General features: G+C 49.4%; 1 protein-coding gene across 2 annotated transcripts; it reads right to left on the bottom strand.

Moving 5' to 3' along the window:
• Positions 1-2,438: 2,438 nt before the first annotated feature.
• CA12 (carbonic anhydrase 12) lies at positions 2,439-53,554 on the bottom strand. Of its 2 annotated transcripts, XM_069459149.1 has the most exons (11): positions 53,470-53,554; positions 48,347-48,367; positions 20,405-20,584; positions 19,397-19,539; positions 16,673-16,768; positions 15,758-15,821; positions 15,372-15,529; positions 13,885-14,011; positions 4,604-4,636; positions 3,660-3,747; positions 2,439-2,508 (listed from the first exon to the last, which is right to left on the bottom strand). In XM_069459149.1, the coding sequence occupies exons 1-11, from the start codon at positions 53,552-53,554 to the stop codon at positions 2,439-2,441; spliced, it is 1,065 nt and encodes a 354-aa protein (XP_069315250.1). The 2 variants fall into 2 exon arrangements, with proteins under 2 accessions (XP_069315250.1, XP_069315259.1); XM_069459158.1 differs by lacking the exon at positions 4,604-4,636.
• Positions 53,555-55,142: the final 1,588 nt, after the last annotated feature.

The following is a 55,142-nucleotide window of genomic DNA, read 5'->3' as shown; positions in this document are numbered from 1 at the left end:
TGCTGTGAGCTAGGCTGATGCCACAGCACTCTAGCCCAGGCAACAGAGTGAGACTCTGTCTCAAAAAAAAATAAATAAAAAAACAGAAAAAAACAGAGTCAACACAGCACATCTAAAGAAACACATCCAGGTTTTTATAGTTTTGACCAGATGACACTAAAGAAGCAGACAAGCAGACTCTCAAGAGGCCAAGGCAAGACTAGAGGAGCTGGGCCTTCCCCGCGGCCTCGTGCCTTGGCTGTGTCCTCTCCGCCTGCCCTCTGCAGCAGAGTTAGGGTGCATGCGAGGCGGCCCAGCCGCACACGCCACAGAACTGGCTTCCCTGAGAGGCGCTGGTGTCAGTGGAATGAGTGAGGCTCTGAAGGAAGGTTCCCGATTCCAAGGCTGGCTCCTCTAGAGTCCCACAGGGATTAGCACAGAGGTTGACAGTGTGGGTTTTGGCGCATCCTTTCTGCCTCCCTGGGTTGGTCTCGTCTCAGCCTCGGCGGGCTGAGAGCCTGGGCTGTGCTGAGCGGGAGGAGGGAAGGGGAAATGCCACTGTTTGCACCTTCCAGGAAGTCTCTCTTTTCGTGAACACCTCTTGTGCCAGGTACAATGATCTCTCTGTGCTCTCACAAAACTCGTCCATAAAAGGTACGCAGAGGTTTTTGAAAGACAGTCCTACTGCTTTGGAGTGGTTTGTGTTGGTCTCTGATAATTTTGGACCAAGGCCAAGAAACCACATAAGTCATGAGGGTTGCGTTTGCTGTTATTTGATGACACATCAGTCATGCCAATGGCAAGGCCGGACTGCCACCCCAGGCTGCAAGGCCACCAAAGGTCTCGTGCACGTGCACACACACATCTACACACACACACACACCCCCAAGCCCCCATTAGGTCACTTATAACCTTGCCTGGCAAAACTGGCCACCAAGACGTAGGGCTTGCCACCATTATGAAAACTTGTGATGGTGGAGAAGAGAAAATTCTTTCAGTGGGAGGGAGGAGTAGAAGGAAAAAATATAAAAAGAAACATAGGCTTCAGGAGGACATGCCATGCTGTCACAATGAGATCGTGAACCAGAAAGTTCTCTGTGAACTGCAAGGTGCTCGCAATTAGAGGTTGGTGGTGGAGCTCCTCGCTCACGGAACTAACTGACCTCCGTGGGGCTTTCACATCTGCAGGAGAAAAATGAAAACGTGAAGCCTTCTCAGAAACTATGTGTGTGACCTGCCAGGGAGAACATGGAGTGTGTTAGTGACGTCGTGTTAGTATTTGTCCCTGGATGCCACGATGATACCAGCCCCTGCACAGACGACCTCCTGTTTTATAGCTTGAAAATATATTTTAACTATTCCATGATTTGACATGCTTAAAGAGAGAGGAGTAGATACGTCTTGACTCCAGGTCGGCAAGAGGGACACTTGGAGAAGTGGCAGAAATGAAATTTGGCCAAAAGAGATGAAACTCTGCAATCATTTTGCTTCTGCCTGTTTCTTCCAGACTCAAAAGCACATTGGGCCATCTCGGAACTCACATCTACTGTAGGAGAAGGGCAGAGAGAGAACACCACCACATTTTATAGGAACAATCTAATTATAAAATCTGTAGAGCCCCACAGACAGGAGGTTGGGTTTGGACTTAATACTCTGTCATTCTGTCTAGTTAAATTATGACTAGTTAAATATCACATGATTGGATCACATGATTCCAATTCTGACCCCAGATTGAGACTTTCCTCGATCACATGTGTCTTCTCATTCTTTCTCTCTCCCTCCCACTCCCTCCCTCTCACCCCCACCAGGACAAGGAACTTGAAACTGCCTTTCTCTAAGGCCTGTTCAGTGTCCCCGACCGGGGGACAGGACTGTGGAAGTGCCCCTAACATTACAAAGTATATTTCTTGTTTTCTTTCTCTCCCTACAACCTGACCCCTCCTGTCTCAATTCTTTCCCCTGAGTTGTGAGGTCTGACTAAAGGTTTTGTCAGAGCAGAAGGAAATCAGGGGGAGACAGCCCCTCCCCTGAGGAAAGAAATTGAGTTTCAAAAGCAAAACCTAACAGCGAGTTCACGTTCTGGTCTGAAACCTTGGAGAATAAGCTGAATTTCCAGGATACTCAAAAACACGCTTGAGTGAAGTCCTAGACGAAAGTGTTTTCCAACCAGCAACAGCAGGTGGCTTGGTTTGTGGCCCCAGAATCCAGACCACTGAACAATCTCACATAAATCCAGCACTTGCTCTGAGAGCTCATCTCATCTCATCCGTGGATTGCACCAGGGGTGGCCAAGGTCCTGGGGTGAGGGGGCACCCAACTGGAGATTCCCTGAGGGTCTGGGGCGTTTGCAGGTTGAGCTCTAGAGAACGCCTTGAGGTGTTTCAAGTGTCCAGAGAGCCAAAGTATGTAGTATCCAAAGCAAGGTCCTTCCCTGGACATGCCTGGGAGTTCCAGGGACCTCAGGCGTGGTCTTCAGTCTCCTTCCTGATGGCTGGTTTGTAAATGACTCCCTTGTTGTCACCTTTTTTGCTACTAGAACAAGAACACACAAATCTTGTTAGTCAAAGACGGGGGGAAGAGAGAGAGAGAGCGAGCCCAGAGAGCTGCCTGGCTCAGCTGTGGAATGAGGCAACTTTTAGAAGTCAGATTCCTCTCTTTGGGACCTTTCCCCAATTCTGTTGGTCTTGGGAGGGAATGCCTCCAAATAAAGCATTAGCCAAAATGGCACATGTTCATTTTCCACCTGTTCTTTCTAACACCTGATGATGCTAGACCTGCATTTTGAAGGAGGCCTTATTATCACACCCCTCCCCCACTTCAAACCTGTGATTCTGTAACAGGGTTCCTAGCAACCTTTTTATTTTTCATACCAGGAAAAATACATTAGGTTTTAGGGAAAGCCAAACATGACAATAAAAACATGCACAGAGGGCATTAATAGCTAATGTGAGTGAGAGATCAGGTTTTCCTTCATCTTTCTTTTTGGATTCATAGAAGAAAACCCAGATGTAAAGATCTTAGTAAAGGCCGGGTGCGGTGGCTCACGCCTGTAATCCTAGCACTCTGGGAGGCCGAGGTGGGCGGATCGTTTGAGCTCAGGAGTTCGAGACCAGCCTGAGCAAGAGCGAGACCCCGTCTCTACCAAAAATAGAAAGAAATGATTTGGACAGCTAAAAATATATATAGGAAAAAATTAGCCGGGCATGGTAGCACATGCCTGAAGTCCCAGCTACTCGGGAGGCTGAGGCAGAAGGATTGCGTAAGCCCAGGTATTTGAGGTTGCTGTGAGCTAGGCTGCCACCACGGCACTCTAGCCAGGGCAAAAGAGCGAGACTCTGTCTCAAAAAAACAAAAAACAAACAAACAAAAAAAGATCTTAGTAAGAAGATAGCCTTCCTGCTTGTATTTAGGCACCAGCTCCAAATCGAGAGACTCATCTGAGGTCATATAGTAGCAGCGGCTGTCCCACACCCCTCCAAGTCTGAGCACAGTGACCCTTGCACAACCAGCGCCTCATGCAAAGGAGGCTGGGGCCGGGGTGTCTTGGGAACTGCACTCCTAGGGTCAGTGTTGGTGCAGGTGACAGGGCCTCTTCATTCTGCGAGACTGCCTTCCCAGACAGACCAATCGTCATGGACACAGAAGCTGCCCATTCCCACTTGGAACCCAAACCAGCTCACCTCTTCTTCCTTCTGAAAAGCCAGATGGACACTGCCAGGATAATACAGATGCCAAGAACGCCAGCCAGGGCCACCGAGAGGATGATGCCTGGTGAAGAGGCAGTGGGCACACGTTACATTCCTTCCTTGCCCTCATCACATCCCACACATAGAGGTAAAATCACATCCCAGCTACATAATCATCTACAGAAAGGTATAATTTCCCCATCTCTGCTCTTAGATTCTGATCTCTGGCTTAGTGGAACTGGCTGGAGCAGTTAGAGGGGGCCATTTGCAAATTGCAGTGGTTTTCCAGCAGGGGCTCTCAAACTTGCACAAGGATGATCTGAAGAGTTTGTTCAAAATGTAGATTTTTTTTTTTGAGCTCAACTCTCAGCAACTCAGATTCAATCTCTTTGGTGTGGGGCCCAGGAATCTGCATTTCACCACACACATCCAGCTGATGCTGATGCACGTGGTCCATGAACCACACTTTGATAAAGCCTGAGCTACAGAATGAAAACTTACTCCATCTTTGCCTGCTGGATTTAAGGCCCATTGGGATGTCTCCATCAGTTCCATCACACAGTCCTAAGCAGTCCCAAACAACCAGTAGCCCATTGCCAAGGTCACATGGCTAGTCACCTGACCTCCACACTGGGCTCTGGCATGTTTTCAGGCAGTGGCCTCCCACCATAATCAACAAGGTCTTAGATAGGCTCTTGGAATATGTACATGCTGTAGAGTGATTAGGTCTTTTCTTAGAGGAACGTTTGATTGGCAGTTCATCTTTGACTCAGAGAGCGACTTGAAGGTAAACCCACAGCCAGGAGGGGACCAGGAGCCAGAGCGACAGCACAGAGAAGCAGAAAGGATGGGCTGGCAGGATCACAGGCCCAGATCACACCCAGAATCACAATGATCCCCCAGCTGCAGCATGCACAGCCGGCCAGCTGGCCACATACCCAGACTCAGTCCAGTGTCGGTAAGTATTTCCACTTAAAAGGGAGGAGGAAAAGATTGAAAATTAATCTAGAGTCAAACCATGCTGGATTTGACCAGTGTGTTGAGAGACGCTCTACCTTTTGTTTGGTGGGTGATACAGGGCTTATGCAGACCTTCCGGGGGTGTTCAGAAGGTCTGGTTCAGGTGACTGCCTGATGGAGTGTAGGAACTTGCCACCTAGGGAATTCATACCGTGGTCCCCACTTCCAGTGCTCCTTCATCATGGCAGTCTCTTTGCCAGGGCAAGACTGCAGGGTTTAATACAACATGGCCAATGAGGGAAGGTGAGGAAGGGTAAGCATCAGAGACTACTTGGGCAGGCCATTGTGCACTTCGCTGAGACCTGCTCCTCTTCCTCAGCCAGAGCTTGCCACCAGACTTGGCCCCACCCTGTCCAATCTGTCATCATGGTTTGGTTCTACTTTTGGTTTGGTCCTACTAGACAAACTCCTCCACCATCCCAGCCTCCCTTCTCGGCTACATGGAACCAGAAGATTATGGCTCCTCCCAGCAAGTTACTGTTGGGGATAAATGGGGTGAATTAGGAGTCCTTAGTAGGGCCGACTAGTGCCCAGCTATCTAGGGTGAAATCCCGCCGTCGGCCTACAAGGCATCTCCCCGGGGGGAAGCTCATGTGTGAATCCATCTTCTTGACTGACCAGAGGAGCCCAATCATGAAGTCTCTCCTGGGTCCCCCTGAGCCTGCTCCTTCCAGGTTCTTACAACTATTCCCCATTCTGTCAGTCAATTTCTCTGTCTAAAGAAAGTCTCTGTTTACACATACCCTTTTGTCTGCTGGTTTTCTGATCTCAGTTGAAACTTCTAGCATGTGCATGTCTGTGTGTGTGTGTGTGTGTGTGTGAGTGTGTTGGGGGGTAACTGTTCTAACTCATGTTGGAAGTCAGAGCTGTACAGAGGGTGGCCACCCAGCTTGACATACAGACGAGCCTGTGCCCACAGAGCCCACTGTGGTAACTGAGACCCTGGGAGGGCCGTGGCCAAGTGTCAGACACCAGAAGGGGCCAGGGATTCACCTTGTGGCACTCAGCACCCTGGAAACCAGAGCTGAGGCTGCAGGGTGAGGTTTTGCTCACCCCCCTTCTCCTGCCCTGTGGTCTGAGTCTGGCTGATTCCCCAGGAGCCATCAGCTGCGTCCGTTCCCTACCGTCCTCTTCTGCACTCTCACACTGAGCCTGCAAAGCCTCCCTGGTCCAAGGCTGGCCCCTGGGGATTCCTGGTCTGGCTTCCCCAGATGGCCCCAGGCTGCTGTGACGGGGAGCAGAGCGGGCATGGAGAAGAGCTGTCCCCAAGGACAGGGTGGCCTGTTCTCCCTGCTCTGCCAGCCACTACCAGTAGCTCATGGCCTCCCAAGTGGCAGAGAGGATGGCTCCTCTGGCCAGATTCCCTGTCCCAGGCCTCTTCTCGTAACCTGAACACAAGGACCCATCTATAGCTGGGGAGGCGCTCGGGACAGGAGCCTCCACCTGGGGACAGCTTCAGGTGTCTGCACAGCACATGCTGTGTTCCCTGCGCGGCCTGTGGCCTCCGCACTGTGTAACTTGGTATTAGGGTTTATTGATTGTTTTTTAAAGGTACCTAGAGACTTGGTCCCTGGGATCTTAAACAAACAAACAAATTAAAACCTAGTCATGGTTTCTCTTCCAAGCCTTTTGATGAAATACACTTTTGTTCTTTGTTCCTAAAGCTGCAGATGCTTGTGGCACCCAAACCAGGTCTTGCCACATGAAGACTATTCCTAGTGAGCTTGGCAAAGCCGTGCAAACCAGACAGTCTCTAAAATTGTCTCTTTCACAGTTGCCTCAAGCATCCTAGAGCCACACAGGCCCCCAGACGGCTGAGCAGCCCCAGTCCAGGGCTGGAGGAGGGACCCTTCATGCCGTGGCCGCAAGGGGCTGAGCAGAGTCTGTGGAGATCAAGGCCCCCAGGATGGGACCTTTCTCAAGAGCACAGGACCCACTCGGTGGCTTCCCTGGAGGGAGAGTCTGGATTCGCCCACGTACCGTGCAGTGCTCCTGAGCTACAGGCCCTGCAAACAAAGCATCATGTAATCCATTTCTGTCCCCTGGACTCTTCGCTCCCAGATAACCCCTTTTCAGGGCCTAAATTGCCTCTCTTTGGAAACCATGAAATGAGACCAAATAGCCAAGAAGACAAGGAAAGCCCCAGAGGCAGGGACAGATGATTTTCAGCCAAGACTTTGACGCATTAAAATGAAGCAACTTGACTGAGCAAGCCAGGATCACAAGCCACTAAGGAAGAGCCTTGGCGGGAAGGGAGCCACTTAGTAGTTCTACCACCTCACGAAGCCCAGGACAGGAAGATGTCGGCATGCTGTCCCGGCCAGTCGCGACAGCACCAGCCACCACAGAAGCAGGGCTTCTCCACAGAGATGGGCTGGGGTCCCGTTGGAGGCAGATGCCTACGCATCTGCTAACTAAAGGGAGAGGGAAAACCGGCGAGACTTCCAGGGCACAGGGAGAAAGAACTGTCAGGGCGCGCGGGGAACGAGAGCCCCAGAGAGAAGCCAAAGCCTGTTTCCCAGCAGAGCCTCGGCTGGGTGAGCGAACAGGCATCAAAGATGGTGCAGACCAGAGAGATTTATTTCCAGATTAAACAAAGAAATGGCTTGTTTCTGAACGGAGAACAAGACAGGCAGTTCCCACGGAAGAACAACAGGACAGACGGGAGAAACGGAGACAGGTTGGTTGACTGCGGTGGTCCACGAGAGCCACTGCATGAGAACTCGACAGAGGGGGCTCGCCGCACAGACACGGGGAGCCGTCTGCTCTCCATGCCACACGCAGGTGTGAGTCAGGGCGAACAGAGACAAGGCAGTGTCACACACACAAGGAAATCGCACAGACACGGAAGAACTTGACTGTCGCACGCCTCGCCCAGGAAGGTACAGACACCTGGAGAAGGTGGGCAAGCCGCCTGCCACGAGGGCCTTGCTACCTGTTCTGGCTGGCCCACGAGCTGCGTCTTCCGCTGGCATCTTGCTGGACCGAGGGAGGCTGGTTAGCGGCTTTTGAGGTCTTCTTCTGAAGCCTCAAGTGTAAACACAGAAAAGTCCAGCAGGAGGAACAAGCACCTCATTTACACATCTCGGGATTCCTGGAACAACAGTCTAGTATTTTCTAACTCTATTTGCCATTCTGATTGTGGAACACAATCCTTTTCCTTTCAAAGTACCATTTTAAAGTACGGACTGTTTTTGTAGATGGCATGTTACATAGTGATAACGTATATACGCATGTACGTTTGGAGCAGTCTCTAGTCTTGTAAAAGAGGCCAGGAGAGTTTAGGTTTATCAGTGGTTTGATAGTTTAAATATATAAAATTATCTGGGGATGGTGGCTCAAGCCTGTAATCCCAGCACTTTGGGAGGCCAAGGCAGAAGGATGGCTTGAAGCCAGGAGTTCGAGACCAGCCTGGGCAATAGCAAGACCCCATCTCTACAAAAAATTAAAAAATCAGCTGTGCATGGTGGCACACGCCTGTAGTCCTAGCTACTTGGGAGGCTGAGGTGGAAGGATCACTTGAGCCCAGGAGTTCAAGGTTACAGTGAGCTATGATCTTGCCACTGTGCTCCACTCCGGGCAACAGAGCAAGACTATGTCTCAAAATAACTAACTAACTAACTAACTAAATAAGTGAAATCCAGTTTAGCATGGTAAAAACTCCCATTATTATACTTAATAAAAGTCATAGGGTCAAGTAACTGCAATGCTAGTATTCTCTTTGGATGAGGCTTGGGTAAGAAAAGCAAGGAAGATGCCCTCAGTAGCTACAGGGCATAACTATCTTTAGAGGACATTTAACTGGGGAGTTTTCCTCATTAACACTATGCAACCTAATAAAGAAGTAATTTCTACAAAGAAATACGCCAAAAAGATACCACCAGATTAGACGAGGGAACTAGTTTTATACAACCATGATAGGGACTGAGGGCTTTGCCACCAGAGTGGAGGAGTGCAGGCCCCGAGTGGAAAACCACATGACCCTGAGGGCCCTAAACCCTGGAGCAGCAGGGGTGGGCTACAATGCCAGCATTGAGCTCTTAGTCCTCCAAGCAGCCCAGGCTGTCTGTGCTGAAGGAATGGGTGGCAGGACGGGGGCCTTTTATCCCCATCAAGCCAGAGCAACAGAAAGCACAATAGCATCTCCAGGTGCCTTCCAAACTTGACAGCTAAGTTCTGGTCTTTAAATTTTCTTAAACAAATGGGTTGATTTTAACACTGTCAGCAAATTGAGAACAGAGAAAAATAAGACTTAACAAGACTAAAATTTGACAACTGTCCAGGCTTACGTGTAAATCTCCTGCAGAGAAGATGCAGGTTGGGGGGAGATGGGAGACCAGTCAGGGATGTTCTTGCCACAGGCTCGTAATGAGCACGGAAATGAGTAGGATGTCAATCACCCCTGTCCGTAAGGAGCTGGTAGCGTGTGTGTAATATGGGTGTATTTTTCTTTTTCTTTCTTTGTTTTTGCTGGAGGGAGTAATTGCTCTGTGGCGTGCTGAGTGCCATCACAGAGGTGAAGGGTGGTTCTGCAGACAGTAAGTCGCCTCCAGGGGATGGGGAGGACTTCCAGGAGGATATGGTTAGAGTTGGGTCTTGAAAGAATTTTCCAGGTGGAGGAGAGTGAGGAGCATCCCAGACCTAGGGACTAGTGTGTACACTTGAAAGGACCTGCCGTGTTAGGGAGGCCCTGTGGTCTGGGGGGGCTGTGGTTGGGGGGGGGTTAGGGCTGTGGGAAAATGATGTGAGTCCTTCACCCAGGGTGGGTCCAGCCCTCTGCCGGGCCCCATTTCCTGCTGTCTTTCCTGAACACGGTCTGTCCTGTGCCAGGGGCTGTGGTTAGGAGCAGGATAACACCCGTGGTGGGGTTTTCTGTCCCCCAGAGCACATAACTCAGGCCGTGCTCAGGAAACGTGTGGCGTGTTGAAGGGACTAGAACTTCACTTCTAAGCACCTTTGACATTGCCCCTGACGGTTTGGTCCCCTGATCCGGGTCTAGGGACTCCTCTGGTTACTCACTTGGATACTTTAGAAGAACTGATGATACTCTTCCATCTAATAGCTTTTATTTATAAATAGAAACTTCAAGAAACACAAGGTCAATAACTATAACACACATATTCTAGTCCCCAAAGGTTAGATAATTAGCCATCTCAGCTGTGTAAGATTTCCCTCTCTCGAGCGCGCCCTCCCTCTCCCCTTCTAAGGTTTTCTACAACTGCCCAGGCCACTAGGGTCAAGCAGGTTCCAATCGTGCTGTCCACAGACCTGCCGTCCCCCTGGCCACCCCGTGCTCTCGTCTGAGTGCACCTCAGCTGGCTCTGGGCTCTGCAGCAGGCGACAAGCAGTTGCTCAGAGCAAGCCCACTAAAGACATGATTATAGAAACTTCTTGGCTTCCTTTTGAACCTCAAGTTTCCCTTGCCCTGATATGCTGAAAATCGGACTAGATAATGGTAGCATTTGGGTTTGATGGGCTCTTGCTTTATCACCCATCACCAACACTGGACCCCGTGTTGGTGTCACTGGTAGGAGCAGGTCGACACCAGGGAACCAAGAATTGGGCCAGAGCCCTAAGCCTTGGCCCCTGCGACGTACACCTGCCTCTGCCCTGTCTCCCCGCCCCCGCTCAGAGCACCTGACTTCCTGTGAAACCTCCACTGGTCCAGGATCCCACCTTGAGGACAATGAGTCTTGTTTCCTCCTTCAGCTCAAATCCTCCTTCTGCGCCACTGGGACGAGGCACTTTTTAAGAGCTGAACAAAGTGCCTGGCATGACTTTCACCTCCCCATAAAGAGTGGACATTTTAACCAAGGGCGACAAGGAGCAGAACATACAAGAGAGGAAAAACTCGTAGGAAAGGGAGGGAGAAGAAGAAGGATGAGGGATTTTGAGGAAAATAGCAACTTCAGAGGCATCCCCCGGATAAAGGAATTTGTATACTTCTCCTAAGGGCGTGTAGTTTTCTCTCATGCCACTTCTCTTAGCCTCACCAATAATATAAACAAGAACATATACTCCGATCCTGGGGGAAGATAGGGAACAAGGTTTCTCTTGGGTTTGTTCGTGTCTACCTCAGTAACTTCAACTTTATTGTTTCAGGTAACCATCACCAGATTGAAAGTTTCATGCCATAAAACAATAAAAACCAGGGCACCTATGTGATAGAAAAACTCTGAAAGCCTATGATATGAGTGAAAAAAAAATCAGTTCTGGGCCTAGGAACGTCATTGTATCACCCCTGGGGCAACTTTGCCTCTCCTCCTCTGGAGACATTTTTGGCTGTCACCACTGGGGAGACGCAGCTGGCAGCTGGAGGGTAGAGACCGAGGACACTGCCAATGCCACGGTGCACAGGACAGCCCCCCACAGTAAGAATTATCCCGCTCAACATGTCAATAGTGCCGAGGCTGAGAAACTCTGCCCCAGGGCTAGGTTACATCACCGACTACAAACCCCTTAAGGGTAGAAACCAGGTCCTGCACTCCTTTTCTAAGCAGAGGCTAGGAAAATAGCAGGGTCAAGTTAAACGATTCAGCCCCAACTGTCCCAATTTGGCTCAACCTCAGGTCTTCCCCCAAAGTCTACGCACGTTCTCTCCTAAAGGATTTCCTTAATATTACTTTTCCACTGGCAGAATTTTCCGACTCCATAGTTCTTATTAACTTGCAGAGAAAACCCGGAATAAGCCAAACCATAATTACAAACATGCCTCAGTGGAAGAGTCTACAAATAAGTGAGCCCGGATTGCTCAAGGCTGACACTGACAAACAGTCTCACACCGTAAACCCGAAACAGCATCTGACAGTCTGGGGCCTGCTCCCAGCTGGTGTGGGAGGCCCTCGTGAATGCAGGCCCTGGGTAGGGAAGGTTCGGGGCTTCACCCCTCTAGGGCTCCCTCCTCATTGTTCGTGGGGAAGCAGCCTTGTTTGCTGCCTGTGTCTTTGGGAAGTAAGAAGGAGGGGAGAATTCTGGCCAAGTTTCTATAATCAGCCTCCAAATGAACAGGTTTGCCTTGAACTGCCACAGAGCCTCACTCCCAGGAGCAAGCTGGGCCCGGCCTGGGTGAGGCAGCAGCCCTGGGCACGCCATGCAGGAGGGGCAGTTGGCAAAGCTGCATTTGGGCTTTGATCTTGGTTTCCTAGCTGGGAGTCGGTCTCCAGGCTTCTGCCTAGAGGCCCCTCCAGCTCCCCCAGCCAGACTGGAGGAAGCTACGTTAGCTCTCCGCTGCACCCGCCTGCACTGCCCGCTCCACTAGCAGCTACTTAGACCCGAGCCGGTCTAAGAAGATGGCTAATTATTCCCAACGCCACAGTGCATCGTTACAAGTGGGGGTTACTTTTGATGTCGGACTCAAGATCCTGCACGGTTTCTTCTGATCGTCTGTAATTGCCCTCAAACACTGTCCCTGCAATGTAAAGTCAGGATTGGCAGTCATTAGTGAACTCCTAGAATCATAACACATGAGCGCTGAGAGGAGGTTAGGTCACCTAGTCCAACAGGGCATTTCATGGCTGAGGAAACCCAGGCCAAAGAAGGGGCATGATTTGTCCACATGATACAGCCAGGATAAAACAAAGCGAGGCCTTGAACTTGGAGGTCTCCTGACTACGGGGAGAGTATTTGTTCACCTGTTCCCGGGGATGTGCACAGACTAGCTCAGAGAACGGAGCTGGTAATGAAGTCCTTGAAGCACACACAAAATTCTACCTGATCTACATGGACAAATTCCCTTATCTCCTGGCAGAGTTTTTATTTTATTTAAGAGTTGAAGTAGTTCTGTTTAACCCTTGAATACTATATTCTCCATTTAGAAGAAAGAGAAGAGAGAACGTTGTATCCAGAATAGATACAAAGGGATAACTGTGTGCACCCGGTCATTTCCTAGGAAAGAAGTTGACAGTCACCATCATATAGGCTCTCAATTTTTAGAAAGGCTAACGGTCACCGTTTCGGATTTCAGATGGAGAAACTGAGGAAAAGAGGGAAATTACCTTAACTAGTGGTATCTGGAGAGGAGAACACCAAAGACAAATTCCTGAGCAGTTCTTAATTAAGTGACAGAGAAGGACATAATTCTGAGTGTACGTACGGGTCAATTCAGAAAGGCACGTTTCTAAAATTTCTGGAAAGGGCCTTGAGACGTAATCTTCACATGCTCAACTAAGCTTAGTAGGTGATAGTTATAATCTCATAAGAAAGGAATAAAAACAGTGCACCAGGTGAGACGAGGAGAGTGGATTCTCCGACGAGTGGGTTGACAGGTCATCTTTCTATGTGAACCCCTGGCCGGTTTGGTACACAAGTGATATTAGGGCATGAAATGGACCTTCCACAGATCTGCTGTGCTTCTGAACACGCAAGATTCCCACACTGGGAACCGATCAAGAACCTACCGTGAGAAGATGAAGTTAGAGGTTGGAAGAAGGGCGTGGGCCCCAGGAATGCTCCCTCACCTTTTCCCTGACTCCTGGTGTCCAGCAGTGCTGATTCAGGCACCGATGCAAGCGAGGACAACTGCCAGTGTCCTGGGGCTTATGGTTACAGGTTTCAAAGGAAGAACTAAGAACTCATAGCATCAGGAATAAACCAAACTATGAAGCTTTGCTCAATTTGGAACGAACGTGCCTGTGCTTATGCAAGCTCCAAGGAGATTCAACAAAAAGGCAGGGAACAAGGGGGCTTTCTTCCCTCATGGGCCCTGCTACCTTAGGCCGTGAGCCACCGTGGCCACAGACACGGCCTATGCCTGCTGTTCTACAACTAACAAAGGAACGTCCCTGGCTGGGCCTAAGGTGGGGTGGCTACAGCCTAGAAAGCCTTGGATGAGAAGTTAGAAGTCTGTTCTCATGAAAAAGTCCCTATTGTGTGTCTCAGGAGAGGGGATCATTGTCCAGAGCAGAGAAGTCCCCAAGAACATCCTCTTTTCCCCACCTGTGGGAGACTCCAGGCATAATGAGGGCTCTGGTCCCTGTGCGTGGAAGCCCCGGCTTGTGCTTCTCCGCAAAGGCTCAGGGAAGTGGAGAGCAGCGAGGGGAGCCCTGAGTAACCCCCACACCTCACTCCACGAGGCTCCCCGGGTCCCATGGCAGCCAGGTTCTTAACCCACCTCCCTAGGGCAGCCGTGCCAGAGCTGGACTTCATCCAGGAGGGCCCAACGTCTTGGCACCACACTCCGCACGAACACTGCGTCTCCTTACCTTGTTGGAAGGAGATGTACACCAACCTCTCGTCGAACTTCTGCACCTGCCGGAAGTTCTTGACCATTTCTCTGGGGGCAGGGTCGTCCATGCGTGTGCAGTACAGAGCTGTCTCCAGAGCCAGCAGCTGAGGGAAGAGCAGAAACACCCCCCGAGGGCAGAGTGATGCTCCTTGCCTGGCCTCCCTTGGGGAAGAGAGGCCAGCTCTCACCTCTGGCACCTGGGAGAAGCCTCTGGAACCAGCCCCTGTGGTGCTGGGTGGGAGACATTAGAAAGCAGCGGGAAAGCCAGAGAACTCCCCTCCCCAGGTGTGGGTCACTGGCTGCTGGGCAGCGCTGGGTCTGTCTTCCCAGGTTCCGAGGGTGGTGCTGCCACATCCTGATTATTCCTGGACTCCGCCCTGCATGGAGGGAAGCCTGGGCTGGTGAAGGTCTCCTTAGCTTCTCATGGCGACTGCCTTCCTCCATGAACCTGAATTGGAACCCAACTCTAAACCAGAGGGGCCCAGGACTTGTTCTGATGGTCACATCAGAAGGAATAAAAGCAGGGAGGTAGGAGTTTCACAGGTCATCTGACTGTGGGCTCCATGACACTTTCATGCAACCACATAGATGATATAAACCGTTTCCAGGGCAGTTTCTGGGTTAGGATGTCGCTGCCTCCCCACACACTGCATGCATCTCTCGATTCACCACGTCCTCATTCTTGTCTGCCCACCTGCTGCCATCTATCTATGGGACTCAGACCAGAAGCTCATAGTAAGGAGAAGGAGCGACAGCGAGGGCTGTCCGGGGCTCATGACGCTGGGTGGGGTGTGGGAGCCAGTGCGCAGCGCTGGCCCCGGCCCCATCTCGTGGGGAGCCATTTTTCTTCTCATGTATTTAGGCTGTGGAGTAGAGGGCTGAGTGGTGACTTGGAACTCAGATGACCTGACTTTGGGTCTCAGCTTCGCCATTAACCAGAGGGTGATCCCACAAGCTTCTACCCCTCACTTCCCTCCCCTATGAAATGAGAAGCTTAGAGATGGTTGCTAAGGATTTCGTTCCCTAGTTTGCACTAGACGGTGAGCTTCTTGAGGGCAGGGACTCTCACACACTCGTCGCTGCAATCCCAGCTCCCCAATTTGTTAAGTGATTTAACCTGATGCTACCTTTGTTCAGGCCCCTCCAAGGAACCAGGCTTTTTCCTGCCTGTGGAGGGAATACCATCTAGCCACTGAGGGATATATTAGCAAATGCAGCTTTACAGCTCTTTTTTAAAGACCTGTATTTAAAGAGACACATATTCATTTTCCTAGCTTGACTTGATAGCTCCTCTTTTAAAGCTCAGCTTGGAATTTCTGCAATGCTTTCAGGAATATTTGGAGAGGTTTCGAATAGCTGCCAGTGAAACTCTAGGTGAGGAAGTCAAGTCATTGATTATGACATGGGTTACGGTGGGGACTGAAGTGCCACCTGGAGTCTGGCTGAGTCGGGTACGACAGTTACCTGGTCCTGGGAAATGTGCACAGGGTTTCGGAAAACCGTCCAGATCACAGTGGGGTTGCAAGGAGGGGTGGTCAGGGACCCCCTGTAGCGGTAGTACTCGGCAGGCCTCTCAGGAAGCAGTTCCTCGACGTTGAAGCCTGGGATGAGGACTTCTTGGCCTGGGGAGACATGTTGGGGGTGGGTGATGGTATCAGCCTCACTCCCTAGGGCAGAAGTGCCCTTGAACGTAGTGACTGAGCCTAGAAACTTGAACTAACCCCTCTCAGGGCCATTCTACCCAACCTGCTGCCCTTAACCTGGTGAACACAAACCACACCCACCCCTTGCATTTGTTTTTCTGCATCCTTCTCCAGCAGACGGTGAATAAGCATCCAAGGACCCCTCACCTTTGTACTTTACATGTTGAAGGTGACTGAAGATCTTGTCATAGGAGGGATTGAAGGAGCCCATCTGCAACAGAGACCGGGCAGGTTGAAGTGGGACAGAAGCATGTAGGCCGAGCTGAGACTGACACTTGCCATCAGAGGGCAAGGCTGGGGGTATGCAGCCACCACGGCTGAAGTCCTGCCTGAAGGAGTCGCCTTACTAGGACAGTGATGGTGGATCACTAGGCCGTTGGGAGTTAGTGTAATGGTCCTGGCCTTGCATGTCAGGATGTCCCGTTTTCAGCTTAAGGCATCGGGCTTGAACGTCCTGGTGCGGGGTACGGTGTGCACTCCTGATGATCTAGATGACAGCCTGAAGGCCACAACTGGCAGTTCGTCTCAGCCAGAACTTAAGGGAGCTCTGAGTTCACAGAAGCCAAGTCAGCCAAGTTAGCATGTTGGGAAATGAGGTACATGCTGCCTCTTTAGGGGAAAAAAAAATGCAAACCAATCAAAAGACATTCCCTTTTCCTGGGATTAAAGAAAGAATTCATCCCAGGGTCAATATATAGGCTGGAGCTTGGATACGAGGAGTCGTGTCAGGCGTTCAGGCATCTGAGGGGGCAGCATGACCCCCTTCCCCCACAGGTCTTCTCCACCTGGGCCATTCCCTGGCTTATGCAACAAGGCTGGGGACTGGGGCTCATTTTTCCAACGTCACAAAGGACATGAGCCATTTCTGCTGCCCAGCCCTAGAAAGTGCTGCCTGTAGGCCAAGAGAGAAGGAGCACTGTGGAGAGAAGCCCCTGCTCCGGAGACAAGACTTTGTCCATACGGGAGCAGCTTGTTATTGACAGATGTGCATGGAACAAATGTCAAATCTCGACCTCACCCCTGCTTCACATTTCCTGTAACAACCTTTGGAACATCTCTTACCTCAATGAGAACCGCGAGCACAGCGAGGCCTTCTGACTTGTTGCTGGCGGCGCTGGCGTTGGGATACAGGTCGGAGTTGTAATGGACGATGTGCAGCTGCAGGGGGAGAGGAGATGCCTGTCAGAGGATGAGCGCCTCGTGGGACGCTTCCGCCTCTGCAGGAGACTTGAATCCAACTGGGAGGACAGACCCCCATCCCCTCCTGCCCCTGAGCTAGAACAGGTCTCTCAGATCCTCCCCTCCTGGCATCTCCAGTTCTCCCTTTTCCCTTAGTCTTCTCTAGACTGCAAACTCCGCCAAGGCACACAGTGTCTATCCGATTCACTCACTGCGTCCCAGTGTCTCGTGGGGTGCCGGGAAGGTACCAGGTGCATAAGAGATATGAGTGAGTGAATGAATTTTTACACTAGCCATGAAAAGGCTTGGGCACCTTGGGGCACTTCTCCATCCTGATTTTTCCTACTTATTCTGGAGCCTGGTGCCAAATGGTTTCAGGTGGCTTCCCCAGCCTCAGCCCCGCCCCTCTGCACTTGATCTGGAAGCAGTGGGGGTGGGGCATGAAACCTCCAGCTGTAACTTGATCATAACTGTATTCGGCACAGGACAGGCGTTTATCTCTCAGTTGCAGAAAAATCACAGCATGGCTTTCATAAGGTTTTACCAGTCATATTTTAAGAGACCATAAAAAAAGAATATTATTCCGTGAATATAGACTTTCATCTTTACAAAATAAAATTCTAAACTCATTTTTGCCAAAGAAGAAATTCCTTGTCATTATTAAGGTGAGGAAAAGAAGTTTTTGAGAAATCTTGGGTTTAAAAAACCTATCTATGCATTAAGACCATTGTTATGACAAATTCTGACAATGTTTAACCTAATTTTTAATCCCAAAGGTGGTGTCACCTGGCCTTCAAGACACCTTATTCATAGACCTACCTATACAACACATGCATTTTTGTTGATTTTTTTGCCCTTGAGACTATGACATATTGAAATTTTATATCTGTTTCTTTTCTTTCTTTTCATTCATCTTTTCCCCATCTCATGTGTTTATAAATAGAATTCAAGCATATTTCATTGAGTATAGCTTAATATCCCTATTTTGAACTTTTCTAATTTTTAAAAATTATATCAAATTATTCCTTCTTTTAGGTGGTCCTCTATTAAGGATTGCTCAGGGCCTCTGCGTCACTGTGTTCCCCCTAAAGGACACAGCCTGCCTTGTTGCCCACACCTTCTTGGCCTGGCATTGCCCGGAGAAACAGAGCTGAACTCCGTGCAGCTAAAACCCCCTAGGTCCTAGGTCCTTATTTCTTTTTACTGCTGACGTTTGAGCTTGTGGTCTGTGTGAGCACTTTCTTATTGTGTTCAGATTTAATCAAGAGGAAATGAAGCCTAAACCAGAGAATTCCTGGATCAGGGATTCCTTGGCTGAGGGGATTAAGATAGAGGGTTCTTATACAGACTCCATCCAGAAGAACTGCTACACTTTCAAGTACCCTCCATAGAGAATCTGCCACTTTATGGTCACCCTGGGGTCTTTGCTCTAGTATTGGCATTTATGGTCCACCTTAACCAGACCCTTGATCTGATGATGTGACTTAATAGCAAACACTGTAACTAGAAATATTTTTAAATGCATAAACCCTCCCAACCTATACCCTACTTTATTCTCCATGGGGGAAGAAGCCTCAACATTGCAATTAGCCTGGAAGAAATTGCAGTTCTTGAGCTTCAGGGAAGGGCCTGCTCTGAAATACGTGAACCTCCAGTAGTGCCATCCTGTTTGGCCAAATCCCATCCCCTGCATGCTTGCAGCTAGACCTGTAATTAGTCGGAGACATCAAGCAGTTCGGCGGTTATGCACAGAGGAGATTGGTCATGTCATTATTTACGTGGGCTCCCCTGACTGATCAGTCAGCAGCGCTCATCTCCTTGTACAGTTTCCCTGTGAACTTTCAGAGCCACAGTTGCGTGCTGTGGGAGCTCAGAAATGGAACATCCCAATACCCTCCCCCCACCACCCCATGCCCAACTTGTACAGGAACAACGCTATGCCCCCCTCTCATTTTCCTTTGGCATTTTGGGTTGGCACCTCAGGGTGATATAATCCAATGCTGGGCGGACATCCCGAGCTGTCCTCAGCGAGTCTCTGATTGCCATGATGCCCTGCACATTACGATGCCAGTCATCCCTTGACTTGTGGCCAGGTAGAAGAGTGGCCCTGGACCCATGTCCTCATGCTCCAAAACACAACCCATGCCAAGAGAAAGGAAAGATGGGAATGGGAAAGACTTATGCAGACAGCATGACATTTAAAGAAAGACTAGGAAGTTAGGGAAAGCAATGAGCCCAGTATAAGTCAGCAGTGACGAGATCTTTATCTGCAGAGATAGGAGGGTGATGTCTAGAAAAGGGGTGTCCTACTTGCCACCCTGGGAGCACTGCCTTCTCAGCAGGGCCGCTCAGGAAAAGCCAGAGAGACAAACTCAGCACGTTCAGGAGAAGAAAGGAACCCGGACGCTGCAGATGAGCTGCTGGCTGGCTGGAGTGGCCGCAGCCTTCTGTGCCGGGGACAGGGCCAGAGGTAGGGAGGAGAGCTAGGAGGCAGCTCAAGCTGGCTCGGATCTTATCTGTGCTCTTGCCAGGTGGCAGGGGGGACAGACAGGCATAGCCAGGCAGCCTCTGCCAGACAGCCTCTGCCAGGCTGGCCATCTCACTCACCTCGGCGGCGAAGTGCTTCCCACTAACAGTGTGTTCAGAGCCGTGGGGGTCCTCCTGGTCCCCCCAGTGCAGGTGTAGCTGCGTGGCAGTGTAGCGGGACGGGAGGCCCTGGATGTGCATGTCCGGGGGCAGGTTCAGCTTCACTGCAGGGAGTGGAGAGGTGGCCTTCAGAGCCCTGGCCAGCTGAGTGCTGCCACAGAGCAGTCAGGTAGGCAACCCCCGCCGTGGCCCAGACGGGGGACAGGCGGATGCGGTCAGGTGCGGAGCAGAGAGAGGCAGCCTGAAGGTCAGAAACTTGGGCTCTTTCCCGGAGACTGTGCCCGTTTCCCCACAGCAACTCCATTGGCACCAGCCCTCCTCGGTTCCCCTGGGAAAATGATGCCAGGAACACTAACACTGGACCAAGGGATGGATTTTCATTTACATTTCTGTGATCGAACCGTTAGTGAAGTCCCTTCCAAACTTTAGAATTATACAACAACAATCACAATAATAATTGCTGTTAATGAAGCATTTACTATATGCCAGACCCCCGACGCACATAATCCAGAGTCTTCACAGTACCTATCAATAACTCCATTTTCCAGGTAGAAGCTCAGGGAGGTTAAAATTCTTACCTAGAGTCTCATGGCTCATAAGTCTTCAAGCCAGGATTCAAATCCGGATCTGTCTGACTCCAAAGCCTGGGCGCCCCCACCCCCACTGAACTGTGTGGTCCCTTGAGTAGTTCATGACGGCCCAGAATCCTCTCCAGCAGCACAGCCAATAGGCCACAGGGCTCAGGCCTGTCTCCTCCCCCATCCCAAGAGATGTGCTGCCTCTGAGTCGAGCTGCCCTGGCAGGGCCACCACCAGGGCCTCCAGCATCCCCTGGAGAGAGTGGTCCAGCCTCCCTCAAAGGCACCTGGGTGCCATGGTAGAGCCCCCTTCCTGCCAGGTGGAAAGGGCAGGCCGGGGAGCCAAGGGAAGCTCAGACCTACCCCTCAGGCCTCTGAGGTCTCGCCCTCACCTGAGTGGCCATTGTTGGTCAGGAGAAACTGTTGGCTGGAAGATACATTGTAGCCTTGGAACTCCAGGGGTGTGAGGCTGGCATCGTACTGGAGGATGTCACCGTGCAGGTCTATGGGGGACTGCAGCAGGCCCCCGCAGGACGGGTACTTCTTGGACCAGCTCTTCTCCCCATCAGGACCTGGAAGGAGAGATTCAAGGTCAAGATTTAGTCAGGGTTTTTCCTTACCTTCTAATTCTGTGTTCACCATAATTATTCCTTTTCTCCTCTTTTCTTAATCCCCAGAGGTAAATGTTCAAGGCCCAGAGATCTCGGCCTACAGAATCAGGTCCAGCAAACACCTCGAGACCAGCTGCTCCTAAACGATGTGGGGGAAGAAGGACTAGAGCAGCCCCTGCCAGAGAGTGGAGCCCGCCAGGTCCTGCTTCATTTTGTGCCTCATTCCTGGTTGACACAGCACACATCTTCTCCACGTGAGGACCTGTTGCCTTTGAGCAATTTAGCATCTGCTTACTGAGCACCTGTTATGAGCCAGGAATTGCTCTGGCTCTTGGAGCTGCTGGGTTGAACACAGCAGAGCCTCTGCTCACCCAGGCTGGCATTCTAGTGGGGAAGAATTTCACGAATCCGCTGGGCCGCCTCAGGTTGGAAACATTAGTGTCCAAGTGAGTCTTTGAGGCTGGTGCGTTGACAAGTACGATCCTTCTGATGGGAACCCCCTGAGGACATCGTCTCTTGACACCCAAATCCAGGGGAAGTATAGAACCCAGCCCAATAGGGAGACTTGAAAAATGTCAGATAATTACAGGCCCGGAATGACAGAGTGAAGTGTAGGGTGTAAGCTGGGGCAAAGTATGACAATACTAGAAACTAATTATTACAACATAATTGACAAACCGTCAGCGAGGAGCAACAGATTTTTTAAAAAGAATCCTCCAGGGCTCAAGCTTCTTGCTAACTACCAGCTAGCAGTCCCTCCTCTGGAAATGAAAATCAACAGCCAATGTTCAGATAAACTTTCCTACTCCCACAGGGAAAAGTCTTTAAAGAATGTAAATCTATGTTTAAAAGATTAGCTCCCACAGTAATTAAACAGATTTTCAGGCTGAGGTTTCTCCAGAAAAGCAAATAATTGGCATGTCACGGCTCGTTAGGGTGGAAGCAGGGTGCTCCGTGGGCTCTGAGTTGAGAATCCAGCTGTGCATCTGGGGTCCACTCACAAGGGTTTCGACACTAGGAAGGGTGTGAACCAGAGCGAGGGGGAAGAAACAGCACCTCTTCCAGGAGCCCTTCCACAGACAGCAACGCTGTTTCACAAGAGCATCACAGTGTGCACACCGGCCCCACAGAATCCCGAGCCTCTACACATTGTTCTCTCCTAGGGGACCCCAGCTGAGTGTGGGGAGGATCAGAAGTCAGACTTGGTACCCGTGTTCATTTACAATGCTACGAGAAGTCGACTGCAGGCTTAGCTTCTCCAGGTCTGGACACACGCACCGGAACCTTCCTAGTTTTTCAGGCTGTCAACCTTTGGATATGCCTTTTCGGAAACGTTACAGCATGAAGGGATTTTGGAATCTCCAGTCCAACCTTTCAGTGGACACCAGTTTTCCCACTTGTGCGTGCCAGAGCCTCCGCTGAGCTACGCTGTTTTTATTTTCAAGGCCTCAAAGATCCGGACCCAAAGCAACAGAACTGCACCAACGTGGCGACTGGGAAGTGGGGGCTGGAGGACACCAAAGCAGGCACCCCAGGGGCCAACGGGAGTAAGACAGTGAGTCAGCTGGCAGCAAAACCGAATTCTTTAGGGGCAGCAGCGGCACAGTGAAGCAATCGTGAGGCCTCAAGTAAACCCCAAGGGTTAGGAAAAGCACAGCACAGAGCAGCAAGACTTCCCGAGCGAGGCCGCCAGCCTTTTCCGTGCTCACGCACTGCGTGCACCCACAGCCAGCGGGATGGACGCTCCCGGCCAGGCAGGAATGGGAAAACCCAGGGAGTAAACAGATGTAGCAATGAGATTTCTCCTTGCGTGACTAAAGCGGATGGGGTTAGAAGAACTTTCTTTTCGCAGAGCAGAAGTTCAGGAAGTTTTCATCAAGAAGGCACTTCCGTGATAACCAAGCACGAGCTCCTTGAAGACAGGGTGGCTCTCATTTTCATCTCTGTGAACCCACGTTGTGAGTAGGGTCACAGGCATAACAGGCATTTAGAAAACATTTCCCAAAGAATGGACGACCCAAAAGAACAGAGAGCTTGGGAAAATGCTATTGGGAGGAATTTTCCTTTTCAATTTTTCCCTAAATATTCTTTATTGGACGTTAGGGCCAAACTAGGTATTTTGGGGAAGGAAAGACTAACAATACTAAAGGCAATAGAGTCAGTGTTGGCAAAACCTTTCTTGGAAAAAGCAGCAGCTATGTTGGAACAGGAGAGTCCAGAGGACAAGGTTCTAGCATCAGCTGTCCCACCACCTCCGTGAGTGACGAGAGCAGGTTGTGTGCCCTGTGGGAGCCTCCAGTGCCCTTCATACAAATGGGAGAGTCAGGCACTATGTTCTGGAATGTTCCTTCTGGCTCTTAAGCTCTGGAATGCAGTAAGAATACTAGGACTAAGCACCTTCACCCTCTGTATCAGCTGAGTTGGAACGAGTCGGAGAGGTTGCTCATGCCTGGCAGCTTCTGGGCCTGTAATGCGGTGCCCAGTGGGAAGCAGCTTTGGGAATGAGGGCACAGGGCACTGGTGCTCCCGGGGCTGGCCGGGCAGTGGTCAGCCGTCTGCAGCAGGAACCACACAGGGGAGCTCGTCCTTGGGGACCAGTCACAGACCCTTCGGGCAGCAGGGTCTAAAAAATCCTTTTCTCCTCCTCCTCCTGCTGCTTCATCATCATCATCACCATTTTTATTGTATAACTCTATGGGGTAAGTAAGGCCAGGATTGCCCCATTTTATAGATGACAAATTGAGATTAAGTGATTTGCCCAAAGTCCGACTTTGGCTGAGTAACAGTTCTCTTGCTTGGGTCACGGGACCTGTGTCCTTCTGTTTCAGTATTTATCTAAGAGATTTTGCACACCTGTTTCTCCCTCCCCTACAATCTCCCTGAAGACAAGGACTACGTGGCGTTCTCGCCTGCACGTCCCACAGCGCCTGGCCGGAGCAGGCCCTCACACGTCTGCGGGGCTGGCCTCTCAACACCTGTTTCGTGCTTGTTCCTTCCCAGGGAAGTGAGCACCTTAATCTCCTCCTATGCTTTTTTTCCCCTCAAAAAAGAGAAGGAACATGGGATCCCTCGCTCAGGTGCGAAACGTACCCTCCTAGCTTTCTAGTTCACCTGTGCGAGGTGGGTTCTGCTCGGGACCCCTTGTTGAAAAAGAAACCTGGTTTCTGCCCTGCAGCCTGGAGATGGTCTGCCAAGGACGTGGCTTCGTAGATGCTCATAGGGTCCTCCCCCTGCATGTGATGGCTGCTGTCCCCTTCTTGCACAGCTGGGGACACTGTGTGAGCAGCCTTCTATCTTTGTGATGTGTGAAAGATAGAGGTGCCACAGGTGTGGGCACCCAGACAACCAATGTCAGGGGTGACAGTGATGGGCTCTTTTCTGTTCCCGCAGCCTCCATCCGGGTGGAATGTGGCTTGTGGCCACATAGCACTGGCCTGATGCTGGCTGCTACACCCGCTGCAATTTTCAACTCATTCCCAGCTTTCACACTCACGCCAAGTGCTCTGCTGCCAGAAAACCCCCTGCTGGGAGTGACTTTTTTTTTCTCAAAGAAACATTTACTTGCAGCTACTGCACGAATTTGCCTTTGCTCCTCGCCTCTTTAGGTGGCTGGATTCCTCCCCTGCTCGTGACGGAGATCATGTGTCTCTCACGGTTTGTTTTTCCAAACGAAATCGAGGCATTATTTCTTTCCAGTCCATGAATTTTCTTGCTCTAGGCAAAACAGAAGCGGGCAGAATTCCTGTTTTGAAATGTAACAAGAGATTGTTGTTGCCAAGCTCAAAATGTCTCTCGTGATTTCTGATTGGGAATGATGAGGACCGGGGTGCAGGACCTGCATTTTCCAAGGGCCAGAATTTTTTTTTACGGAAAATTACAAACGTATGCCACAGTAGAGAGAGGAGCAAAGTGACCCCCACGTCACTCAGTTTTGACAGTTTATGATTCACAGCCAGTCCTGCTTCATGTAGACCATGCCCACTCTCCCCCGATCTACCTGGAAAACCTGGAAACAAATCCAGATACGTTCCAGCTGTACACATTTCAGTATGTATCTCTAAAACATAAGGACTCTTAAAACCACCATACAATTATCACACCTAAAAAGTTAACAATTAGTACCTTAATATTATCAAATCCAGTTAGAATTCCATTTTTTCCAAATATGTCATAACTTTTTAATGGTTTATAAGATTCAGGATTCAAATAAGGTCCACATACTATAATTAGTTGGTATGTATGGCCTAGATTACAGTTTGATAGTGGGATGCCTCATCAGAGAACAACTGGGCCCCACTCCTCCAGGCTCAAAATCTCACAGCCAGGGCTGGGCGCCTGGCTCACACCTGTAATCCTAGCACTCTGGAAGGCCGAGGTGGGAGGATCGCTTGAGGTCAGGAGTTGGAGACCAGCCTGAGCAAGAGCGAGACCCTGTCTCTACTAAAAATAGAAAGAAATTAGCTGGACAACTAAAAATATATAGAAAAAATTAGCTGGGCATGGTGGCGCATGCCTGTAGTCCCAGCTGCTCCGGGAGGCTGAGGCAGAAGGATCACTTGAACCCAGGAGTTTGAGGTTGCTGTGAGCTAGGCAGACGCCATGGCACTCTAGCCTGGGCAATAGAGCGAGACTCTGTCTCAAAAAAAAAAAACAACCACAAAAATCTCACAGCCAGGCCAGCTCCGCCCATCCTTTGCCCTCAGTGGCTCATGGAGTCCCAAGTTCCCATCACCACCACCACCTCCACCCTGGGTTAGGCCCTTGACATGTCACACTGCCAAGACTCCCCGCAGGCAACCAGCCTCAGCCTTTCTTGTCACACTGCCAGGCTGGCTCTCCTGTTGTAACCAGATCAATCTCCCAGTAGCCTGGCTTGGTTGGCGCCACCGCACCACCTACCCGTACACTCCCTTTCTCCCTGACATGCCCTGCCCCACCCCAACAAGACAAAGCAGAACCCAGTGGTTTTTCATGGCCTCGAAATGCCCCAACCTGCTAAGGTCTTGAAAGGCCCTCACACCCCTCCCCTGCCGGCGCATGGTCAGGCGGGCTCCCCCATCCTCAGAACAGGCTATGCCCACCTCCCTTCACAAATGTCTTTATGTTTAAAAGCTGCTTAAATGCTTTCTTCTTTCCTCTGCACCTTTCCAAATCTCATTGGCTCTTCAAAGTCCAGCCCAAGTCCTGCCAAAACCACTCCAGTGCTTTCTCCTCCCTGGTCGAACTCCTTGGCCAGCCTGCTCAGGGTTTGCACAACAGCACAGTGACCTGAATCATCATTTTCCTGTCTCACCCGTGACTATCAGCACCAGACTAGCACATAAGCCTATTCCAGGCCAGAACTCTGTCTACAAGTTTTGAAAACCTCTTGATGACTAGAACTTTTTTTTCTTTATTTCTTTAGAGAAGGGGACACCACACTTCTATGCAATGAAGAGAAACATTTTTACAGTCCAGTGGTCTTTTATTTTTTTTACACCAGTTATGCTATGAATTCCTAGGGAACATGCTTCTTTCCACTGGTTCTCACACAGGGTGGTTCTCACACAGGGTGCTTCTCCGGGCGGAGCAGGCTGGCGCTCTGCTGAACCCAGGCACCTTTCTCTTCAGCTTCCTTCTTTTTCTGGTCATTTCCGTCACGCATTTCAGGAAGCCATCTCAGCTCTCGGAGTGCTTGATGTGCTCAATATGCACATTAATCCTCTTGGCGAGAATCTTGTCCTTGTTTGTTTACAACAAGGCCAACAGCATGCTGGGTAACAGTGTCGACTCTTCTAGTGTAGCCATGGTGACATCTGTAGGACATGCCTTTTTGAGCAATCCCCATTGCCTTGATGTCCACAATATCACCTTTCTTGTAGACTTGCATGTACGTGGCCAAAGGAACAACCCCCTGTTTTCTAAAAGGCCTAGAGAACATATAGCGGGTGCCTCTCCTCCTTCCCTTCATGCTCATCCTTTTGGCGAATTACTGGAAGATGGCAGCTCTGGCCAAAAAGTGACTAGAACTTTTTGTCACAGCCCTCTCTTATGTTTGAACACATTAGTGGCATTTAGTAAACACTTAAGAAATTGATTTGGGGGGTTTTCTTAAGCTCATCTCAAAACTTTAGCCATAAAAGGATGAGAAAAAATGGTTATGGGAAGATGAGGGTAACGAGAAGGGTTTTGTTTTGTTTTTTAATGGAGAGACTTGAGCTAACTTCTGTACAGATGACAAAAGAGAGCAGAGAAGGGAGGTTGGATACAGAGGACAGAGGAGCTCATCAATGGAGTGTGGCCCTGGGAAGACAGTGGGGAAGAGGGTGGGAGCAGCCAGCAGAGGTCAAAATCAATTCTGGGCTGAAGGAGGCACTCAAAGGTTGGCCGAGTGGTACAGACCAGAGCACTGCAGCCTGCCTGGAAATAAAATCCATGTAGTGAAAAACCCAGTCAGAAACGCTGGAACTCCGCAGGCCTGCCACGGTGAGCAGAGAGAAGAATTAGCTATGGGAAGGTGGGCAGCCTCAATTGCTCACATTCTGGGACGTATGCAGCTGAAGTTCACCACCGAGCCTAAAAAAGCTGATGTGATTTCTGAAAATGCACTAACATTTGGCTATTTTTTAAAATTTTCAGAATATTATGGGGGTACAAACATTTTGGTTACATATATCGCCTTTGCACTGCCCAAGCCAGAGCTACAAGCGTGGATGCAGAGAGATAGGCACACTCTTACGCTGCTGAGGGCTATTTTCTTAAGGCTCGTCATGTCTTATTTTAAAATACAATTACAGAAAATTTCAAAGCAGGTACAAAGGCAAAGAGTATAGGCCCCGTGTACCATCTTTTCACGACTAGTCCAGTTTCGTCTGTGTCTCTATCCCATCTATTCCCCTTCCCTGGGTTACTTAGGAGAAAATCTATCGATGCTTAGATATCACTAAAGATAAGGACTCTTTAAAATAGCCAGAATATCATTTTCAAATCTGAAGGCTGTTAACAATAATTCCTTAATGCCATCAAATATCCAGTGAGTGTTCAAACTTCCCTAATTATCTCATAAATCTATTTTAACAGTTTGTTTGAATCAGGGTCCAAATAAGATCCATGTATCATGAAGTGGCATTTAAGTTTCTTTTTATCTAAAGGTTCCCCTTTTCTCTCTCTCCAACAAGGGTGTATTTAGCCAGGACATATATGTGTACAGACTCATTCCTGCCTGGGGCAAATAATTTATGGAAGTAAATGAAGAATAATTTTATTTATTGAATAACCTGTTTGCAGACATGGTATAGGACTAAGTAAAAAAAATTTATAGGTTAAGTACTTATATTTATATGCCGGGTCCATACATTAGAGCATGTAACAGTAAGAGCATGTAGAGTTCCTTAGAAGACAAGAGGTGTGTAATTATTAGTACAGTGTGATTACTGTTTCTCTGACTATGCTCTTATGTGCTCAAGGATAATAAAAATTTTTTTTTTTTTTTTTTTTTTTTTTGAGACAGAGTCTCACTCTGTTGCCCAGGCTAGAGTGAGTGCCGTGGCATCAGCCTAGCTCACAGCAACCTCAAACTCCTGAGCTCAAGCGATCCTCCTGTCTCAGCCTCCCGAGTAGCTGGGACTACAGGCATGCGCCACCATGCCCGGCTAATTTTTTCTATGTATATTTTTAGCTGTCCATATAATTTCTTTCTATTTTTAGTAGAGGTGGGGTCTCGCTCTTGCTCAGGCTGGTCTCGAACTCCTGAGCTCAAACGATCCGCCCACCTCGGCCTCCCAGAGTGCTAGGATTACAGGCGTGAGCCACCTCGCCCGGCCGATAATAAAAATTTTAATGAAATAAACATTACTTGTGATGTGGACAGGACCTAACAGAGCCAAGACCACCACTACCAACAAAAGTGTGTATTCATTGTTATCCAATTTTTGAGGTTGGTCTTTTGGGGGTTTTTTAAGTCAGTCCCTCAGATCTACTCTCTGCCCCATGACATTTCGTGGCGGTCACATTCGGAGGTGGACACCGCCTCAGTGTCTGTGTGGGTCTGTTCCCTCAGCAGCTGCCTGGGGAGCCTGTCCCAGGCCATGGCTTCAGGCCATGTCCCTTTGGGCTGGCTACCAAAACGCAGTCTGATCAAAACTCGCCTCAATGGATAAAACTGTAATGGCAAGGTTTACACATTTTAGATGGTGACACCCCTGTTTTTCAACCAACAGTCAAAATTTCAATACAATAAAAGCTTTTGGTGAGTCCCTCAAAGTTTTCTTTGTAAAGAGGTCTTACTATAGTAAGAATGTACCAAGTCCTGGCATGTATATGTATATGAAAATTATCAAAGATTGTGTACCAAATTTGAATACACATTTACATTATATTTGCAATAACAATGAGTATTCACATGTTGAATGAAGGAGGAAAAATCTCTAAATGTTCTCCTTCTTGGAGTGCTATTTAATTTTGAAGTGAATTCATTCATTTCTTCGACAAATAGGCCTAGTGTGTGTCAGGCACTGTACTAGGTACTGAAGATGCAATGGAGACTAAAACAGATCCAGTTTCTGTCCTTGTGAGAGACTGAGCATAAATAGCAAGTAAGTAAACCAATATGCAAATAAAATACTTGCAGTCTGCAATCAGTGCCATGAAGGAATTAAACATGGGCTGTGACAGGGATCGCTGTTGAGGGGATGGGACAGGCAGGCTTCCTGGAGGAGGTACCATTAAAGTTGAAGAATGGGTGGAACCAACCATAAACAAAACCTGAGGAATGGTATTCCAGACAGAGGGTCCTGCAAGTGCACAGGCCCTGCTGCCGCAGGAAGCTGGTGTATTGTAGGCACATGTGCTTGAACCTGGCAGCCACCTGGCTTCCTCTCACCAGGCCTGGGCCCTCCTCTCTGCCAAGGCTGAGTGGGAATCGTTCCACACCTGCTCATGTGGATCCCTCCATCTGTTAGGAAGATCTTCCTGCCAAGGGGGTGGTCCCCACCCTCTCTGGGGTCATCCATCCGTCCTGGTCCTGTGGCTACAGCCACAGAGAACACAGCTAAGCCACAGGACACCATTCAGAGGGGAAGGCAGCCCTTCCGCCCTCTCTACATCCATCTTGAAACCACACATCCTCAGAAGGGTGTTTGCATAGGGAAGCCTCATTTTAAAAACACTTTTAAAAATACATTGATAGCTCCTACACTTCACTTCTGAAGTTGATTAAAAGATACATGGCTTCTCATAAAAACCCAGTGAGTTCAGCCAGTTGGTAGTATGGAGTTTCCATGGTGTCTACCGTGGCCGGGTTCTGATGCGCCACACAGAAGGCCGCAATCTGCTGGACTCTGCCTGCCTTCCTGCGAGGCCCGTGGAGAGGCATAGCCACAAAGCCCAGGATCCTGCCCAGAAGAAAAGGAGGTGACCAGGGGTGTGGGTTAATAATTGATGGTGAGGTCTTATGATTTTATTATTTCCAAACAGAGGGCAAGGAATCAAACTGACGTTGAAGCGTTTCCTTTGGTAATGTTATCAATGAATCAGAGGTGGGCCCGGGACGGGGAGTGAGGGCTGGACAGTTAGGGTTACTTATTATTCATAAATCTTGAAGTTGCCATAGTAGGCCCTCTCTTTTTCCTTAAATTTTACGTTGTAGATCAATATAAATAGATAAGTTTTCTAAAGATGCTTTAATCCATACTTTATATCAAACTTTTCTCTTTATTATTTCAATTTTTGTTTGGGTCAGCTTGAGAAGGAGGGTTGAGATGTGGGCTTGGTAAAATCCCTGCAGACCCTTCTTTGGCATCATTTCTGGTCCAGCTGTGGTTGTGGGGGCCGGTAGTGCAGGCTGGAGCTGAGGAGGGGGGAGCTGTAAGGCTGGGGCTGCCCCCGGAAGTCCTTCCCCTCCACCCTGCCAATAATACCTCTCCAGTATTGCTGGGTGGGGGCTTAGGGTGGATCAGAAAGGCTCCACAGTTATTTACACACTGGTGCCAAGGCCTCTGTCAGCTTCTTTCTGGAGGGAAGGTTTTATAGGGAGAAGGGTGGGGTTTCCAGGCTACCAAAAGTAAATGGGTAACAATCTATTTGCTTTTGTTCCTTCATCTCTGCCACCCTCTTAGATTCTCATGATCTATTGCCTTAGAGCATGTTTATTGTGGAAAGCTCCGCCCACTTCTCTGAACTCTGTGCCTGTTCCCAACACTCCTTTTTATTCTAGCAGTGCTGAGATCCTCACATTCTGCAGACACACCAAGCTGCTTCACATCTCCCTGAAACACCCTCTCACCCCCCAAGGCAGGACAAAGTGTTTCCCTCTCCTCTGAGCTCCCACAGAAACCTTTGCATTTCTCTTTCCTTTCAGCACCTGTACTTATCAAATTAATATTTTATGTCTTTCTACCCCAATAGTCCAGTTGGTTCTCAAAGTGTGGTCCTAGATGGGCATCATTGTCATCATCACCTAGGAACTTGTTAGAAATGCAGATTCTCGTGTCTCACCCCAGACCTACTAGACCAGACCCTCTGGGCACGACACCGGGCATCTGTCATTGAACAAGCTCACCAGGAGATGCTGCTGCTCGCTGAGGCTTGAGAAGCACTGCCCCAGACTGCCAGCTTGCTCTATTCATGTCTCCCTGACTCCTACTACACAGCCTGGCACGCTGAAGTGTTCAACAAATGGTTCTAGAACTAAGCAACACCACCACCCAAGCCCAACCTCTAACAAGTTAAAGGAGCTGCTGAAGTGCTAACAGCCTAACCCCTATAATGAAAACTAGCTGGGCCTGAGTCACCTGTCCGTGCTCAATACATGTTATTTTCTTTAATCTTCTTTGACTCCTTGACAAAAGAATAGAGCTAGATGTGAAAATGCTAAACCCATAGCAAAGCCTTGTAGCCACAGGGCTTGCCAGACGGCCTGCTCTATCCTTCTTAAAAACAGTTTTCAAAATAGGGAGCTCCGGGCTCAGGCAAGGAGTGGTAACTGTCTCTGAACAGAAGGACTGCAGACGCCATCTTTTTAAACCACTGTTATATGTGTAGCATTTACATAATTAAATATGGTGTTGAGGTCATTTTTATTCAGGGTTGACCATCAGAAACACAACTTGCTTTTCTAACCCTGTTTTCATGGCTCATGTCATTTACATAATCTGTTTTTAATTGTGGTAAAATATATATGTTAACTTTTTCATCATCCTAGAGCTGCACCGCTGGTGGGAATAGTTTGATGGTTCCTCAAAGAGTTAAACATAGAATTACCATATGATCCAGCAATTCTACTCCTAGGTATATACCCAAAAGAAAAGCAGGAACTCAGAGAGATACTTATAGACTCGTGTTCATGGCAGCATTAATCACAATAGCCAATAGGTGGAAATAAGCCAAGTGTCCATCAACAGATGAATGAACAAAATGTGGTATAGACATACAGTGGAATATTATTCAGCTGTAAAAAGGCTCATCTCATCTTAATGCATAATTTCCTTTCCAAGAATCTACCCCACCAGATGCTTGAGGAGAGCTGGGCTAGGTCTTTATATTTTCACAAACTCCACCATAGAACCAAACTCACCGCAGATGCTCAGTAAACACTCATTGGCTTTCTGTAGTTTACTTGGTCTAGACTGAGAACAGTGGTTGTCAAACTTGAGTGTGCATCAGAATCTCCTAGAGCAGCGGTCCCCAACCTTTTTGGCACCAGGGACCAGTTTCATAGAAGACAATTTTTCCACAATTGGGGGGCGTTCGAGGGAGGAGGCGGAGCTCAGGCAGTGATGCATGGCCCTGTTTTCCTAACAGGCCATGGACTGGTACCGGGCCACGGCCCAGGGGGTCAGGGACCGCAGTCCTACAGGGCTTGTATAAAAACACTGATTTCTAGGCCTTACCCTCAGAGTTCCTAATTCAGTATTTTGGGGATAGAGTCCCAGAATAAGCATTTTTTTTTTTTTTTTTTTTTGAGACAGGGTCTCACTCTGTTGCCTAGGCTAGACTGTAGTGGCATCATTATAGCTCACTGCAGCCTCAACCCCCCTGGGCTCAACTGATCCTCCTGCCTCAGCCTCCCAAGTAGCTGGGACTATAGGCTCATGCCACCACGCCTGGCTAATTTTTCTATTTTTTGTAGAGATGGGGGGGTTTCACTCTGTTGTTCAGGCTGGTCTTGAACTCCTGACCTCAAAACTATCCTCCCACCTCGGCCTCCCAGAGTGCTGAGTTTACCGACATGAGCCACTGTGCCCAGCCAGTCTGCATTTCTAATAAGTTACCGGTGATGCTGATGCTGCTGGTCTGGGAACCACACTTTGAGAACCACACTGGTCTAGAGCAACATTTCTCACCGGGGCTACACACTGCAATCTCTGACAGCTTCTAACTCTACCCCGGCCCCTGCAATCTTTTAATTGGTCTTGAGTAGAGATTAATTAAAAGCCACCCAGGTGATTCTAATGTGCAAAGTGGAGACGAGCTGGGGCTTTTTTCTCTCTGGGTGTCAGGGCAAGGTTGCTTTCTTTTTTTCAATTTTTATTGTGGTAAAATACACATAGTGTAAAATCTACTGTCAGGGACATTTAGCATAGTCAGAATGTTGTGCAACCCTCACCACTATTTAGTTCTACATTTTCATTACCCCAGAAGGAAACTCCACACCTATTAAGTCACTTCCCATTCTCCCTCCCCGCAGCCCCTGGCAACCACTAATCTACTTTCTGTCTCTATGGATCCGTCCCTTCTGGACATTTCATAAACAGAGTCACATACTATGGGGTCTTTTGTGGCTGGCTTCTTCCAGTTAGCATGTGTTCAAGGTTCACCCATGTTGGAGCGTGGATCAGAACTTCATTCCTTTGTATGACCGAATAATACCCCATTCCACGGGTATACCACAGTTTGGTTATCCATTCATAGGGTTGCATTTTATTGTAGTTTAAATATTTGATTCTGGTTAAATTGCTAGGAATTCTCTTGTGTGTAATAGTTGTTGACTGAAATAAAACATTGGTGTTTCTCCTGTCTGGGTTTTAGAATATCAGCTGTGAGTAGAGCCAAGAGGCAGCCGGCAGGAGAGAAAGAGAAAGAAAATACAGCCTGGTTTCCAGGAAACGTGGGCCTGGGGTCAACGAGGCTACTATTTGTCACAAGCTCCGGAGTGAAAGGGGAAAACTTCAAATGATCCTGACCATAAAGGCATGTTCCACACAGGGTGGTGTAGTGACATTCCCCAGCGCTCAAAGGAAACCACTGGGAGAATGAACACTGTGGGCAGAGGCTGCTTTGGTGACAGGCTCCCTCCCTGGCAGAGAGCAACTTGGAAATGTCACAGGTGCTTTTCATGGTTGGTTCACCTGTCTGCCCCCACCCCTCCCTGCTGACAAAGCTGCTCGCTCCTCCTCCCCACCGCCTTCTCAGGCCTGTCTCTGTTAAGAGCCTGAGGCTGTTGGGTGAGAAGCCATGACTTGATTGGGTGTGTAGACGGGAGATCAGGGGAAAATCTGGGTATCCAAATTGGATGTGACCTTGAGCTAACTATCAGCTGTGGACTTTCAGTGTCTATCTGCTCAGGTGAGTACCTCCCCTGATTCGATTGCTCTTGTAGCCTTTGACCCTGCTGGCACCACCCCTCCGCCCCAATTCTGACACCTCTGTTTCTGGGAACACTGCTTTCTCTGCTTTCTCCTCCCTCTTCCCTGCCGTTTCTCAGCTGTCTGTGGATACCTACTCCCTAATGCCAGCTGTTCCCGTGGTCTTGTCCTTGGCCCTTTCTCCCTCTTATGTGCCATCCCCTGGGATGATGCTGTCCCCTCCCATGGCTTCAACACGAGCTCTGCCCCCTGCCCAGGTTTCCTCTGAGCTCTAGATCACTTGCCTACTGGACACCCCCACTGGATGGGACCCCCAAATCAGACACGACTGGAAGGGGAGTCAGGCAGACAAATAATTTTTTAACATAACCAAACTCACCAACTTTGCCTCCCCCGCCCCCATCTAGAGGTCCTCCCAAGCTCTATCTCAGCCGGTGGCACCACTGACCACACCAGAAACCTGGGACTCACAGTCTACTCTTTCCTCTCCTCTCCTCCAGCCCCCACGTCCAGGCATCTGAGACCTAACAATTTTACCCTTTTAGGTGACTTTTTAAAAAAAAAAAACTTGTTTATTTAAAAAAAAAATTTTAAATGTACAGAAAATTCATAAGAACAGCACAATGAATTCCCATACACTCTTCACCTAGAATGTTGTTAACATTTTGCCACATTTGTGCTCTCTCTCCCCCATATATATGTTATTATTATTTCTAAACCATTGGAGAGAAAGTTACAAACATCATGCCCTGTCATACTTAAATACTTCAGTTTGTATCTCCTGAGAACAAGGACACTTTTTTATATAACCACAATATATGAATAATTATCAAAGTCAGGAAATTTAACAATATAATACTGTTATCTAATACATAATCAATATTCAAACTTATACACCCAGTCTCAAAAGATCTTCCCGAAGATTGCTTATTAATTATAAAGGGGTAAATGGTAAAATTGAAATGAAGAAACTTATCAGATATCATCTTAAACACATGATCCAACTTTTGACCCATAACAGGACAACCGACACGTGTGCCTCCTGACGTGACGCACCACGAAGGACACAAGGTGACTTCTGGGGTATTCGTGCCAAAATGTACAACCTGGTTCTCATTGTGAGGAACCCTCAGACAAACCCAAATTGAGGGCCATTCTGTGTGCTATGACGCTACAAGGTCTGCACACTTCAGAAATGCCAAGTGCATGAAAGGTCTAAAGAGACGCCACAAAGAAGTGCAGCAGGTTATCTAGATTGAATCCTGGATGAGGAAAAAATGCCACCAAGGGTAGACTGAAGTTTGTCTCAAACTTGGCACAGCCCTTGTCCAGACCCACAGCTCGTCACTGTACCCCTCAGTGGCCTTGTCTCTCCACGCTCACCCTCCAGCTCTCTCCTCCCCACGCCTGGTGCACACCACATCCAAACAGTTCCTTGCGGAAAGTTCTTCAGTGGCTCCTCGGGCCTCCCGGGTAAATCTCGAGCTCTGTAGCGCAGTGCACTCCACCCTCGTGATCCTACCCATGGCTCCAGGCGTTGCTTTCCCCACTAACCACCCGTCTAAAACTGTGGAGGGTTGGAGATTTTATCCCATAAGCTAACAGGTTAGTCTGCCACAGTTTCATGGGTACTAGCAGAAAACACAAGATTCCTGGGTCAAGGGCAAAGGATAGTCTAATACTCATAACAGTAGCCACAGCAACATCAGTACCAGTTTCGCAAGCCCCAATTCCGCAGAATGATGTGATGAGGGCCAGGTGACGCCAGCACATGCAAACTGAGCGCAGCATCACGGCTGAGGAACTCAAGGTTTAGCAAACCTCAGCCTTTTAAAGGGGGTGGCTAGAAAACTTTCCCGACATTTGCCCCTGAAGGAGACGTTATCTTTATTATATTGACAGCAAAGAAATCTGCCCTTTGCCCTGGAGGGAGATTACCGCTATCATCCAAGACTGTTCGCTACATAAACAGCCTTGAAAAGCAAGTCTAGAGCAAAAGCTATCAGTGCCCGCCGCTCACAGATGTGCTGCAACGTGAGAGGCCCATGGAGAACTGTCTCCAACGCCACACTGCAAACGCTAGGCTGCTGCCACCTGATTCTCTAACTGCACCACATACGGTCACCTGCTTTGGGGGCCCCTGTCACCTGTGATGGGATGTCATCCTCGCCCCTAAAACACACACCACCTATGCACACAAACACTCTAGTTGCCCTGCTAGCTCCTTTTTCTTTCAAGAGGTAGCTCCTCAGGCAGGCCTTTGCTGACAGCCACCCTTGCCCCTAAATTGAGGTTATTAGTCCCCTCTGTGTTCCACGATGCCAGCACACATTATCTGCTCCATGTAGTGGCCTGTCTGCATGTCCACACATCGAAGGTTACACACCCCCGTGACCAGCCCACAAAGGGAATCATTAGGGACTGGTGGAAAGAATAATCGAATCAGTGAATAAACTATTATTATGTAGCTGCCAACAGTTTCTTCCCATCACCAGAGGTAGAATCAGATGTAAAAATGATGAAGCTGGCAAGCTGGAGTGGGGCCGAGGGGCAAGGAGATTCACGGGCATTTTCCACGTTCTGGGGGAGGCCATCCCAGTGCTGCGGGAGGCGGCAGGCTGATGAGCCTTCTTAGCTCCGTGACACAAGGCAGGCAGCCCGGAAGCGCAGCCCTCGCCATGGCGGTCCCAACGCGGGCACTTTCGGCTGAGCATTCCGTTTAATGATCCAGTGGTACAAACTGGATGCACCCTTAGCAGGTCTGGGCTCTTGCAAAGAACGTTGTTTTCCCAAATATGAATTTAGGCTGTCCTAGGCGGGATTGTTGCTGCCCCACGTGTGATGTTATTTTAGACTAAGCCAGTGCTTTTCAACTGGGGCGATTTTGCTCCTCAGGGGACATGTGGTAATGTCTGGAGACATTTCTGGTTGTCACAGCTGCAGGGATGCTACTGCATCTCGTGGGTAGAAGGAGGGAACATTTTGCAGCGCACAGGACGGCCCCCTACAACAGAGAATTATCTGCCCCAAATGGCAGAGGCTGAGAAGCCCTGGGCATTTGTGATTGCCCCACCGGGTCATGTGGAAGGAAGGACCAGGTCACACTTACAGAGGAGGAGGTTTTTCTTGAAGGAATTGGATGCTGTCAAGGTGTATTGTCCTGGGGCAGGGAAAAGGAGTGGGGGCCTGGCCTCGGGGAAGGGGGAACGTCGTCAGGCGGGACTGCGGCACCAGCTCCCGCCATTGTGGGAGGCAGGGTAGGATCATCCCCTCAGGAGCGAACTGATAACAAATGTATCCGTTTTGGATTTTCCTTTTAGGTTGTAACTGCCGTGTTCAGGTCCCAGGAGTTTACCAACACTTAAGTTTGGTAAGTAAGTTTGTTTTTTCTTTTTTTTTTTTTAAGCTACCATTTAATGAGCACTTTCTATATGCCAGGCATCATTCTACATCAGGGGTTGGCTAACTTGTTCTGCAAAAGGCCAACCAGTAATTATTTCGGGCCTCTCGGGCCATACAGCCTCTGTCACTACCACCCAACTCTGCTGTTGTAGTGCAAAAGCGGCCACAGAGAACATACAAACAAATGTGCATAGCTGTGTTCCAGTGAAATTTTATTTATAAAAGCAGGTAGTGGGCCGCGTTCGGCACCTAGGCCATAGTTTGCCAAGTCCCATTCTATATGTTTAACATGTACTAATCACTTCAATCTGCCTAACAACCCTGTGACACAGGTACTGCACTCTCATTTAATAGATGAGGTAACTGAGGCGTATGCCTCGTAACTGACTAGCATGTCCAAAGTCACGCTGCCAGGAAGTGGCAAGGCTGAGCTCTGAATCACGACAGTTCACACTCTCCATGACAGCAGCCTCTCTGCTCTCAGAGAGCCCAGGGCTGGGTGGTGGCATTGCCAGGAGGTGGCAAGAGGTGACCAGCACATAAGCTCTGCACGTGGCCCAGAGCTGCAGGTGAGCAGCAGCAATGGAGGAACTTGTGATTTTGTAAACCACTCCCTGGGGATTCTGGGAGTAACCAAAAGAGGGGCTCCGATAAAAGACAGGAACTTTCTGCGGCTCCCCAGATGGAGCCCGAACTAAAGTGAAGGCTGCGTGGCCCCTGAACTTTGACCTGATGTTGACCCAACATTTCACTTAATAGCTTTCACAATGAAGAAGTCCTTTCTGATTTCTAACCTATAGCACTCTTGCTGTTATTTAAAGTCTTCTCTTATAGTTAAAAAGCTTGATTTTTGGTGGTGGTTCTCATATTTGAAGACCTTCATCCAGGCTACTTCTGCCTCTTTTCCAGAGAGGCATGAAGTGCGGGTGGGAAGGACGAGGGCTTTGGAAGCACCTGCCCAAGCTGCCAATCACAGCACTGCCACCTACCAGCTGTGTGACCTTAGGCACAGTTCTTAGATTCTCTGGGCTTCACTTATAAAATGGAAGTAGCAATACCTATCCCCAGGGCTGCTGTGAGGATTCAATGTCATAGCACAAGAGCAGTGCCCAGACCCTGGTCTAGACTCTTGTGCATGGTGGTTCTCAGGCCCTCCTTGCTGAATAGTCTCAATTCTTCCTTCTTTTCTTAGGGGCTGGTTTCCAATCTTTTAGAACAAGTTTTCCCTTTCACTTCACTGAACACAAATCTAGAGTTCCCTGTGTGTCTCCTTTTACTTCTAATAAGATATGCAAAGGTGATGTGGCATTTTGTTTCAGACTGCTTTCACCTCTGAAACCCTACAGTCCCAGATCAAGTGTCCCTGGTGCCTTCCCTGACTCCCAGAGATTTAAAAAAAAAAAGAAAAAGATAAGCCATTTTTTTCCCCATTCATCAACAAACGTTTCCCAAGCACCTATCCCCGGGCCAGGCTGTGTTCATCTGTCTGCCTGTGCAGCCCCTGGGGAAAGGCCCCCCTTCTAGATAACTCTTCTTGGGGATAGAAATGGCTCCATGTTCGCCCCTTGTCCCCTCTGGAGGCCCTAGTACACTGCTCCACATGCAGCAGCCTTGAGCTCAAAAATCACCATTGACGGGAAAAATTCTGCAGTGATAATCTGACAAGTTAGCCTTCGCTGGAAAGCAAACAGTTGGCGATTAACCTGAGAAGTACCCATGCTTAATGGGGCAGCTATGTGGAAGGAAACATTTAATTCCTGCAGTTCTCAGTTTTTTCCCAGGTCCTACCAAGTTTTCTGACCTTGCACACTCAGTCCTACTCAGTGATGGCGCATTCCCTACTTCCTGCTTGCTGATGGACCAGTTAAGCCTCATACCAAAAGGTTTATCAAGAGCAGGAGACTCTTAGGGAACTGCCATCAGGAAACAGAGGAGCTGCTTTAAGACTTCGCCTCAGCACAGCTCCAAGCCGTGAGCTGCAAACGCACATATGTGCGACTCAGAAACCAGCTGAGAGGCCCACTCACGTTAACCAGGTGGGAGATGGAAGTGAGTGTGTGTGGGTAGAAATGCATCTAAGAACTAGGATGCGCAGATGAATACAGATGTGGGCATGCAAGCGTTCCTCCTCAGTCAGTCTTTGCAGCCTGGGCTCTCATGCGGTGTTTGCTCGTAGATCACTGTGTCCTGTCCCCGCAGTCCAGGCCCATTCGCCTCAATACACTTTCTCAGCATGCTTCTGCATTTACATACATTCTCTCCTCTGTGTCTCCCTTGCAACGTGCTGCTTTCCGAATCCAATCCCCACACTCCGCTGTCTGTGCTCTTCCTAAGAGGATTATTCCTAAGGGGATTCACTCAGGCTTGTTCCTAGAGGAGCCCTGACATCCTCCCAGCCATGTGTTGCCAACAGCAACGATGACTGAATTCTATTGTTTTTTTCCTAGTAACCACACTGGTCTTTGATCCACATTTCCCACAAGCGTGCCCTGACAACCGAATCAAACCCTTATTTATGTCAACAAGTATTAAGTTTATTGTGTTTTCTTTAACCACTAAGCCGGTTATCCTGATGAGGGGAGGAAAAGCGAGTTAATTTGGCACAATTTGTTTCTGGCAAATCTACATTATTTACATTTTAAAAAAATCCCTGCATTTCCTCAACGGTGTGATGTGTGGTGCAGGGCACACAACGCTTGGCATAAAATAAGCATCCGCCCGATGACCTGGAAAGAGCATCCGGTGGGAAGCAGGCGATCCAAGTTCTCGCTCTGCTCTCAAGCTCTTTTGGGGCCACTTGACAACTCTGAGTTTTCCTGACCTCATTTGTACATGGGGGCAGGGCTTGGCTACATCAGCATCCCCTCCCCCTGCAACCAGGACCCGCCAGGCAACAGTGGCAGTCTGGGTGCCTATGTGAACACCTTGGGAAGCCCCGTGCAGACGGGCACTCATCCACAATCAGGCCGCACCAGGCAATTACAATGTCAGGTGCCTGCATTTCTGGCCAAATTGTATCAACAGGTCAGGATTCCTGTTACCCCTCCCTTGGGTCAAATTCCCCTCCACTCCCCCCCATCCCTCTGCTCTTTCTTCCTTCTGTGTTTTCCACTCAATCCACTGTCCACCCTGCGGCCAGGAAGCTCCTTCTAAAATGCTAATCTGAACATGTCAGTTTCCTACTTAGAATGCTCCAGCTGTTCCCTCCCGCCTCCAGAATGGGGTCCCGACTCCTTACTGGTTGGCCCGTTCCTCATGGTCTGGCCCCCAGCCCCTTCCCTCCTCACTGAAGTCCTCAGCAATCCCCAGAACACACCGGCTTCCTAGCTGATCGTTGCAAAGGTTGTTCCTTTGTCCCAGATGCCCTTTCATACCCTGCCCTTTCCCTCACTAGCTCTTTAGTGTCCTTCAGGTCTCAGCTTGGACATCACCTCCTCCTTGAAGCCTCCTTCAATCCTTGTCCCAAAACACTGGGTGAGGTCTCTCCTCTGTCTGGTAAGGTCCTGCTTACTTGTTTTCTCCTGTATTCTCAGTCCCATAATGGCAGGAATCATGCCTTGTTCATCATATTCTTGGCACTATTCTTGCCATTAGTCCAATATTTGGCACTTCATACTCAGTAAATATCTGTGGAATGAATGTGAACCAATTATCTCAGGCAAATTGAAAGCTTTGGTTTTTGCATCTGCCTTTGATTAACAAGTGGGAAAATTTTAACTATTTCATTATTGCATTAATTTGTTAAAAGCAAAACTATTTAAACTATGGCATTCATGGTGGGGGCAGGGGCAGAAAAACAAAGTGGTGAAAACATACGGTACCACTGTTCTAGATAAAAATTCCAGAAAGCTATTTGTTACAACATTTTGGCTTAGGATCAGGAAAAAAGTATCCACAAATTAGAAGGACAACACCAAAGGGATCCTTTAGATTTATAGGTCATGAAAGAACGGACATTGACTCAAGTTGGAAGCATCAATTTGCCTCTGAGCTTCCTGGTAGCCAAAGCCAAAAGAGAAAATAATCATTTGCATGATTGCCTCAGGCCTACTACAAAACTTTGTTCCACAACCTTGAGAGTCACCTTTTCTCCTTTCTCCATTTCTCATGCAGTTCCCAGAAGATGGAACACCAAGGAGGGGCCACCTTGGCGCCACTTGCCAATGTCACCATGGCCTTCCATAAATAAATCTCACTCTCGTAATGACTGAGATTTTGCTGATCCACATGTCCTGGAAGGAGGGGACAGCGTGAACCACTTGCCCTGAATCTGCAGGCATCTTTATGACAGCTGGATGGGTTTCATTCATTTCACTCAGAAGTCATTGCAGCCGATCTAGTCACAAGTTAATGATTGCAAAATCATCTGAAGAGAAGAACTAAATGAACCATTTTATTTAGAGTTATACCAGTTCTGAGTCAACATTATAGACACAAGGAGGTGGTAGCTAGTATTTGTTCCTTCCTGGTTGGCATAAATCAAATGCCTGTCAGGTTATTGAAAAGCTTGCTCCTTAAAGTAATACTGTCTAAACTAAAAAATAGCGCCTCAATTACTTTGTTGTTTCTAAACACTTGTAACACTGGCCCAACCACCACCAGAAAAGTACATGTGAACTGTAAACTGGCTGAAGTCAGGAAGAGCTATAGTTCAAGATCTCATATAAATATGATCCCCCGTCATTCCTGTATGCTGTTCACCTGCAGCTGCCCCTGCAGAGGAAACAGGACTTTCTCCGTGACGGTGAGATCCTGCTGAAACATTCTCTGATTCATTCTCTTCCTCATGGAAAACCACTTTCTAGTTCCTGCCTGGAGCCACCTTCGCGTACCTGCTTTGAATTCAGCCTTTTTACTCTAAAGCTTTTCTTTGAGGCGGATTCACAGGGAAGCCCATTAGCTCCTCCCCGTGCTCGGAGGGGCTTCCAAGGGCTCCCATAGGCTCTTGGAGGGGCTGTGCCTGCCCTCCGCAATTCCCAGGGCTGGAGAGCAGCAGGAAGCAGGAGGGTCAAGTTTGAGCACAGATGAAAGCCTGTGGGCCCAGGGTGATAGCTCTACAGCTCCTCCTGGGCCTTTGCCTGCCAGCCAGCCGCACCCTGCCATTTCGGGCTCCACCTTGCCTCCGGTGGTGGGGGGGGGCCTGCACGGGGCTAGGCTTATGTAGCTCAGAGCTCTACTGGCCCAGCCCCAAGCATCTCCCCAGCCTCAGGCCTCCACTCCTGAACCCTAAATCAATGCTCAGCCTCCATGGGCTGGACAGGGAAACAGAGGACATGCCTGCTCTCCGGGAGACTCGGCTGCATGGCTGAGGTGACCATGGTTATGGAACCAGATAACTGGTCTTTGGATGCCGGGAAAGCACCAAGGAGGTTAGATCCGACATCACCCTGGTCTGAAGGACAAGGCTAGAAAGAACCTTCTGGCCTGTGACGCCCCTGGGACAAGAGCTAGGAGCCTTTGTGTGTTTTGTTTAATCCCTTTTTTTTTCACAAAAAGGAAATGCTCTTTGTTTATTCTGAATATAAAAGGAATATTTCCTAGCTGTAAAAACTCACAATTCGGAAAAATGTGAACAAGCAGAACCTAACAATAACAGAACTCTCACGGGTTTGGTAGAGTTCACAAGGCATTTCCCACCATGTATTATCTAATTTAATCTGCACTGCAGCTCTGTAAGATGGAGGGAAAGAAATGAGGATGAGCTTTGTGAGTGATCATCACGTGCCAGGCCCTGTGTTAGCCTCTTTCCGTGCATCAGCCTATTTGATCCTTACCACAGCCTGTGCAGCAGAGCAGTGGTTCTCAAACTTGAGTGTACAACACGGTCACCTTGAGGATTTATTAAAACAGACTGCTGGGCCCACCCCCAGAGCTTCTGATGAGTAGATAAGCCTGGGATGGAGCCAGGAATTTGCATTTCTAATAGTCACACATGGAGTCCCAGGTGATGCTGCTGCTACTGGTCCAGGGACCGCACTTTGAGAACCACTGAAGCAGATACTGTTACTTCCATTTTGTAGCTGAGGAACTGCGACTCAGAGAGGTTAAGTTACTTTCCTAAGGCCAGCCAGCCAGAAAGTGGCCCAACAGCTATTTCCACAGAGGTACGTACCCTTCTTACTTATGCCTCCTGGTTTTCTGCAGCCACTATGCCAGTCTTTAGGAACTAATGTTAGCCTCCTTATCTTTTTACTCAGCTGTGAACACTAATATGTAGGCGTTTTGGCAGCTACAGGCCAAGATCCTCCAGGACACACACAAACCCCAATTCTGCAACTCAGGAAAGATGAGAAATAATTATGAGTGGGCGGCCCACACCACATCCAGACAGACCCTGGATGGCACAACTTCAATTAGAAGTTACTGGAACTATAGCTCATTTAATAAATGAAAGGAGGTCAGGTGGCCGCCAGCCTCAAGGGAAATCTTTGGCTCACAGGGATAGGCAGTCAGTGTCCTGGTATGAAAAACATACCTGGCCTTTTCTGGCTCCCCTAAGAGCACTTCTACCTCCTATGCACTCTCAGGATGGTAGCTGGGAGCAGGGAGACGATGCTGGTGTGTTCTGAGTTGGCCAAACCACTCTACCTTTGATAAAGACAGGACAGCTCCTTAATTAAACCAGCCTATCCATTGCACATGCTCCCTAATGCCATTTCAAATTCTCCCTTTAGCTCTTAACTACAGATGCTTTTTATGCTGCAATTCAGGTGTGAGGTCACACAGGGCCCTTATTGCTGCTAAGTAGAAAGTAAAGAGTTGGTTTCCTAGCCTCCTCCCATGCGTTTCATTTCTAGTTCTTAGTGCTTGGGAAGGGGCTGGAAAGGAAAAGTTCGTTTATAGCAACTAAATATTCCAGCAGATGCAGAACAGAAGGCAGGTGGAGGTGGGGCCCTGGGGGACTGGAAGGACGTGAGCATGAGGTTTGCCCAGTGGAGGATCCGTCCTAATTTCCAAAGGAAATTCTTTAAAAGGTGGACAGTCTGGGAAAGGAGCAAGGAGCACACGTGAGAATGCACAGCAGTGCCTGGGTCACACTTGAGCCCCCAGAGCCGAGGGCTGTCCAGCCATGGCAGAGAAGCTGGTCAGAGGACCTGTGAGTGGCCACGGCCACATCCAGCCACCCATCACTCTAGGCCAAGCCACCACCTTTCCAGAGCTCCCTGATCCGGGACGGAGGGGCTGATCTTGTGGATGCCCTGTGGGGCTGTGGTTTGGGGACCGGTGGGCTTCATGCACCCTCCAGGAGGGGGGCTTGGTGTCCATGTTCCCCTGCCATCCCATCTCCTTTAAGGTTTGTCTTGCTTGTCCCAGAGCTTGAGCAAACAGTGGTGTTTGTCTATTTCTGAACTAGTTCCCATCCAAGGAGCACCAAACCAACATCTGATATCATCAGAGACAGAGCACCGTGCCCATTCCCTGCTCACGTGATATGTTCTTGGGTCTAGTTCCAATACAGTCATTCTTTTTGGTTGCTGTGTTATTCTGAACACACTGGGTTTTTTTTTGTTTTGTTTTGTTTTTTCTTGGGGAGGGCTAAAAAAACCCAAACTGTTAGGGTACGGATGACTCTCCCAGATAGCTAGAATTTTTTAACTCTTTTATTGACCATAATATATGTACAGAAAAGTGTATGTACCATAAGCAAACAGCTTGATGAATGGTCACAAACTGAACAAAGACCTAAATATGCCTAGCACCCTCCTCATCATGCCTCTTTCTGATCACTTCCGCCACCCAAGGGTACCTGCTGTGCTACCTTTTAGCAGCATAGATTTGCCTTAGCAGGCTGGAGTCTCCCCCTAGCTCACGGGACTCATTGGGACTGATTTCCAGCAGGGAGGGCCCACGTCACCTCAGCCCCATCCCTGTCTCATGAAGGTGCCTCAGTGGTTCTAAGCACAGCAGCTATGCAGCTGCTGCTTCAGCCACCAAGGAGGAGCACAGGGGGGCAGGGCCGCCCCCATCTTAGCTGTCAGATGGTCCTCCTCTCCCCAGGGGGCCACCCCTGAGGTCAGCCTGGTGACTCAGCCGTGGAGGCGGGTGGGGGGCATGTAGAGCTCCCTTTCCTTGCACTTCTAGAAGTCCTACCATGTGCGCCAGACAGTGGGAGGCCCCTGGAGCTGTATGACTCAGCAGCGTCTACGTGCAGAGAAGCTAGTTCCGTACCCCAGGAAAACCAGCGTGTGGCATTTGGTTGGACTTGCCCCATTCGGTGCAGCCCTTACTTTTTGGAAACCGTCTCCCCCCAGCACCTGTGCCAGGCCCTCTGTTTACCTGTGTGACTCTGAGCAAAGGTGCCGCCTGCCAGCCTGGACCTGTCTGCCCCCTTAGCTGTCGTCCCTCTGTCCTCCCCCTATCGTCCCCTCTAAGGGCTGACTCCACATCATGTGCGCCCATTTCACTAATAAAAAACCAGACTTGCCTCTGTGCTGACCCCATGCATGTCCACGCACCATTAGACTCTGCCCTCTGCTTCCTCAGCAAAGAGCTGCTCTGAAGGTGCAGGGAGGAGGGACAGAGGGCCCGCCAGAGCCAGTGGTCAGGAAGAAATGCTTCTTGACCGGGCAGTACAGCTGCACACGGAAGCCCTCCCTCGGGGAACACCATCTCATGGCCAAGTGGCAGTTAAGATTATCCTCCCACACCTTGACGCGACGTCTTTCTGTTCCCTGTAACCATCTCATTCTGCCCAGGGCAGGCTGTAACAGAGGCAGAGAGCCCTGCAGAGACTTGATTTGTGCTCCCACTACCCCTGACAGGCCAGCAGAAGAGGTGGGCCAAGTTTCCTCGGACTCTGGGGCCAGGCAGGTCTCGGGAACCATGTGGTCAGTGGTCCTCTGACAGAGTGTGCATAAGAATCGCTTGGGAAGTACGTTAAAAATACAGGATTTTCAGGCCTCCTCCTTCCCCCAGGTGTAGGCTGAGGCCCAGAAATCTGTACTTTTGGAAAGCATTCCAGGTGATTCTGATGTGGGTGACCCCAAGCCATAGTTTGAGGAACACTGATCTAGACAACCCCTCCCCCAGGCTGCAGATGGGGAAAGGGAGACCCACAGGTCTCGAATGGCTTACTGGGGGTCAGTCAGAATGAGGCCCAGGACCCAAGTGCCAGCTTCTGTCCATGCCTCCCCTCCCACGCAAGGAGCCTGCCCACAGGCCGCAGCCCAGACTGTGGATTCTTCCTTCGTTGGGTCTCTTGCCCTGGCCTCCCTCCCACTGCCATCACCGTGAACTGGACGTGAAGTCACAGAACGGGGCTTCCACAAAAGCCAGCACCTTCCTGCCTCCTCCCATCCCCTGCCACCGTGTGGCTCTTCCTGTAGCAAAGATTTACTTCCCTCCCTTACCCGAGAGCCCATGACTCCCTGTAAACACTTCTCCACATGCTGCCCTCAAATACCACCTGGTTCTTTCCGGCCTCCACGCATGTGATGCCATCATCACCTTGGCCAGCAGCAGCTCCTGCCTCCTCTCTGAGTCTTCCCCATCTCCCAAGGCCCAGGTGAATGCCCTCCTCCTCCAGGAGGCCTTCTCTGACCATCCAGCCCTGGCGCTCTCATCCTCCTGTGAGCAAGCAGAGCACTGAGCCATTTGTTTATTATCGGTGGTTATTCCCTGTTCCGCTTGGAATTGCAGGCCTTAAGTAATTCCCAGCTGCAGACCACACCTGCCCTTCTAATTACCCTCCTGCTTTGCTTTGTGCCGTGCACGTAAATCCATTAGCAATAATGGAGCCATGCAGTGCCAGAGCCGAGGGGACCTTGGCCTGTAGGTAGCTGGTTGGTCAGTTCAGTGACTTTTCTATGTCTCCATGTCCAGTGAACATCCAAAGGCTAACCTTTGCAAGTCAAGGTCACATCTGTCTCTGGGCTGTGCTTCCACTGCAGTAAGCACCTTCCCTGCCTGTCACACCACACATCCCATGGCTTTACTTTGGCCACACCCCTGCTTGCTTCAAACGCCTCCTGTGCCAGTAACGTCAATTCCACTCTCCTGCTTGCAGGAACAATCTATCTTGTGCATCTTCTGTGACTGTGCCCCCATCAAGACATTATTAACATTCCTATTCTTGCCAGAGGACCCAGGCACCTGGCTTTCCATTCCCATTCCGGCCAATGACCAGATTTCCAACTCACTGCAACTGAGCCCATTTTGAGCTGCTTTTCTTGCAGGTCACCAGGGGTGACTAACATGCTCTTGACACAGTTCCACAGAAACTCGTGCATCAGGCACACTTGATGCTCTCCATTTAGGACAAGCAGCCCTCTTTCACTGAGGATTGAACACCACCTCTTCCCCACTTGTTACAAACATGGCAACAGGAAGTTAATTCTAGACACACACTGACAGCTTAAGTTCTGGGGCCTGAGCTAAACTTTCAGAAAGGAGCCCTTTATTCTTTGTTCATTGTAGGACACATGTCTTGAGAGGGAGAAAGGCTCTCCCCTACCAGGGCCCTTGCAGCCTGGAGGTACCTGGAGCTTTGGTAGAAATCCTTGCAGGAATCTGGAAGCCTCATGACTTCCAGATTCCAAGTGCACGGGGCAGGCTCACTTGCTTGGAGAGAGCACTATGCAACCCTAGTCGAACTGTCGTTTCGAGATGCCTTTGTACTCTTTGCCCAGCAGTACCAGAACTTCTCTTCTGACCCCCAAAATAACCTCCACAGAGCATGAAGTTTTTGGATTTCTCATTAAATACAACCATCTTCTTTAAAAAAAAAAAAAAAAAAAAGTATTTAAAAATCTCTACTTACCAAAATAGGTCCACTTGGATCCTGCAAAGAACAAAACACAGTAAATAAGTACAACTGGACTGAATGAGTTAGGGAAAACATTACCGATTTTATTTTGAAATGGGTGAGACTGAAAAGGTGGTGGATGCATAGAAATTAAAACTTTTTCTGAGTCTGTGTCAGAACAACAGCTTCTCAGAGCGCCTGGGCTCCAACAGTGGCCCAAGCAGCGAGCGCGCTCAGCAGCCGGGGATCTGGAAGGCGGCTTCGTGAGCAGATGCCTCCCGGACACCTTGGAGAAGTCGAACTTTATTATCTGAATAGGTCGTAATTCCATGTGGTTCAAAAACCAAAAGCCGTCAAAGGGCAAGTTCAGCAAAAGCTCTTCCGCCCCCTGCCATCTCCCTGCTTCCGTTGCACAGCTAGTTTAGCAGTGGCCTGGGAGCCCATTCGTGGTATGGCCACACACCTGTGTTCGTATCGCCTCCCCTTTTCCCCACACAAACATTGGTGTACTGGAAACAATCCTGCGTTTTCCCACTTGGCGACATAGCCTGGAGAACAGTTCACCTCGGTACACAAAGAGGAGAAAGCAAACCTCAATAAGGAAAAAGCTTTCCCTTGAGGAAGCTGCCACCCTCATCTGAGTTAGGATTCCAGGGGTGGTGGGAAAGTGTAGTAGAAATTCCGCCAGGAATATAATGAAAGTCACCTACCACTTCCCACTCCACAGCCTTCCCGCATAAAGGTCCTTCCTCCCTACATCAAAAGGGTCTTTTGCAAAAGTCATTGCAGAGCCGTGCTGTTGGGACCATGCCCGCCCACCTTCCTCTTCACCTCTGCATGGTGACTGAGGGCCTGAGTGGAGATACCTCCCCTGTGTCTTGGGGGACACATCCAATGAGGGGCCTGTGCAACTGAATCCCTCCTTCCCAGCCTCTCCCGGTGCCTCCGTGGTTGTCGGTCCACGAGGTCCACGGTACAGCTAGAAAAGGGAGATTCTCCCTTCCCCTTTGTCTCTTACGAATCGGTTTGCAGTAAAACTTAACTGACAAGCAATCTGGTCACCTAGCACAACTGGGTATTTCCTACTCAAGCCAATGGTGAATGTAAAAACTAAATATGGACTTTGCTTTTTTGTTGTTGTTAAGCTGGTTTAATCTCATGTTTTTCGTTGTTCTGTTTCATCTCTTTGCCTCGGTGTTTTTAATTAATTTGGGTTTTATGTTCAAATGTAATTGGTAATTTTTATCAAAGTATTACTTGCACATGGTTTAAAGAGTCAGATGTTTCTATAAGGCTTTAGACACAAATATCAGCCCCCTGGCACTCCCTAACCACTTACTGCTCCTTAGGGCAACCCTCTTGAGTCTTTTTAAGTGATTCTTTTGGTATTATCTCTGTATCGATATAAAACACGTGTGCTTTTCCTTCTTGACTTTTTAGGTTGAGGCATTATCTGTTGACATCCCACTCTGGAAGAGAAGGATTTGGGTCTCTCACCCACCCACAGCCCATGTCCTTTTATAGGTGAGGAAATGAAAGTGAAGGTGAAGTGACCTGTACAATATCATGTGCCTGCTAAGAAGAGCCTCTCCACGTTTATGACTAATTTACCATTGTTTCCACAAACTTAGGGAAGCTTTGAGTCTCGTTCTCAATATTTGGAGCAGTGGGGTGGGGGAATCCAGATGCCCTAGAGTATCTGATGAGTACTGGACCTTCTCCCCATAAAAATGTCCACAAGCTTAGACACACAGAGTGTCATGTACAATTAATTTCAGAAGGTCCAGAGACTCCCCTGAAATCTGCTATGGGCCCTACAGGAATTAATAGTCCCCAAGATTAACCTCCCTTTGAATTAGCAATTGGATGAAGACATTCAGAGCCCTGGGGAAGCCAAACTTGTATAAGTGACCCCAAGCGTCCTAATAGCCCCTTTACTGAAACAATGGTGAAAAGAAATAAAGTATCGCCTTAGAACCAAGCTATAGAAGATATCAAACTTCTTTTCTGGACATTTCCTTTCAGTGTTTTGTGTGAGGGATTCACTATTAAAACACAATGATGGATTTCAGAGACAAGAAGCCAGATTATTGCCACTTAGCAGGGCAGAGCACTTGGAGGCCCAGGGTATAAAATTCCACAAGTAAAGGGAGAGTTCATCCTCACTTTTCCCCTGGGGAGGTACAGGCCGCTCCCGTGATCCTGGAGGCCACAGAAATGCATCTGCTGTGTGTGAGCATTACTGCCCTGGCCAGGGGTTTTCACTGCACCCGCTCCCACTCGAATCCTAGCCTCACTGCCTTACACCCTCTGCTGTCCTCTCCTTGCTAAGCTAGGTTTCCCCCACTACCTCTCTCATCCTCAGATGAGGCTCTGGCATCCTACACTGGAAAGTTCAAAGGCAAATGTTATGGAGTGGACATCTGGGACTGTCAGCCCTCAGGTGGTGACACAGGACTGGGGGCTGGTTGAAAAGCAGCAGCATCCAAAGCAACATGTCCTGCCCTCCTCTCTCTGAGCCAGCCGGCTCGGTGCTCCAGACTCGGTGCCTTGGGTATGAGTGGAAGTGGCTGGAGGGGCTCAGGGAGCTGGAGGGCTGGGGAGAAGCAGCATTGCAAAGTGAAGATGAGGATGGTGAGTCAAGGGAGTTCGTTGGAGCAAAGATCATGACCCACGATGGGGCACTGTCAGCTCAGATCTGACCTCGGGAAGACTCTCTAAAGAGTGTGTCTGTGTGTATGTGTGCGCATGCTCACACAAGTGTTTGCTTTATTCAGGAATGGCGCCTCCTGGTTCCCCGCCTCTAGCTGTGAGAGCAGAAGTCTTAACAGGATTAAATTGACCCCATAGGCAGGCCAGGCCCGGCCTCAGTGGCTTCCTGAGGGAGCAGGCCCTTACTAGAGGGGAATAGTTCTCTTCCCAAATAAGGTCATTTGTTCCAACTGGGAGACTTGGGATACTCAGCCTGACACCTGTTAGAACCTGCAGACCCAGCTGGCACTGGGCAGGGAGGGAATGCCCTGAGGAAACGGTATTTACAACGATCCAGGTCGGAGGTTCCTGGCCCTGCCTGCTTCCTGTCCTGGGTGCTAGAACCTTCCCTGAGTGACCATCATCTGGGCAGCCCGAGACCGCCCAGCTCTCCACACCAGGTTCAGGCAGAGCAGGCTCCATAGAACTCACTGCAATACCCCCAACAGCCATGGCAACCAAGAGTTCCAAGGTTTTTTCTCCAGAAGACACTTGACCTCACCTCATCATGCTTCCTCCCTCCCCAGCCCCAGACATGTTTCTTGAACATCCTCCAGTGCCAACTTCTAGAGATTTAAATGCTCCAGGCAGAGGACAGACCACACTTTGACCTCATTATCCAGCTTAACCCCTCTCTACCCCCAACCTTGAGTTAATACTGGCATTCTACGCCTCAGTGATTTTTGCTTTGACCTTGTCCCCTGAGGCAGTTAAAATGCCAGAAAACCTATATAAGAAATAACAGAATAAAAACCATGTTCTTAGAATCTAGGGGTAGGCAGGCTGGCTACGCAGGGCTGGAAGAAAGCAGAGTTTTTACTGTAAGCTTCCCCCACCCCAACTTGGAGAATTGGGAGCAGAGATAAGAAGGAGGGGAAGGGAGAGGGAGGGGGAGGGCCAGGAGGGCAGGGAGGACAGAGGAGGAGGAGGGAAGCAGGGAGGAGGGGAGCTGTCCCAGAGTGAAGGGAGGACCCAGCTTTAAGAAAGAGGGCCAACGAATGGCTATTTATCTCTTTTGCCTTGGAGTGCTTGGGACCGAAGAGATTTCTAGTGAAAATTCCATCTCAGTGCAACTTTCTTGAGAGGGGAATACATGTCAGAGTTTGCAGTTTAAGAATTTCCACTTTTATGTGACTGTTCTCCTACCTACCTTCTGTTTCCACCCCCCACCAGCTGGGGGAGATAATATCAAGCACATCGTGCCAGCCATTAGAGTGGGATTTAATTAAGAGCACTCCACAGCACCTGGCAGCCTGGCTCCCTGCCCTTCCCCAGGGGCAGGATGACCTCCAGGAGAGGAGGCAGCTCAGAGCTGTTATGCTGCTGAGTGGGAGCCATTTCCCACCAGCACTGCTAGCCAGGGAGAATCAATTTTCAGCCATTATAATCACTTTTGGTCTTTCTATAAATGTTTCAACCCAACCTGAGTCCAGGAACTGTAGCACCCACAAATGCCTCTACAACCTGGGGCAAACTCTGCCAAGGGCAGCAGCTTCAGTCAGTTACTCAGGCAGTTTTCACAGCAGTCAACACCTCCTACTCCCCCAGAAAAGTGCTCACCCAGCTGTTGGAGAGGCAGGCAATAGCTTGGCACCCTTATCTCATTCCAAAAGATAAAGTGACCAGACTTGGCTGTTCATGGTGACTCAATGGCCTGACCCCAGCCCACAGTTCAGGTCCCCACCACCACCTCGTCCTCCTGCCACCCCACTCAGCACCCTCAGCCTCCAGCCCTTCGGGGTTAAGTGTCCTAATTACAATCAGAAATAAGGCACACGTGTGCGTGTGCGTGTGTACGTGCACACCCGTACGTGCAGCATAGTGGAGACTCCCAGAGAAAAACAATGATTAAGGATGAGGTGCATCATTCCTTTGACTTGGAGGTAAAACTTAATGGTAAATAATGTCTCCTTGGAAGAACAGCACCTAACACTGCCTGTGGGTTCTGCACGGGGCGGCAGCAAACCCTTCCCTGTGCTTACACCACTCAGAACGCCACAGCCACTTCTCTGCGATCTGCACCTGGATCGGGGGCGCAATATTTTAAATCTTGGTTTCCTTTCTCCACGCTGGTTAGCAAGTTCCCAAGCCACCTCTCCAGAGCTCGGGGTGCTCAGAGAACACGCATTTTAACACCATATCTGAGCTAAGCCCCATTAGAAAGAAAAGACAACACTGCAGCAGGTCGTGCATTCCAAATGAAAATGAAGCATCCTTTCTTTAAGAAAACCTAAAAAACAAAAACCCATGCTCTTTGGCACTACGCCTTCCCTGCTCACTCTGGTAATGTTTTTACTTTATCATCAAAGCGCCTCGCAGGAATCCCTTCTGTCCAGGTGCGCCGGAGCGCTCGGGACTGTTAAGAAAGAAGCAGGCAGAAACTTTACCGTTCAGCGGGGCTGGGCTGGAAGGCTGCTCCTTTAAGATCAGCAGCAGGAGCACGGTCGCCGCGTGCAGGCTGCCCCGGGGCATCTCGGCGTCCGTGGGCTCCTCCCTGCCTGTCGCTGTCCCGCCGCGCACTGGCACCGCGTGCACTCAGCCCAGGTGCCCGGGGAGCAAGTCGGCTCTTCGGACTCCAGGCTCCCCCCGGGCTGCTTTTATGGAGCGACTCAGCCCCAAACACGTGATGTCATCATGCAGGGGGAAGAACGCCCTGCCTACCGGAGGGCTGGAGCCCCGGTTCCAAGGTGAGTTGCAGCCCTGACTTCAGCCGTGCTCCGTGGGCCCCGGCGCTCCTCAGGGCCGGGGCTGACCCGGGAACCCACTTCTCTGTGGGAGCTGCCGGCAGGCGTGGGGGACATCCGCCTGCCTCGGCCCCATTCCAAGGGTGTGTCTGGAGATCCCTTCAGTGGCCATGGCCTTGGTCCTTCCCTGACCCTACTCAGAATCCCCCAAGTACAATGCCATACAGGCAAAAGCCTCCTTCAGGGACCCAGTTCTGTGCCTGCCCCAACTAGGCATGGGTTAGGGGCTGCATTCAAATTCAGAATTTCTGGGAATTATACAGTGCATCTTGATTAGGTTCTTCGGAGTTTGGACACAAAGAAATTAATTGAGAATAGGAAAACAGCACAGTGGGGTGCATGTGAACAGCGTATTAGGGTTTCCCCTAGTAACGGTAAGTAGACAAGGATCATGCTAGCTCGTAACGTCAATCCATCCGCACTAGGAAGCTGGGGGAGTGGATCCCTCCTCTGGGGTGGTAGCGGAAGAAAGAGACTTAGGTTATGTACTGAGTACTAATATGTAGCAGGGACTTTTTCAAGGCTCAGAACACAATACCCAGAGTATGGCACCTGGGCATGCTGAGTACTTTGAACTGGTGGACATTGGAAAGGCCTCAGAACAACAGTCTATGGCCTTCCCCCGTCCTCCTATCTCCTGCTCCCACTCCTCCTCCCCCTAAGACAGTCGAAGAAACCAGAATTCCTCTTCCTGAAGGCGGGTCTTAGAAACTAGAACAGTTCTTCACCAAAGAAAGCCATAAAACCTAGAAAGGTCACTCTCTCCCTTGGCCCTTGAAGACCCTCTCTCCAGAGGGGTCCTGCCTCGTATCTGGGCAGAAGGACTGCTACACAGAGATGCCAAGAGGAATCTGAGCAGACCTTCCTGGGCCTCCCGTCCCTCCATCTATTACCATTGGATCCCACCCTTTTGTCCAATCGCATTTCTGCATGGCTGTCCAATCTTCATGAACCTAAACACAAAAATAGACAGTATTCCCTGGGTCTTTGGGTCTTCGTTTCTGAAGTTCCTGTGTCACATAAAACTTTAGGTAAATTCATCATGTTTTTCTCATGTTAACCTGTCTTTTGTTATTTGAGTGTCAGCTGTGACCCTTATGATGGGTGGGGAAAGGGATGCCACCCTTCCACCGCCCTGCACGCCATAGTAGGCATTGTGCATCTTGGTCTCAATCAGTGTCTGGGCTCTGTTTCCGGTGCATATTATCATCACCTGTTGCTCATTTCTGTCCCCTTTTCTCACATATCTGAATTCTTTGAAATATGTGCACACATACACCTAGTTATATACATGTGGTTCTGACCTCCTTTATTTT

This window comes from Eulemur rufifrons, chromosome 2 (genome assembly GCF_041146395.1).
Source record: "Eulemur rufifrons isolate Redbay chromosome 2, OSU_ERuf_1, whole genome shotgun sequence".
Taxonomy (NCBI): Eukaryota; Metazoa; Chordata; class Mammalia; order Primates; family Lemuridae; genus Eulemur; species Eulemur rufifrons.
The sequence above is the reverse complement of the archived record's forward strand: the minus strand, read 5'-3'. Positions and strand labels throughout refer to the sequence as shown.

What these genes read in the sequence shown, in the direction of transcription:
- CA12 (XM_069459149.1), bottom strand. Translation starts at nt 53,554, where the DNA reads ATGCCCCGGGGCAGCCTGCACGCGGCGACCGTGCTCCTGCTGCTGATC. An exon ending in TGCTCGCGGTTCTCATTGAG is followed by an intron (nt 15,822 to 16,672) that starts GTAAGAGATGTT and finishes TCTCTGTTGCAG; the next exon opens with ATGGGCTCCTTCAATCCCTC. An exon ending in TGCACATTTCCCAGGACCAG is followed by an intron (nt 14,012 to 15,371) that starts GTAACTGTCGTA and finishes CTCTTCCCTCAG; the next exon opens with CTGCTGGCTCTGGAGACAGC.